Here is a 71,161-nt window from a genome sequence, read left to right as displayed (position 1 = left end):
TTGTATTACTTGTCATGTAGGGGAGGGCATGGAAGGGAAGGAAGGAAAAATTTTGGAACACAAGGTTTTGGAAACGATATATCTATGCATGTGTTTTGAAAATAAAAAGATTTATTTAAAAAAAAAGGATATGCACAGTTATTCCTGGAGGGTTGAACACTGGAACAGTCTTAGTCTAGAGTTCTGAATTCTTAGATGCTTTCTAGAGGAGGAGAAAGAAGTAAAAGAGAAGAAAAAAAGAAAAAGAAAAAAGCAGAAAAGGAAAAGAAGAAAGAGTAGAAGGTCCCAATTCAAGGATGTTGCTATGAACTTCCCACAGAATGACTGACTACAACTTAACTCTGCTTAGAAGGATCTATGCAGAGATGACATGTTGAAGAAGTATAGAAACCTTAGCTCCCTGGGTTCTCCCATTTCTAAATCTGATGTGAACTTCCAAGTGAAATGAGAGAAAATGACTCAGATTTGAGGCTTTTTGACCTTCAGAAAACAGGCAAGAGAAGGTTTCAGTCTAGGCTGGTAGAGTAAGTCTGAGAACCAGAAATTAACTCTAAAGCAGATATTTCTGAAATAATAGTTATCATTAATAGTAAATCTTATTAAGATATAGTACAATACAGCAATATCAATATTATAGAATGATCAATTCTGATGAATGTGACTCTTTCCAACAGATGATTGATGCTAGTTCCAATGATCTTGTGATGAAGAGAGCCATCTACACACAGAGAGACTGTGAGAACTGATGTGGATTACAACATAGCATTTTCACTCTTTTTGTTGTTGTTTGCTTGTATTTTATTTTCTTTCTCATTTTTTTTCTTTTTGATCTTATTTTTCTTGTGCAGCAAGAGAATTGTATAGACATGTTTACACATATTGGATTTAACATATATTTTAACATGTATAACATATATTGTATTGCTTGACATCTAGGGGAGGGAGTGGGGGGAAGGAGGGAAAAATCCGAAACACAAGGCTATGCAAGAGTCAATGTTAAAAAATTAAACGTACCTATGTTTTAAAAATAAACAGCTTTAAGAATAAAAACAAAGCGTGAGACAAAGTTCCTTTTGAAAAAGAAGAATGGCACCATTTTCTCAGTGGTCCTAGGCAAGAAAAATGTTCCTTAGGAATAAGGACTATGTGGAATAAGAAAGCCAGTTTGTTAGCAGAGGAAAGGAAAGTCATTATTGCCCATAATTTCCTGGTTTCTATTCTTTCTTAGTCTGTATCCATTTCTGGAGGAAACAGAAAAATCATCTTTAAGAAAAAATGTCTAGGTATATAAATGAACTGTGGTTCATAGAGCTTCCTTCAGTGATGGAAAGCTGCATAGGAAGTGCTCTTGAAACAAGAGCCTTCATATTCACTGGAACTTTGGAAACTGGCTTCTGAAGTTGAGTTTCTCCTTAATAGATGAAACATTCCTATAGGGAAGTTACAACTGTGTCTATCCCAGTTCAGTAAGACACAACAACAGTGCTGCTTTACTATAAACCCTTTTTTTTTTTTTTTTTTACAAATCCACAGACAGAAAATTGGAGGCAAGGGTCAAAAGGAAGACATACCCTAAACACTACTATTTCCAGACACAGTTTCCAGGAGACAATCACTATTTTTTTTTTTGGGGGGGGGGGCAAAAGCCTTGAGAGGAACAGAGCTAATTCAACATCCTAGTGAGACAATAAAATCCATTTTGCAATTTGGAAAAAATAAAAGATATAAGTACAAAACCCAGAGTAATTCTGTTCCTGAGGGTATATTGAAGAAACATAGAATTCTTTAAGGAAGATGGAAATAATTCCTTTCTCACAGAGAGATTTCAAACAAATGTCAAATTTTCAAAGGGGTTGGAAATTCCAAATTTAAGGGGTTTCCTTAAGGGCCTGAATATAGTGAATGTGAAAAAGGCCTTTTTTGGACCACTCAATCTTCATTGGACACCAGAAAACTCATTCTGGAAAAATCCCTTTGGACATAATGAATGTGGGCAAGCTTTCAGATAGAACCTGATGCTTGGGAGACACAAAAGAAAAAGCTCCTTTACTGAGTGTGGCAAAGCTTTTTTTTTTTTTCTTTCCCTCAGCAAATCCTTTTTGATTGCCCAATCCTTATTCAACAGCTGAAAATTCATAGTAAAGAAAAGTCCTATGAATGCATGAATGTGGGAAAGCCTTCATTCAAAGAAGACACTCTGTTTAACATCAGAGAATTGTTATTAGATAAAAATTCCATGAATGCAACACATGTGGGAAAATTTGCATTGCCAAGTCATCTATTAGTAAAAGCCAATGATATTATGCCAAAGAATAGCCCTGACAATGTAATGAGACTTGGGAACATTTTATTTGTGTTTATCACTTTGGTGACTACTCCACAGTTAAGGTGAGACAAGAAACTCCATCAAAAAAAAAAATCCTTTAACATTGATTTCCTCTATTGTAAACATGTGTTTGTTGTTCAAACATGGTGCCATTCTGGTTACTATTTAATTTCTCCTGTCCTGCCGAATTTTATTTTTAAAAAAATGTTATTGTTACTCTTTTCTTGACATTTCTCACACATTCCCCAACCCTCCCCTTCATTCTTTCTTGTAACAGAATAGTTACACCAAAAAAAAAAAAAAAAAATTACCTTGACCATACCTGAAAAAAAAATAGAATGTACAATAAGTCAAAAGTGATTAGGTATAATTTTCTTCTCTTATTTTCTAATTATGTTTTTTTCTGTGATCTTCCTATATTGAAAATACCTGATATTAATTTTATTTATTTATTTCCTTCAAAAGATTCCAAGATCCTTGAGAATGGAGACTGTATTAATGAAATAATACATTTATTAATCATCTGCTAATATAGCAAGGTATATATGATTGTACTGTGTAGAATGCAAAAGGCCATGGCAGAAATGGCTAGATGATGCAGTAGATAGAGCATTGGCCTTGGAATCAAGAGGGACCCAAGTTCAAACAAATCCAACCTCAGACACTTAATACTTTTTAGCTGTGAAGCTGTGTGACAGAGGGCGGGTCATTTAACCCCAATTGCCTCAACAACAAAAAACAAACACACACACACACAGAGAGAGAGAGAGAGAGAGAGAGAGAGAGAGAGAACACCAAAGTGCTCCAAAGTGCTATGACATAGTGGATAGGTGTGAAGATCGCATATTTTAAAATCAGCCAGAGTCAGGAATTCAGGTTAGGGGAAAATCGTCAGTCTTTATTCTCAGTGAAGAAAGATCAGAGGTGGAAGGGAATGGGAAATAGCAATGTGTGTAGCTGAGTCAAGAAGCTAGCTAGACCAGCAGCCACACGACCAGCAGCTAGGAGTATGGAACCCAGGCCCAATCTCCCCCAGCTTCTCTTCCTGTCTCTCTCTCTGCCTCCACCCACCAAAATTGTCATTTCCTATACAACACATCAGGACTTGCACGGAGAGTGGACAGGGACCATTCTTTATCCAATCATGTATATTAATAGAGTATAGCCCAATTACTATTTAGCCTCATGTACTTGGGACCTCAGTGCATCAACTCAAATCTCAGCCCATTACAGATAGGGGAAAGAAAATGGGAAAGGGGGTCAGGATATGTGGTAGACTCAAATTTATCACAAAGTAATTGTGTCACTATGGGTAATTTAATTCATCTTTCTAGACCTTAGTTTCCTCTTCTCTAAAATAAGGGGATCAACCAAGGGGAAGTTTAAGGTAATTTTCAACATCACAGTTCTATGATAATAAGATATGGTCCCTAACTTCAAAGACCTTATACTTTTTTTAGGTGAGAAAACACAAGTAAACATAAAAATAGCTAAAAATTTAGGAATTTGGCTAGTTACAAAATACATAAATATTTCCAATACCAAATATAGGTCCATTAGTATTTTTGTCCAGTAGAAGCTGTAGGTTCACTAATCAAATTCCCCCTTCATTGAAAAGCTCCTGGTAGTGCAGTGGATAGAGCTAGGTAGTGCAGTGGATAGAGCACCAACCCTGAAGTCAGGAAGACCTGAGTTTAAATCTGGCCTTAGACACTTAACACTTCCTAGCTGTGTGATCCTGGGCAAGTCACTTAATTCCAATTGCCTCAGCAAAAAAGAAAAGAAAAGGAAAGCTCCTGAAATCCATAGTACTCCATTCCAATTATTGTTGGTTGTAATGTTCTTCTCTAAAAATATAATATTCTTTGGGAGCAGATTTCTTGGGGAGGTTTCTGGAGGCATCCTTAGTTTCAGATTCAGTGTAATAATCACCTCAAATGTAGCCAGGAGTTAAAGTCCAAATCCTGTATTGTCTCTTTCCAAATTTTGTCTCCTTTCCTGCCCCCCGGTTAGCTTTCTTAGAGGCCTTCTGTAGTCTTGCTTCTGAGAGCTCTTGCCATTAGTCCTTTGCCTCTATCAGCTTCTGCCTCTAGCTCCCTCCAAATGTCTCCAACCAGCACAAAGATGGAAGAGAATGGATCTGTCTCCTCCTCCAAGAGTGGGCTTGTTCTTTCTGACTTCTGAATGTTTCAGACTGAATCCTAGTTGAGGTTCCTAGCTTATATATGCTCTCTTAAAGGTGTGAATCTTGTAGAACTATAGTAAATACTAAGTACATGTTCTGAACTAGAGAACTGTTAATTACCATGCTAAATTAGATAACTGACTTAGCACTTTGTAAGAATCCTAACAGTTGGGTTTGGTTTTTTTTTTTGTTTTTTTTTTTTGGACTAGGTGAAAATACCTGATATTAATTTTATTTATACATTTCCTTCAAAAGATTCCAAGATCCTTGAGGATAGAGACTGTATTCATGAAATAATACATTCATTAATCATTTGCTATATATGTATAATTGTACTAGGTGGAATGCAAAGGGCCATGGCAGGAATGGCTAGATGATGTTGTAGATAGAGCACTGGCTTCAATTGCTATCTATCCTTAATCACTGAGACCTGTTGAAGACCTTAATTTAAAAAGGCTCCAATTTTTAAAATCTCCCATTTCATCCAATCATCTTCATCTGTATCTAGCCACTGAACCAGATGGCTCTGGAGGGGAAAGTGAGGCAGATGACCTTGCACAGCCTTCCCTCATTTCAATCCAAATCACTTGCATGTCATAGCATCACTTCCCTGATGTCTTGGTCCTCTTCAAGAACAAAGGACAAACAACCTCTCTCAGTAAACCTGACCTGGAATTGGTCAGTTGAAAACTCCCTCCCCCCCCCCCTCCTTCCCTTCCTCCCTCCTTCCCTCCCTTCTTCCCTCTTTCCCTCTCTTCCTTCCCTCCCTCCTTCTATCCTTCCTACCTTCCTTCCCTTCCTCCTTTCCTCCTTCCTTCCTTCCTTCCTTCTTTCCTTCCTTCCTTCCTTCCTTCCTTCCCTCTCTCCTTCCTTCCCTCTCTCCTTCCTTCCTTCCTTCCTTCCTTCCTTCCTTCCTTCCTTCCTTCCTTCCTTCCTTCCTTCCTTTCCTCACTCTGTTCACATGGGGTATCATACTCTTATCTACAGACACTCTTAAACGTATTTATTTTTCTCTCTTGTACCTCTGAACTATTCCAAGACATCTTGGGATTTACTGGCTAGATTTCTTTAAGTACCAGGCCTTAAACCAAAACCAATCTATTCCACTCCTGAAGCAAAACCTAACTTACCTCATAGCATGATGTTTCTGAGAAAAGCAAGATCACATGCTGCAGAAAGGCCTTTTGGAATTCTGGTGAGGGTACAACTGTCACTCCAATCACCCAAATTATCCACCTTAGTGTGATTACTTTCTCTCACTTAGCCTCCACCCTATTTTGGCCCCTTACTAGCCTGCACTATTCCAATGACCTAATTGGTGTCCTTGGCTAAAGTCTCTGGCCTTTGAATCTATGCCCAACTGGCAAAGTGATTTTCCTAAGGGCTTGACCTTATTACTCCTTCATTCAGTAAAGCTCCTGGTCTCTAATTACTTCTTGGATCAAATGTAGATACTGTTTGATACTGGAAGCTCTACACATTCTAGTCCCAACCTATCTCTCCAATTTTACTACGTATTACTTTCCTTGTACTCTATGGTTCAGCCAAATTGGTCTTTAAAAAAAAAACCCCACATTATCTTTCATACATTCGTCATCTATCTTTTGCTTTTTTCTCAACTCTGTCTTTCTCCAAAATTACCTTGTATCTATTATGAGAATGAGGGCTGGTCCTTAGACCTTGTTCTGATTTAATCTTTCTGGTGAATTATTTGGAGCATGGTTCCATCCCAATGGGTAAAGGATTTGTGAAGTGATTTCTGGCCATGAGTGATCACGGAGCTAGTGTTATATGGTGCTAAAAGAACTTTTAGGTTAGCTGAGGAGCTGGAATTGAACTCATATACCAAAGGACTCGTATTCCCTCCCTCAATCCCTTTTTTTGCACTCTTCCTCAGTGTCTTTTTAGTAAGGAATATTACCATGAGCTGGTAAGAGGGGAAAGAGAGGTATGAGAATTGCCTTATCTCCCTAGCTTGCTGCTATATTTCTTTGAATGCCCGATACCTCTGTTTCTTTTGTTTCATTTGTATATATTGTTTCTTGATCTTGAATGAATGATGCTATCAGTCAGGAATGAGCACCTGGAGACAAATTTGACCAAATTTTGTCACTTCAATGTGCACAGCATCCCTTCCATCCTCCACTCAGGGCTCTCACGATCTCATCATCTTTAAGATTTTGAAAGGAGCCATTAGAATTCTTCTTAGCAACTAGAGTCAGTAACAGATCATCTTTCTGAAATTGGTATTCACAACAACCAAGTAATCTGCTTGACCAACCCAACTATTGGGTATCAATTGAGGTACCACATTGTGGAAGCCAGACCTGTTGATCAAGGGAGTGACTCATCTAGCACTAACATTAGCCTCTGAACCAAATTTGGGGATTCCTTAAAGAGATAAAAATGTCCCCAGGGCCAGGAGTATCCCTTGCTTTTACATATTCTTTACATGTATGCTTAATAGGCCTAGTACTTTAAGTCTAAATTCATAGTCTCTTGGGACCTTTTTTAAAGAAATTTTAAAAAATATTTTATTACCCATAATTACATGTTAAAATAATTTGTTTAGCATTAAAGAAACTTTTGAGTTCCAAATTCTATCCTTCCCAGAGATGACAAGCAATTGGATATTGTCTTATACTTGTGCAATCATGTAAAACATTTCCACAGTAGTCATTGTGTACAAGAAGACATGAATAAAAAAGAAAGAAGGAAGGAAGAAACGAGGTGGGGGAAAGATAGAGAGAGAAAGAAAGAAAGAAAGAAAGAAAGAAAGAAAGAAAGAAAGAAAGAAAGAAAGAAAGAAAAAGAGAGAGAGACAGAAAGAGAGACAGAGACAGAGAAAGGGAGAAAGGGAGGGAGGGAAGAAGGGAGGGAGGGAAGAAGAAAGGAATAACCTGAACAACAGAAATGAAAATAATTGGCTAGATTGTAGGCTCCTTGAAGATCAGGAGTCTTTCATTTTTGTTAGTATATCTTAATGCCTAGGATATAGGCATTTACTTAGCATTTACTAATATGTTTGTTGATTGATTAATTGATTGGAATTGTCTCCCTGGACTATCTTTCTACATCTGCATGTGTCTAGAGTATATTTTTCTTATTCCAGTACTGAGCTTCAAATTCTCTAGAATTGACAAATTCTAGAATTGCTGTATCATATGCTTCCAGCTCTGTTGTTAGATACTCTAGCTGATAGGAATGCATAGGCAGCAATTAAAAATACTTATATCATTTTAGTAAAGTAAAGAACATTTCCCTCCTTAAGAGGTTAATGCTATCCCCAAAGAGCCAGATTTCATACTTTATGGGAACAATCCCAGTATAGAAGTCAGAAACCAAAGGGCTAGAAAACATGTATGTGACCAGAAATGTTGTTGTACAAATGTCTCTCTTTCAGAAAACCGAGGCCTCTAGCATTCTTGCATGCATATATTTTATATCATTTATTTTAATTTTTCTAACAATGTACAACTGAATCTTCCGCTGTCATTCTGTCTCAACATATCATCCTGTCAGTTTGAAAGTAAATATGTTCTTGATAGGTTTGCATAAATATATATATATATGTTTATAATATACATATATGTGTATACACACACACATACACACACACACACACACACACACACATATATATATACATACAGTTTCTGTTCTGTAACAAGGTGAGGAACATTTTATGCTCATAAATTATTTACCAAATCCCTCCAGGCATAATAGGCTCTGTGCATATTCATCAGGACATCATCCATTATTCATGAGATGTTCACTGTGGCTGCTGGAAGAAAATGAGGTTGTTGATTGAAATGCTAAAGAAAAGGTGGGTCTTTGTCTTTTCTCCTCCTCCTTCCCTCATCTGATTTTGCCTGGGTGTTCCCATCAAAAAATACACCCAAACCCTTATAACCCAACAATGTGAAAAAGGAATTGCCATTTCTTTCAAGTGAAAGAGTGAATAGAGAAAAAGGAGGAAAACTTAGAGAAAAGAAGAAAAGGTAGAATAATTCAATTTGGTTTAGGGGTCCTGACCAGTGTTAACTAGAATTGTGGTAGGAAAGGTATTTGTTTCCCCTAGGTATTCTAAATAAACCCCATTAAGCTGTGTGTGTTACTGAGGTAGCCAGGATTTTAGCCCTACCTTGTCCTTGACATTTAACTACTATTTTCTCCAGACTTGAAGCATTTCAAAATGCTTTTGATTAAGTCATGGAAACAAAAAGCCTCCCCCATAAAGTTCCCATTCTTCATCCTCTCTTTCCCTTACCAGAAACACTAATCTGATCTCCTAGTTCAATATTGAAACTGTGTCCCCTTTAATCTGTAAAAGAAGGGTGATTAGGGTCTCAGGCGCTTCCCTGGGAAAAGCATATCTTTCCCAGGCAACACTCAGTTGAATGGTCTCATTCAGTTGGAGATCTGGCCAAAGATATGGCCTCACCCTCAATTGAGTTGAAGATTAGTCTGGGACCACTCCCAATAGCTCAACTCCCAAAATAAGTGATTTATTTTCTATTAGAGATGTAAGCCCTGGGCATTGACAATATTGAAGGAATCTCATTCAATTTTGACTTGAAGCCAGCCTCAGACTGCTAATAAAAGACAACTCTGAACCCCGAATCTTTGCAGAAGTCCAAAATGGGAATTTGCTTTGCCAAGGACTTTTGCCAATTATGAAGATATTCTCTTCTCAGTATTAACCTTTGTTGCCTTCCTGACAGGACCTTGCCATTAAGAAGTCTGTCTTCCTAGCAAAGCTGACTTCTCATTGCCAAATTCTTTTTTTTTTTTTTTTTTAATAGCCTTTTATTTACAGGATATATACATGGGTAACTTTACAGCATTAACCATTGCCAAACCTCTTGTTCCAATTTTTCACCTCTTACCCCCCCCCCACTCCCTCCCCTACATGGCAGGATGACCAGTAGATGTTAAATATATTAAAATATAAATTAGATACACAATGAGTATACCTAACCAAAACGTTATTTTGCTGTAGAAAAAGAATCAGACTCTGAAATATTGTACAATTAGCTTGTGAAGGAAATCAAAAATCCAGGTGTGCATAAATATAGGGATTGGGAATTCAATGTAATGGTTTTTAGTCATCTCCCAGAGTTCTTTTTCTGGGCATAGCTAGTTCAGTTCATTACTGCTCCATTAGAAATGATTTGGTTGATCTCGTTGCTGAGGATGGCCTGGTCCATCAGAACTGGTCATCATATAGTATTGTTGTTGAAGTATATAATGATCTCCTGGTCCTGCTCATTTCACTCAGCATCAGTTCATGTAAGTCTTTCCAGGCCTTTCTGAAATTATCCTATTGGTCATTTCTTTTTTTTTTTTAATTTTTTTTTTATTTAATAGCCTTTTATTTACAGGATATATACATGAGTAACTTTACAGCATTAACAATTGCCAAACCTCTTGTTCCAATTTTTCACCTCTTACCCCCCCACCCCTCCCTAGATGGCAGGATGACTAGTAGATGTTAAATATATTAAAATATAAATTAGATACACAATAAGTATACCTGACCAAAACGTTATTTTGCTGTAGAAAAAGAATCAGACTCTGAAATATTGTACAATTAGCTTGTGAAGGAAATCAAAATGCAGGTGTGCATAAATATAAGGATTAGAATTCAATGTAATGGTTTTAGTCATCTCCAGAGTTCTTTTTCTGGGCATAGTTAGTTCAGTTCATTACTGCTCCATTAGAAATGATTTGGTTGATCTCGTTGCTGAGGAGGGCCTGATCCATCAGAACTGGTCATCATATAGTATTGTTGTTGAAGTATATAATGATCTCCTGGTCCTGCTCATTTCACTCAGCATCAGTTCATGTAAGTCTCTCCAGGCCTTTCTGAAATTATCCTGTTGGTCATTTCTTACAGAACAGTAATATTCCATAATTTTCATATACCACAATTTATTCACCCATTCTCCAACTGATGGACATCCATTCAGTTTCCAATTTTTAGCCACTACAAAAAGGACTGCCACAAACATTCGTGCACATACAGGTCCCTTTCCCTTCTTTATAATCTCTTTGGGATATAATCCCAGTAGTAACACTGCTGGGTCAAAGGGTATGCACAGTTTGATAACTTTTTGAGCATAGTTCCAAACTACTCTCCAAAATGGTTGGATTCGTTCACAACTCCACCAACAATGCATCTCATTGCCAAATTCTTAATGAGGAATTTTTTGCCCACTAAGAAAGCTTCCTTTTTAGTGAACAATAACATTTCCTTTCTGCCACACAGATTTTAGGGTTTGTGAATTCTTTTGCATTGGATCTGCGCCAACCAGAGGGGATTCCCCACCCCAGTTCTTGACCACTAACCTCATCATTTGCACTTCGTCAATATGGTGGGAAAGAATACTGGATTTGAATTAAGAGATTTGAGAATTTAAAAATCCATCTCAATTACCAAATGAGTAATCTTTAGCAAGTCTATGAGGTAGCTGAAAGAGCAAAATTTGTGATTGGAAGACTTCCTGTTTCTGTTTACTAGCTTCATGATGTTAGGCAAGTCATCTCATCTTCTCGGTGAACTTCTCCTGTTTTCTCATGTATAAAATGAAAGGGTTGAACTAAATGATCACAAAAGATCATTCCTAGAAATAAAAGTCTATGTTTCTATAACAACCATTCTGAATGTGAATTTCTTCATCTGTAAAATGGGAGTGATGGTGACACTATTAACTCCCAAGTGACTGAAGTGATAAGACTTCAGTACTTTCTCCAATGATCTGTGATCTCTCTGATGTAAATATTCCTTCTAATGAATTCATGACTGTGAAAGTCTCATCCATGTTCTCTTTTAAGTCCTCCAAAGGGAGTCCATCCTTGACATCATAGGGTTATGAATAAAGCACAATGAGCTGTCAATCAATTATCCCTAGTTCTAGCCACATGAACAGTCCTCTTTTTCTGATTGCCCTTTGAGTGATCCTCAGTTTTAATTCTTTAGAGATTATAATATTCCATGATTCAAAGCCATATAGCATTTCTGGGAGAAAAAGAAGAATCAAAACAAAACAAAACAAAACTGGGCCTTTATCTCAGAGAGAAATTTGGAGTTATTAAAAGTACTACATATTGTTTCTACTGGGTCTGTAGTCCGAGAGATCATAAAAAAGGGAGAAGGACTGACATGTGCAAAAACATTTGTAGTAGTCCTTTTTGTAGTGGCAAGAAACTGGAAACTGAGTGGATGCTTACCAGTTGGAGAGTGTCTGAATAAGTTATGGTATATGAATGTTATGGAATATTATTGTTCTATAAGAAACAATCAGCAGGATGATTTCAGAGAGGCCTGGAGAGACTTACGTGAACTAATGCTAAATGAAATGAGCAGAAACAAGAGAACACTGTACACAGCAACAAAATTATGTGATGATCAACTAGGATGGTCTTTTTAACAATGAAGTGATTCAGGCCAATTCCAACAGACTTGTGATGGGGAGAATCACCTGCATCCAGAAAAAAGACTATGGGAATTGAATGTGAATCACAATGTAGTATTTTCACGTTTTTTGTTATTTGCTTACTTTTTTTTTCTTTCTTTTTTTTTCCTTTTTGATCTGATTTTTCTTGTGCAAAATGATAAATGTGGACATATGTTTAGAAGAATTTCACATGTTTAACCTATATTAGATTACTTGCTTTCGAGGGGAGGGAGTGAAAGGAAAGGCAGGGGGAAAATTTGGAACAGAGTTTTTCAAGGGTTAATTTTGAAACTATTTTTGTATGTATTTTGAAAATAAAAAGTTATTATTTAAAAAAAAAAGTACTACATATATATTAGAAGAAAGTTGATCAAAAGAGCCCTTGAAGTACAAATGACATCAACAAACGACATCAACAAAATTATGATTTATTATCAGTGAGTGTTTGATTTGTAGATTTGTATATACCTACATACCTGGAGTCATGCAAAAATATCTTAGGTGAAAAGGGGTTGCAAGTGGGAAAAGATTAAGAAATCCTGAACTAGAGCATAAAAAGAATAACTCAAGAAGAGTTGATACACATCAGATGTAATAGATGTCCCATTAGTATAGAAGTGTCAACACTTTTCAGATCCATATGGAGTCAAAGGGATTTGTGTCTTCTTGAACCATGCTATATATAGCTAAGTAAACTTCTTTTTTGTTAAGTATTAGAAGGCCTGCAATCTTCTCATTTCATTCCAATACTAGACTGAGCTACCAGACCTGTCTACATGAGTCTCGGCCCAGAACTTTGATATTAGTTGGTAGATCAAAGGTCAAGTCTCAAGTTGAAGTCAAGTTGAGTCATATCAACAAACATTTATTTGGTACCTGTTATGTAACCAGTACTATTCTAAGTTCTGAGAATACAAAGAAAAGTGAAAGTAGTTCCTACTTTCAAAGAACTCACAATCTATGAGAAAAACAACATGAAAACAATTGTGTTCAGATGAGATAAATTGGAGAAAATCTCAGAGGCAAAGGCAGTAGTGGGAAAGGGTTGGGTTTTTTTTTTTTTTTTCAAATTAAAAAAATATTTATTTAAAACAATACAAAATAAGAAAAAACAAAATAGAAAAAGGAAGACAGAAAAGGAGTATTAAAAAAACAACAACATTATCACATATCTAGCAGAACATCAGGGACAATTCAAAATATGTAACAAATTTCCATTTCAAGAAAGCATATGTAATAGTATATATTCATGTCTGTCCATCTTTTCTTTGCTTCCTTGTAGGTTATTCTTTTGTTGTTTGCTGTGTACTTTTTATTTTACTTTTCCTCCTTTCATCTCTTTCTTCTCCCTCAAACAGGCCACAGTTAAGCATAGATATATATGTGTGTGTGTGTGTGTATGTGTGTGTATATATACACACATACATATATATTCATACCCACATAATACATATATCTATATATACCTACACACATACATAAACATATATATGTATGCATTTACACATATGTAGATATTAATCTAAAACAATATTAATATGGCTGACAAATAATGTAGATTTTCCTCTTGATTGAATCTTTAAATTTGATTTTGTCTGAGATCAATATCTAGTTCTACTTTTTTTTCTAATAAATTCTACTACTGATCTTGTGTACATCTTTTATTTCCTATTCCTGCTAACTCTTCTATTTTAATTTGACTCCTTAACTTGCTTTGCTATTATTTAACTTCTTCCTACCTTGGGTCTCTCTCTTATCTTCTCCCCTTATCTTTTCCTTTCCTCTTTATCCTGTTTTCATTAACCTTCAGAACTTGTGCCATAAATTTACACATCCTTCTCTATACACACCTTATCCTACTCCCTCCCTCCTTATTTCCATGGTGTAAATATGTATTGCTCCCTATTTAATCCATTCCTGATTAGGTTTTTTAAACTTCCAGCCTTCCTTTCCCCACTAATGCTTCAATGTCAGTTCTTCCTTCACCCCTCATTCATATAGCATATTTACTAATTTTGTTTTTTCCTAGAAAGTCCTGCTTCTTAGAATTAGATCATACTCAGCTTGGCTCCAATCTTCCTTTTGAGCTACCCAATTACTGATGTCAATTTTAGACAAATGATTTGCTTGTCTATGTTAAAAACATAAACGATTTGTCCTTGTTGAGTCCCTTCAATTTAATCTTTGATGTTGGCTCTTACATGCTAAATTTTCTATTGAATTCAAATTTGTTTGAGAAAAAGTCTTGAAATTTGAAAGTTTGTTGGATGTCCATTTTTTTCCCCACTTAATATTATGATTAGTTTTATTGGATATGATTTTTTGGCTTCAGATATAGTTACTTTGATTATCAATATATATTATTCCAGGTCCTGTGATCTTTCATTGTAACTGCTAATAAATCCTGTATAATTCTAATTATAGTTCCAACATATTTGAATTGTTTGTTATTGTTGTTGTTGTATTTGTTCCTTATAGAATTTTCTCTTTGATCTTGGGCTTCAAAATTTAGCAATAATATTCCCATGTGTTTTCCTTGTGGGATCTCTTTGGTGATTGGTGGATTTTTTTCTATTTCTACTTTCCCCTCATGTTCTATCATTCCAGAACAGTTTTCTTTGATTATTTCTTGCATTATCGGATCATGATTCCTTTTTTAGTCACAGCTTTCAGATAGTCCAATTATTCTTAATTTTCCTTTTCTTAACCTGTTCTCCAAAGCTGTTGTTTTTCTTGTTTCACATTCTGTTCTATTTTTTCATTCTTTATATTTTGTTTTATTTCTTAGTCTCTTGCAGCCTCACTGCTGCAATTGCCCAATTCTAAATTTCAAAGAATTATTTTCTTCTTTAAGACTTTATATTGCCTTTTCTAGTTGGTTAACTTTTTTTATAATCTTGTTTTTCCTTGGATGCTCTTTTAAAGGTTTTTCTTCAATCTCTCTCATTTGATTTTTGAAGTCTTTTTTGAATTCTATAAATTCTTTCTGGGAAGGTAGCTGTTATGGGCCAGAATTCTGAACTTGAAACAAAGGATTCTTACAAGGTACTAAGTAGAATTGATAGAGACAATAGTTATCTAATTTAGCATGGTTCAGTATGATTGATTTAATCCTACAAATGTTATGGGCCAGAATTGAAACAAGGTACTAAGTGGAATTACTAAGTGGAATTGAGGAGACAGGGGTTAAATCTAGTTTCACGTTGATTTAATCCTACAACAAATAATGGTTTCCTAGTGATATAATGATTGGTTTGTACTGTGCTCAGTGTACAGCATATAAGCAAGAACCTCTCAGGGTCAGGAAGGACAAGCGCACTAGAAGCTCTCGCAGGCAGACAGATTCATTCCATCTTCCACCTTTGTTGTGGCTGGAGTCTGAAGCACAAACCCTTGGAAGTTGGGGAGATTCAGAAGCCAGAGAAGTCAAGCATGAGCTCAAGCTCTCGGAACCAAGGTCAGACTGAAAGGCTCTGCAGTGTTTTTTAATAGGAATGGAAGGTTTTTTAATAGGAATAGAAATTGGATTTTATTAAATGGAGGGCTCTAAATCTAAAAAAGATTTTGTATCATTCCCAAAACTGAGTAGGTAGCAGTATGGAATGGACCTTATTATGGACTAAAACTTGGGACATGTTGTATACAATAGAGACCTCTTAACTATTTGACCACAGATGATCCATGAAGATCAGTGATTGTGCCAAGATACCATTATTTGTATTGTGTTCCTGACATTCCTATTATTGTCTTACTTGTCATAATTTTACATGAAAAAATCCATGGTGAATTGCCCAAATATAATTCATCACATAGGAGATCTAGTCCTTCCAAAGGCAGGGAGTAAAATCTTGTACTTCTATTTTTTCCCCCTCCATTCTTCCCCATTGGGAGAATTCCCAATTCTCCAAGGAATTGAGAGAGACACAATGTAGGGAGAAGGTACAGTAATGTACCTTCATGATATTAACATATTTCATGCTCCCCTCCCTATCATGTCTTTCTGTTTTTGTTTTTCTTTAATATATACCAAACTCCTCCTCCATTATACTTATATCAGGAACCCAGAATTTCCAAGCTCAGATGTGTTCAAAAATTGTCCTAGCATTTTAATGTTTGAAGATCCTCTAGAAGATAAATAAGACCTTGCTATCAAGTGATGTGGTAAAGAAAAGGCAACATTTACTATGGTCCTTGCCACATGAACTAGATTTGTTTTTCCCTAAAACTTGGAAGCTATCCCTGATACTTGATTGGCCACGGTTTAGAATTAGAGCTATTGATTCAGTTTCCAGTCACTTGGGCATAAAAATGTCAGCCCTTGAGAAGTGATGTCCCTTAGATTTGATGGATGTCATGAATCAAATCTTTTTTCTGGGGAACTCCCTCCCCTTTTAAACCCATGGAGATAGAGAGCGGTTTATCTGCATATATTTATATATTTAAACCAGTGCTTTTTTTTTTTTTTTTTTTTTGGCTTAAATATCTGTTCTTTCTATACTATTGCTAAATAAAGTTTATGTTAAGTGTTAAATTTCTCTGTTTCATTTTGTACCAATTATGAGCTTAAACCACCAGACTAGGGTGAGTTAGGCCTGGGATTAGAATATCCTTGATCATCAGTCCTATTGAAATTACCCAGTGTAAGAACCAAGTAATAAAGTCAACACAGTAAAGACTTAAAGTCTAAGAAATAATACAATAATATTACAATAACACAAATAATACAATAAAATTTGATGAAATGAGAGAGCAGCTAGTCATCCTTAAAACCCTTAAAAAGGAAAGTCTCTCTAGGAAGTCGGTTTAGACATGAGACAATTTTCTAAGGAGATTGAGATCAGGCAATTGAGAATGAAGACAGGGAAGAAGACTTCCACTTTTCAGATAGAATTATACCTTGCCTCTCAGAGATTTACTTCTCTTAATTCCCCAAGAACCAAAGCATCTTGTAGCAGAGATACTCAGAGCTACTTATTTAAGAGACACTTTGGCCAGCAGGGATCCAGTCCAGTGTGAGTCTGAGGAGAGACAGGTCTAGTAAAGATGCTGCACCCAGAGGAAGCAGGATGAATATTACACAAGACAAAAAAGACATGGGGCCCTGTAGCATCATAGATCTGAGTGTCCTTGGTCACATGTGTTCCCTAAGCTTATAGCTTAATCAAGGATGTATTGTAGAATCAATGAATATGCCCACTTTTCTTTCTAGTGTTATTTTTTGCATATATGTTTTCTAAATTTATAGAGGAAATATTGTGTAGTTATTTGCATAATGCTATAACAATACATGCCTTTATAAATGCTGATACTTAAAAGGAGGCACATGAGCTAGAGTTTGAAGATGTGAATGTACAGAATATCTTGAACCTGAAGATCCCACTAAGAAATTTAAATTGGGAAATTTAAAGAAGGAATATGACATTGTGAAGCCTTTGTCAGGGATAAATTCGTTAGTTGTTGAATTGTGAGAATGAACCCCAAAATCTGAAATAGTTTTGGGAAAAAATTTATTGGGTCATTTGGTAAAGGAGAGAGTAATAGTAGATGTACCTTCCTCTCAAGTTTCAGAAAAGTTTGTATTATACTAAGGTCAGACAACAAACATTTGTCCGAATGGACTCATGTAAGCAGTAGATAGATTCCAGAGTAGGACAAGTTAAGATGTATTTTGACCAGGGAAGTCCATCTAATTTGGAGAAACTCAAAAACACAGTTTAGATAGAACCCAAAACTCATGCTTTGGGTGGATCCAAAGCAAGACCTGATTGGGATCTAAGCATTTCTTACAGTCATTCTGGGCTTCCCCAAAGGTATCTTAGTTAAGTCTGTCCTTTTCAGTAAGCTAGGTAGTAAAGCTAGGCTCAAACAATATAAATAAATGATAAATAATAAAGTTTTTTTCTAACCATACCAGTAGAGAAGAATTAGTAGCTTTGTTATATTTTGTTTTTAAATTATGACTGACAAGACAATTTTCAGGTATCTTTCCTTTATAAATCAGACTATTTTCTTTGAAATAGCTTTTGTGAAGTGAATGCTTTTGTACTGACATCTGTAATTTTATTGTGACCATTGTAAGTATAGAAGATGTTATAAGCATTGTAGATGTTGCAATCCTAGAAGGCTGGTGCCCAGTAATGAGCACACTGAAAGCTTATCCACATTGATTTTTTTCAAAATTTACTTTTCATTAAATTTAGACTTTATGTCATAATGTGGCATGAGTAATTGAATAGCCTATTTGAGATTCTCATAGGATAAACTTGTGAAAAATATAAGTTTTGTTTCCATAGTTAAAAACTCCAACTTGACCAGTTATAATACTGAGCCAAATTTAATTAGATGCCATGGTAAGAAAAGAAAGGCTTGTCAACAGGAATGTTGAGGGATAGTGGGAGGACAAGGTTCTGTTTCCACAGATGCTGTAACTTGGCTATAAGAATAAGGAATTGGGGGAGGAGAGGAGCGGGTGGTCAACCCAGTGGTCTATACTGTCTTGGCCACTAGTAATCAAAAACTACAAGACAGACATTCCAACCCTCTGAGCTCAAACTTGGGTCACAGTGCTCTTGCTACCACACATGTTGATTTAACCTTAATAATATTGACTTCTCCTTAGGAGCATAGACTTCATTAACATAACATGATCATGACCCATGATAAGGGAGGGAGTACACATTAAGGAGTATATGTAGAGGTGTATAAGGAAGAGTTGTAATCCAGAAGAGCCCTAACCAACCAAAGGGAATTTGTTCCTTTTCTGTTATCTGTGTGTGAGCTCATCTGGAGTTTTCACAACAACTTCCTGTAGGAACATTAATATGTTTAAACTGTTCCACTTATCCTGAGTTTGTTCATTCACTGTGCCCTTTTTGGGGTTCAGAATATTATTTCTAAGAAAATCTACCCAATAGTAGAAAAAGGAAGAGAGAGTAAAGGGGAGGTAAGAGAGAAGGGGAAGGAGGATATGGGAGAAGGAAGGAAGGAGGAGAGGAAAGAAATGAAAGAAATGGAAGAAAGGGAATGAGAATCTAACTTCTGTGTGGCCAGGGCTATAGCTGCTGAGGAGAAAAGTTAAGGCAGGCAAAAGTTCCCAGCATAGCTCAGAGGTGCTGCCTTCTCCACATAGCAAAGCAATCTGCTTGGAAGCAGGATCTGGGAACCTAAAACCACCCTGGAGGCTTTGAGCTTTTTTTCTTCCCTATTTATTTATTCTTTTTTTAAAAAACTGGAACAATTATTTCTTTTGTCTCATGTAGTTTTTATGACTTGACGAAATATAGACCTGAAAAAACAAGCTTTGATAACCACTGGGTTTCAAATGCAGCTACTAAGCCTTTAAACCCAAATCATGCTGTTTTTCACAAATTGGTCAATAATAGGTCCCAGCCAAAGTCTCACTTGTTCATTGTTTGCATTCTGATGGCTCAGACTGAGTGGAAATGGCAATTGTTTCCCTTTTGGCCTGAAACTCTTGTTAAGTCTTCCTCTTCCCAGACTCTTTTGTGAAAGCCCAGCATCTTTTGCCTCAATCCTTTAAATGGGTGTTGCCTCAGACAAACTGAGACCTGGGAAACAAAAAAAAAAGACTGAAGTCTCTCACTGCATCCAGAATCATCCTGACCTGTCAGAGAGTGAGGGTGATTACTTGGTTTAGTTCTGGACCAACTCACTTGCAAGTCAAGACACCATGATGTCTTTGGTCTTCTTTGGAGAAAGAAGGATGAAGGATAAACTGCAGCAACAATGGTTTAGAATCACTAAATTATCAATCCCAAGCACTTTAGTCTTTTATAGGGAATCTCATATTTTTTGAAGATTTTAAAAAATGTGTTTGATTTCTTTATGTTAGCTTGCTTGTGGCTCCAGTAAAGCAGACTTCTATTTAAGAAACTTCAAATGTTAAATGTTTGACAGATCCTTCAGAAAGTTTTGTTTACATTTGTAAACAGTTGGGATGCCATAAGTGTTGCAGGTGTCTATTGGAGAAAGTTTTTTTGTGTTACTGAGACCTAAAGGAATTTTCATTAAGGATACTTTATTTTCTCATCTGAAGATGAGGAGGATAATTGTCATTCAATCCTAAATCTTTTACCAATTTTCATTCTGAAAGAAGCAGCTAAATATTCTTTTTTGTTTTTCTTTTTACTGTCTTTGGGTTGGGACATGCCTTTGCAAACACCAAGATAGGTAAAAATCTACAAAATTTTGTTTTGTTTTGTTTGTTATATTTTGTTTTTAAATTATGACTGACAAGACAATTTTCAGGTATATTTCCTTTATAAATCCTTTTAAAAGGATTTTAAAAAATGTCTTTCTGTTTTTGTTTTTCTTTAATATATACCAAACTCCTCCTCCATTATTACTTATATCAGGAACCCAGAATTTCCAAGCTAAGATGTGTTCAAAAATTGTCCTAGCATTTTAATGTTTGAAGATCCTCTAGAAGATAAATAGGACCTTGCTATCAAGTGATGTGGTAAAGAAAAGGCAACATTTACTATGGTCCTTGCCACATAAACTAGATTTGTTTTTCCCTAAAACTTGGAAGCTATCCCTGATACTTGATTGGCCACGGTTTAGAATTAGAGCTATTGATTCAGTTTCCAGTCACTTGGGCATAAAAATGTCAGCCCTTGAGAAGTGATGTCCCTTAGATTTGATGGATGTCATGAATCAAATCTTTTTTCTGACCCAACAACCCCCCCCTTTCAAATCCATGGAGATGTTTCTGACCCAACAACCCCCCCATTTGAAAATGGTCTTGTTGAACTGAATAACCATGTATTTAGGGGTAAGTATAATTGTCTGTATCTTGATACAATCAGTATAAAGTCATATGCAAACAGGAACATCTGTCTATTGAAACTGAAAAGTTCTATATAAATGTGAACTAAAGAGTATTGATTTTGGAACTAAAACTCTGTTCAGGTCCAACAGCTGTGTGACTATGAGCATATTATCTAGTCTATCTAAATTTGAACTTCACCATCCCATAAATGGAAATAATAATTGCATTAAACTACTTCACAGAGTTGTCTTGAGAAAAGTGCTTCATAAATTTTAAAATGATAAATAATTATAAATGTGTGTATACGTACATTTTATATATATACATACATACATATATACACATCTATCTATTTATCGAATTGAATATAGCAAAAGAAATAAAGGGATAAGGTTGCCAGCTCTGTGCTGGTGTAGCAAATGATGTAGCACTAGTGGTGTGCTTTAGGAGAAATACCTTTAGGAGAAGCACATATGAAGAATTCACAATGGCCATTCTCTTTGTCAAAAAAGGTAGATTTATTTAGAAGTTACAGACAAAATGAAGGGATACAATAAATACCAAGAATGGTAAATATGAAATAGAGTGGGAAAGCATATAAAATACAAGTTCCTTAATGGAACCACAATTATCCACTAGAAAAGGAGCACCCTATGAGGGTGGGGGCATGCCCTTAGCTGACATGCTAAATCCTAAAAGAGATTTAGCACCCTAAAAGAATTAGCTAGCTATAATGAAAAATGAGATTGAGAAGCATAGAGAGATTGGAGAGATACCCCGTGGCATGGGTGGGTGGGTGGAGTAAGGAAAAAAGATACTAAATGAAAAACTATTAGTACTTTAAAAAAAATACCATAAGACAGAGTGTTGTGGTGGATGGACCCAAAGGAAGGCAGTATATATGACATGGACCATAAGTAGATTTATAAAGAAAGTTTAACTTCAGGGACATGACTGGGATTTCTGAAGGACATAGCAAGGTAAAGCTGCTTATGATCTCCACAGAGGGTGGACCTCAGGGATTTGACATAATTTGGATTCTGATTGTATGACCTCCACAGAGTGTGGGACTACGGAGCTAAACTGATCTCTATCAGAGCTTTTTCTCTGCCTGCCCCAGGGAACAATTTCATTATTGCTCCAATTTCTCTCTGCCAACTATATCTAGCTATCCAAGACCACTGATTCTGAAATTTGTTTTAACTCCAGGATAGTTTACATGATGTTGGTGTTAGCTGCCAGGGTATACTGAGTGTTGAATAAATTTACTCATAACCTATTATATCATCCAATTGGACCCAAGGAAATTCTTGCTGAATTTATTGTTGGGAAAAAAATATTTTGACTGAGGTGGTCTTTTCTTTTTTTTATTATAGCTTCTTATTTACAAGATGTATGAATGGGTAATTTTTCAGCATTGACAGTTGCAAATCCTTTTGTTCCAACTTTTCCCCTCCTTCCCCCCACCCTCTCCCCCAGATGGCAGGTTGACCAATACATGTTAAATATGTTAAAGTATAAGTTAAATATAATATATGTATACATGTCCATATAGTTATTTTGCTGTACAAAAAGAATCAGACTTTGACATAGTGTACAATTAGCCTGTGAAGGAAATCAAAAATGCAGGTGGACAAAAATAAAGGGATTGGGAAATTCTATGTAGTGGTTCTTAGTCATCTCCCAGAGTTCTTTTGCTGGGTGTAGCTGGTTCAGTTCATTACTGCTCTATTGGAACTGATTTGGTTCATCTCCTTGTTGAAGAGAGCCACTTCCATCAGAATTGATCATCATGTAGTATTGTTGTTGAAGTGTATAATGATCTCCTGGTCCCGCTCATTTCACTCAGCATCAGTTCATGTAAGTCTCTCCAGGCCTTTCTGAAATCATCCTACTAGTCATTTTTTACAGAACAATAATATTCCATAACATTCATATATGAGGTGATCCTTTCTGTGTGGTCCTGATTAACAAAGGAGATGAAATATCCAGGCTATGGATAGTTCTTCCCCTCCTTCAAAAAAAAGTGGTAATATTCCTTTGAGAAAAAAATACTAACAACCTAAGACAGCTCCAACAGATGTTAGCTGTCTCTGGGGAGAAGTCTGGCATCATCTTTGTTGGGAGACAAGCAACAAGTGACAGCTTTGGAATGGAGCTGCGGAGACAAAATGAAGCATTCAGTGAAACACAGCTGGTTGCTGGGAGACAGAACCATGAGAGATTTCCAACTTGCTTATGATGACTTGTTCAGGTAGTACTCTTTCTCGAATTGGTGTTAGAATCTGTAGGCTTTTGTTTATAGATTTTCTCTTATTTACCTTGCTATTGCTATTGCTTCTTTAAATGTGTTTTGCTCTAACTTCATGAGTCATCTGGCATGGTCTATCATAAAGATATTGTGACAGATCAAAGCTGAGAAGAGATGATACACCCAACCCTACAATCTTCGGCGATAATGTTTGGATTTAAAAAGAAGTTGGGGCAGCAAAAAGATGCAGTGGGTTGAGCATTGGCCATGGAGTCAGGAGAAATAGACTTATCACTTACAAACTGTGTGACCCTAGACAAGTCACTTATCCCCAATTTCCTTGGGAAAATTTATTTTTATTTTTAAAAGGTACCACATGAACCCTGGATCAAACTAAGGCTTCCTGTTCTATCACAGGAGCCATAGTTCCCCCCCCCCCCTTTTCTTTTTTAGGCTATGATTTCCTAGTAGATTTTCCTAATGAAATTCTAAAGTTCCTTCTTCAAAAAATCTATATTCAATTGATTCAAGTACTTGTTATGTTTTTCTGGATCAAAATGGCATTTAAGTTTTTTTGTTGTTTATTGTCACTTGTTCAACTGTGATTGTACATTTCATATTTAATTATTGGGTTAAATAGTTAGCCACCATTGCCATTCAGTTAGTAGAGAATTGGTATCCTTTAGCAGGAATTGACTCTTATCCAGGGTGCTAGCTTTTGGCTGAAATAATGATAAATGTATGAAAGAAGCAAAAGGCATTTATTAAGTCCTTGCTATATGCAAAACAAAAACAAAAACATGTTAAGTGTTGGAAATACAAAAAGGAAAAGTAAGGCAGCCTCTGCTTTCAAGGAGCATACATTCTAATGGGAGAGACAACACATAGGAAGCTTCATTTAAAAATCAATTGGAAAGGTCCCATGGTCTATAGGGTAGCAGCAAAACAAAGAGTTACATATTATCTCCAATGTCATTTCCATTATATGAAATATGAAATCATAAAAATATAATATAAAGTCACATCAGTTTCTGATGTTGAACCATTAGATAGTGCCAAAGACTTTGACAAAAGCTTTCTTTTCCCATTCTTCAGTAGTAGTGACTGCATTTATGTCCAGAAGCACTTCTTGGGTCACATTGTCATATCTCATTATTATAATATAATAGACATATACCATGCTGTGGACATTTTGGGATAATGTAAAATATAATCTAAGATATACAGGGGTGAAGAAATGCTAATGGTGTTATATAAACTGTCTAAAACAGTGGTTATTCCAGCATCTTTCCCAAAGGTAATTGTTAATGGAGCTGTTTGAGATCTAATTACTTGACACCTTTCTGTAGTCCAGGAAATGAGAAAGTTTAAAAGCATTCCTGGTGAGAAAAGAATAGAGTGAAAAAAGTTATGAGAGGCTTCTAAAATATAGTTCGTGAACCCATTGCTAGGTCCTGGTAAAAAGGATTCCAAGAAAACATGACATCCTTCCCCCTAGGAGAGGGAGATAGGCTCTGGGGATTTTTGCATTTAACTTTTTTTTTTTTTTTTAAGAATTTCTATGCTATGGACCCACACTTAACACTGTATACCAAGATAAGATCAAAATGGGTCCATGATTTAGATATAAAGAACGAGATTATAAAAAATTAGGAAATTAATAGTTTTTCTCAGATTTGTGGAGGAGGAAGAAATTTTGGACCAAAGACGAAGTAGAAACCATTATTGATCACAAAATAGAAAATTTTGATTACATCAAATTAAAAAGCTTCTGAAAACAAAACTAATGAAAAAGATTAGAAGGAAGCAAAAAACCTCTTTTCTGTTGAAGGTTCTATCCTATTTCAAAATATATAGAGAATATTAATTTATAAGAAACAAGCCATTTAATTGACAAATGGTCAGGATATGAAAGACAATTTTCAGATGATGAAATTAAAAATTCTACCATATGAAAGAGGTTCCAAATCATTATTAATCAGAGAAATGCAAATTAAACAACTTTGAGATACTTTACACACCTGCGATTGGCTAAGATGAGGGAAAAACTAATGAATTGTTGAGGGATGCGGGGAAACTGGGACACTGATACATTGTTGGTAGAGTTGTAATGAATCCAACCATTCTGGAGAGAATCTGAATTATGCCCGTTATAAACTGTGATACCCCTTTGATCCAGAGGTTACACTGGGCTTAAATCCAAAGAGATACTAAAGAAGGAAAAGGGACCTGAGTGCCAAATGTTTGTAGCCCTGTTTGTGTGGTCAGAAATGGAAAATGAATGGATGCCCACAATTGGAAAATGGTTGAATTGTGTAAATTTAGGAATATTATTGTTCATAAGAAATGATCAGCAGGATGAATACAAAGAGGTTGAAGAGACTTAAATGAACTGATGCTAATGAAATGAGCAGAACCAGGAGATCATTAATACCCAACAAGATATTTGTATGAAGATGTACTCTGATGGCAGGATTTTTTGACAAAGAACCAATTAGCTTCAATTGATAATGATGGAAGAAGCAGCTACACCCAAAATAAAAAACACTGGGAAATGAAAAACTGTTTGATTTTGTTTTTTTCCTTATTTTACCTTCTGAATCCAATTCTCCCTGTGCAACAAGAAAACTGTTTGGTTCTGTACATAATATTGTATCTAGGATATACTACAAAATATTCAAATATAGGACTCTTGCCATCTAGGGAGGAGGTGGAGGGTGGGAGGGAAAAATCGAAAGAAGTGTATGCAAGGGATAATTTGTAAAAATTACCCTGGCATGGGTTCTGTCAATAAAAAGTTATTAAAAAAAAAAAAAAAAGAATTTCTATGCTAGAAATTGTGAACGGATCCAGCCATTCTGGAGAGCAATTTGGAATTGTGCTCAAAAAGTTATCAAATTGTGCATACCCTTTGATCTAGCAGGGTTTCTACTGGAAACAGTGTTACTCCCAAAGACATCTCAGAGGAGGGAAAAGAACCCACATGTGCAAAAATGTCTGAGGCAGCCCTTTTTGTCATGGCAAGAAACTGGAAACTGAGTGGATGCCCATCAAATGGATAATGGCTAAATAAGTTATGGAATGAATGGAATATTATTTCATAAGAAATGATCAGGGAAAATAGGAGGACCAGGGATATTATATACTTCAAAATACTATTTGTGACCAGTTCGATGGACCTGGCCATCCCCAACGATCAACAAATATTTCCAATGGAGCAGTAATAACTGAACCAATTGCCCAGAGAAAGAACTTTGGAGATAACTAAAACCATTCATTGAATTCCCAATCCCTATATCTATGCCACCCATTTTGATTTCCTTCAAAGAATTGTACAATATTTAAGTCTGATTTTTTATACAGCAAAATAAGTTTTGGTCATGTATACTTATTTGTATCTAATTTATATTTTAAATTTAACATCTACTGGTCATCCTGCCATCTAGAGGGGTGGGGGGTAAGAGGGAAAAATTGGAACAAGAGGTTTGGCAATTGTTAACGTTGTAAAGTTATCCATGCATATAACCTGTAAATAAAAGGCTATTAAATAAATTAAAAAAAAAAAAAAAAAAGAAATGATCAGCAGGATGATTTCAGAAAGGCCTGGAGAGATTTACATGTGAACTGATGCTGAGTGAAATGAGCAGGGCCAGGAGATCATTATACGTGGCAACAACAATCTTAAATGGAGATTAATTCTGATGGATGTTACTCTTTCCAACAATGAGATGATTGAGGCCAGCTTCAATAATCAATGAGGAAAAGAGCCATCTACACCCAGAGAGAGGACTGTGGGAACTAAGATTAGATCACAACATAACATTCTCACTCTTTTTGTTGTAATTAGCTTGCATTTTGTTTTCTTATTCATTTTCTTTCCTTTTTGATCTGATTTTTCTTGTGCAACAAGATAATTGTATAAATGTTTACATATATTGGATTTAACATATATTTTAACATGGATAACATATATTGGATTGCTTGCTATCTAGGGGAGAGGGTTGGGGGAAGGAGGGAAAAATTTGGAACACAAGGCTATGCAAAGGTTAATGTTGAAAAATTATCTGTGCAAAAATTTTGAAAATAAAAGGCTTTAATAAAAAAAGAATTTCTATGCTATATTATTTTGTGCATATGTTCAGTATTGATATTGCTACATTGTCTATGGAATCTTATTAGCAAATGCTTTGCTTTGTCTAATATCATGATTGCTACCCCTATTTTTTTTAACCTCAGTTGAAGCAGATTAAAATATGCTCTAGCATCTTTTTTTTCCGTGTCTCTGTTTTAAATGTTTCTTATAAACAACATACTGCTGAATTTGGGTTTTTAATTCATCCTGCTATTTACTTCTGTTTAATGGGTGAGTTCAATCCATTCACAATTATGATTATTAATGATGTATTTCCTTCCATCTTATTTTTTTCATGTCTGTTTTGCTTTTGACAACTACCTCCTTTAATCTGTCTTTTCTTCTTTAAGTCAACCTCCCCTTCTTTTATTCCATTCTCCTCCTAATTCCATGTAGAGTAAGATGCATTTCTATTTGTCAATGAGTGTCTGTTATTCTTTGAGCCAATTTCAACAAGAGTAAGTTTCAAGCATTGCCTGTCACCCCCTCTTCCCCTCCATTGTAAAAGCTCTTCTTTTTATGTGAGATAAATTTCCTGTTCTTCTCTCCTTTCTCCATTTTAAAAGTCATCTTATTAAGACTAAGGTCAACTCACACCTGTGCCCTCTGTCTATATATACTCTTCTAACTGTTCTATTAAGTTCTTAAAAGTTACAATTACAGGGCAGTGAGGTGGTGCAGTGGATAAAGTATCATCCCTGAAGTCAGGAGGACCTGACTTCAAATCTGGTCTCAGACACTTAAAACTTTCTAGCTGTATGACCCTAGGCAAGTCCTTTAACCCCAATTGCCTCAGGAAAAAAAATTATCATTTTCCCAAATAGGAAAGTAAATTTCTTAGTCTTATTGATTCCCTTTGATGATTTATTGATTTTTCTTTTATGTTTATCTTTTCATGCTTCTCTTGTATTTGAAAGTCAACTTTTCTATTTAGTTCTGGTCTTTTCATCAGGAATGCTTGAAAATTCTTTATCTCATTGACATGGCCATTTCCCCCCCTGAAGAATTAAATTCAATTTTTCTGGCTAGATTGTTCTTTGTTGCAATACTAGCTCCTTTGTCTTCTGGAATATTATATCCCATGCCCTCTAGTCTTTTAACATGGAAACTGCTAAATCTTGTATGATTCTAATTCTAGCTCTATGATATTTGAATTGTTTCCTTCTGGTTGCTTATAATTTTTTCTACTGGACCTGGTAGCTCTGGAATTTGACTCTGGGAGTTTTCATTTTGAGATTTCTTTCATGAGGTGATTGGTAGATTCTTTCAATTTTCTTTTTACCTTCTGGTTCTAGGATATTTTGTCAGCTTATCTTGATCATTTTTTGAAAGATGATACCTAAACCAGGGAGAACAAAAACAGAGAAAGAAAATTATAGACCAATCTCCCTAATGAATATTGATGCAAAAATCTTAAACAAAATATTATCAAAGAAATTACAGATAATTATCCCCAGGATAATACACTATGACCAAGTAGTTATACCATGAATGCAGGGCTGGTTCAATATTAGGAAAACTATTAGCACAATTGACTATATCAATAACTAAATTAACAAAAACCATATGATTATCTCAATAGATGCAGAAAAAGCATTTGATAAAATCTAACACCTATTCCTATAAAAAGCATTAGAGAGTATAGGAATAAATTGACTTTTTCTTAAAATAGGCAGTAGCATCTATTTAAAACCAACAGCAAGCATCATATATAATGGAGACAAACTAGAACAATTCCCAATAAGATCAGGGGTGAAACAAGGTTGCCCACTATCACCATTGATATTCAATAGTGTATTAGAAATCCTAGCCTTGGCAACAGAGAAGAAAAAGAGATTAAAGGAATCTGTATTGTAATGTAGGAAACCAAATTATCACTCTTTGCAGATGATATGATGGTATACTTAGAGAACCCCAGAGAATCAACTAAAAAGCTATTGGAAATAATCCACAACTTTAGCAAAGTTGCAGGATACAAAATAAATCCAACAGCAAGAGATACAAAGAAAAATTCCATTTAAAATAACTGTTGATAGTATAAAATATTTGGCAATTTATCTGCCAAGAGAAAGTCAGGAACTATATAAGCAAAACTACAAAATATTTTCTACACAAATAAAATCAGATCTAAGCAATTGGAAAAATAGCAAGTGCTTGTGGATAGGTGGAGGGAATATAACAAAGATGATAATACTCCCTAATCTAATCTATTTATTTAGTGCTATACCAAACTCCCAAGACACGATTTTACTGAATCAGAAAAAATAACAAATTTCATTTGAAAGAACAAAAGGTCAAGAATTTCAAAGGAATTTATGAAGAGAAAAGCAATTGAAGGTGGCCTAGCTGTACCAGATCTAAAACTATATTATAAAGAAGTAGTCATCAAAACCATTTGGTACTGGCTAAAAAAATAGAGAAGTTGATCAATAGAATAGGTTAGGTGCATAGAACAAAATTGCCAATGATTATAACAATCTAGTATTTGACAAACCCAAAGACCCCAGCTTTTGGGATATGAATTTACTATATGACAAAAACTGCTGGGAAAATTGGAAACTAATATGGCAGAAAGTAGACATAGACCTACACCTAATACCATATACCAAGATAAGGTCGAAATGGGCTCATGATTTAGACATAATGATATTATAAACAAATTAGAAGAACATAGGATAGTTTACCTCTAAGATTTGTGGAGGATGAAGGAATTTGTGACCAAAGAAGAACTAAAGACTATTATTAGATCATAAAATAGATAATTTTGATTATATTAAGTTAAAAAAAATTTGTACAAACAAAACTAATGCAGACAAAATGAGAAAGGAAGCAATAAACTGGGAAAACATTTTTACATCCAAAGGATCTGATAAGAGCCTCATTTCTAAAATATATAGAGAAGCCATTCTCCAATTGATAAATGGTCAAAGGATATGAACAGAAAATTTTCAGATGAAGAAATTGAAACTATTTGTAGTCACATGAAAAGGTGCTCCAAAACATTATTAATCAGAGAAATGCAAATTAAGACAGCTCTGAGATGCCACTACATACTTGTTAGATTGGCTAAGATAACAGGAAAAGATGATAACGAATGTTGGAGGGGATGTGGGAAAACTGGGACACTGACACATTGTTAATGGAACTGTGAACGGATCCAACCATTCTGGAGAGCAATTTGGAACTATGCTCACAAAGTTATTAAACTGTGCATGCCCTTTGACCCAGCAATGTTTCTACTGGGATATATCCCAAAGAGATCTTAAAGGAGGGAAAGGGACCCACATGTGCAAAAAATGTGGCAGTTCTCTTTGTAGTGGCAAGAAACTGGAAACTGAGTGGATGCCCCTCAACTGGAGAATGGCTGAATAAATTATGGTATATGAATGCTATAGAACAATATTGTTCTGTATGAACGACTAGCAGGATGATTTTAGAGAGGCCTGGAGAGACTTACATCACCTGATGCTAAGTGAAATGAGCAGAATTGTTCACGGCAACAAGACTATATGACGAATTCTGATGGAGGTGGCTCTCTTCAACAATGAGAAGATTTAAACCAGTTCCACTTGTGCAGTGATGAAGAGAGTCATCTACACCCAGAGAAAGAATCGAGGGAACAGAGTGTGGATCACAACATAGTATTCTCATTCTCTCTGTTATTATTTGCTTGCATTTTGTTTTCTTTCTCAGTTTTTCTATTTCTTCCTTATTGATCTGATTTTTCTTATGCAAAAAGATAACTGTATAAATATGTATACATATATTGACTCTAACATGTATTTCAACATATTTAATATGTATTGAACTACCTGCCAGCTAGGGGAGAGGATGGGGAGAAGGAGGGGAAAATTTGGAACAAAAGATTATGCAAAGGTCAATGTTGGAAAAATTACCCATGCATATGTTTTGTAAATAAAAACTTTAATAATAATAATAATAATAAAGAATTGAATGGTGAAAAAAATAATCATATGCTTTCTGTGGTTTTTGTTATTGATATAATAATATTAAAGTTTTCAAAAAATTGAATAAACTTTGCCTTCCTGGTAAAAACAAAAAATAGATAATTTTTCAACATTGACCATTGCAAAACCTTGTGTTCCAAATTTTCCTCCCTTTCCTCCCATTCCCTCTTGGGAGTGTATAATCTTAAATTGCTTTCCAAAATGGCTGGACCAGATCAGAACTCTTACCAGTGGAGCATTAATGTACCTATTTCCCCACAGCCTCTCCAGCATTTGTAATATTTCTTTTTTGTCAACCTGGTTATGAGAGAGCTATGAAAACCTAAGAGTTCCTTTAATTTGAATTTCCCAATTAGTGATTAGCAAAATTTTTTCACATGACTATTTATAGTTTGGACTTCTCAAAAAACTGAAAACAGGTTTTATTAAGCTACAGCAAAGTGATCAAATCAGTTAATACTTAAATTAATTCAAACTACTTATTGGAAAGACAAATGCTGAAGCTGAAACTTAAGTACTTTGGCCACATAATGAGAAGACAGGACTCATTGAAAAAGACCCTGGTGCTGGCAAAGACTAGACACAAAAGGAGGAAGTGAATAACAACGAAGAATAGCATTATAGGAAAAATGAACATGAGTTTGGACAGACCTTAGGAGATAGTAGAGGATAGAAGAGCCTTATAGTAGAGGATAGAAGAGCCTTATGCTATGGGTCACAAAGAATTGGACACAAAAGGAACAAATAAATCACACATGTTAGTTACTGAGCTAGGTGCTAAGAACACAGTAAGAACAACAACAAAAAAGTAGATCCTGCTCTCAAGGAGCTTACAGTTTCTGGGAAGGATATGACATAAATAAATACAAAATAATTGGAGGAGGGATAGAGGATTAACAAATAGGGGAATATAGGAAAAAAATTGACATTGAACATGGCACTGGATTGAGCCTTGAAGGAAGCTAAGCATTTGAAGAGGCAGAGGGGAAGAGTAATGCATTCCAGGAATGGAGGACAGTCTAAAGAAACACATACGGGAGTTGGTATGCTTGGTTGATGGACAAGGAGGTCAGATTGTCTGTAGTCCATGGCTTCAGACTCAGGACTGAAAGTGAAATACTTGTATATCATATAGCAATAAACGACAAAAAAAAATTACTCAATAATTGCAGAGAAAGGATACTAATTAAGGACACAGATTTGGTTCAGTTGGATACAATTTCTCTCAGCTCTTCAATTTCCCATGGAAAGCACACCTAGTCAGGAGGGTGCATTGTCATATAGCAGTAGGGGGTTACTTTGAGCTTAACAAGCCCCCAAAACTTGTGTCCTGAGCTTTTATTCCTTAGATGACCAGCAAGTGATGCCAAAGTTTCAAACCTTAGTCCTCTACAACAAGCTGGTGTCAAGAACTGCTTCCTTAAATGCCATCTGCATCTAGAGAGAGAACTATGGAGAATGAATGTAAATCAACACAAGCCATGTTCATTTTTTTTCCTCTAGTGGTTTTTCCCTTTTGTTCTTATTTTTCTTTCCCAACATGACTCATAAAGAAATGTGTATTTAAAAACTTAATGTACACGTTTGATCAGAAGAAAAAGAAAATAATAAATAGAAAAAAAATTTAAGTGTTTTATTGCTTTGGAGAGAAAATTAGCCCATGTGACAAAGATCTTCCACTCATGTTCTATGGCTCTAAATTATAATGCTCCCTAGAGCATGAAGGCCAGTTGCTAGCCATACAGTGGGACCCAGTGTTATAACTCCTGACCAGATGGTTAATCTGACAGTATTTATTAAGTTCCTAAAATGTTCCAGACACTGTGTTAAGACAAAAAATAGTCCCTCAAGAAGCTCACAATCTAAAGAAGAGAAAGAACATGGAAACAACTATGTTCTAGTAAATTATATATATATACATACACACACACACACATATTTTTGTATATATAGGTGTTCATGCATGTATATGTTGAGGTTCAAAAGGAGATCCCAAAAACTTGGGGCTGCAGTTCTTTGTCCTGATATGTTTCAAAAGAATTTGCAGGCTCAAATTCATCTCCAGGTCAAGGGGCAAAGCTTATTATAACTGTTATGCCAATTGAAGAGGGCTAAAATCCAAAAGGATTCAGCAAAGAACTGGAGAAAGAAGAGAAATTTATAAGAAAAGAGAGAGGACCCATTCTTCTTGTCACTAATATACTAATTTTATGGCTTAGAGGTAGAACTGAGGAGTGCACCTCACCATTTGTCTCTGAAACCCCAGTTATCACTGATCAATAGATTATCTGGTAATTGTGATACGGGAGCCACCTGCAGTGGCTGCTGAAGGTCTAACTCAAACCTGTAGAATGGATCTCTTCATGCGAGAGGACAATGATGCTACAAGGAGACTGAGAGGCTGTTGTGTTCTCTGACCTCCCTCCTCTTCCCTCTTGTCTCCAATTTATTTCATTCTCAATCCACAAGGAACATCTGCATTATTAAAGGCTGCTTTGCAACTCCTTCAAGTATTATGATTCACAGCTGTGGAGGTTATTGGAGAACTGACCTGCCCCTTCACTTAGGCATGATCCTTAACAGGTAGTCAGCAGTGTTGTAGGACATATTATATGCTAGAAGCTTTGGGGTCATTGACAAATTGTTAGAACAATAGCAGTACTCCTGGGAGCCTCAGGATCACTTCTGTATTTCTCCTAGAAGCTGCACCTTACTATGTGTATGTGTAAATATCCATATATATGTATATATGAAGTATGTATAGATGCATATATCTCTATACACATGCATGCATATATATGTGTGTATGTGTACATAAATGTATGCATATATCACATGTGTATGTATGTGCATCTATCTCTACACACATGCATGCATATATAATATATAAGTGTATGTACATAAATGCGTGCATATATCACATGTGTATGTATGTATGTGCATCTATCTCTATACACATGCATGCATATATATGTGTATGTGTACATAAATGCGTGCATATATCACGTGTATGTATGTATGTGCATCTATCTCTATACACATGCATGCATATATATGTGTATGTGTACATAAATGCGTGCATATATCACATGTGTATGTATGTATGTGCATCTATCTCTATACACATGCATGCATATATATGTGTATGTGTACATAAATGCGTGCATATATCACGTGTATGTATGTATGTGCATCTATCTCTATACACATGCATGCATATATGTGTATGTGTACATAAATGTGTGCATATATCACGTGTATGTATGTGCATCTATCTCTATACACATGCATGCATATATATGTGTATGTGTACATAAATGTGTGCATATATCACATGTGTATGTATGTGCATCTATCTCTACACACATGCATGCATATATATGTGTATGTGTATATAAATGCGTGCATATATCACATGTGTATGTATGTATGTGCATCTATCTCTATACACATGCATGCATATATATGTGTATGTGTACATAAATGCGTGCATATATCACGTGTATGTATGTATGTGCATCTATCTCTATACACATGCATGCATATATATGTGTATGTGTACATAAATGCGTGCATATATCACATGTGTATGTATGTATGTGCATCTATCTCTATACACATGCATGCATATATATGTGTATGTGTACATAAATGCGTGCATATATCACGTGTATGTATGTATGTGCATCTATCTCTATACACATGCATGCATATATGTGTATGTGTACATAAATGTGTGCATATATCACGTGTATGTATGTGCATCTATCGCTACATACATGCATACATATATGTGTGTACATAATTGTGTGCATGTATCACATGTGTATGTATGTGCATCTCTACACACATGCACGCATATATGTTTGTGTACATAATTGTGTGCGTATATCACATGTATATGCATGTGCATCTACCTCTACATACATGCATTTTACATAAATGCACACATGTATCACATAAGTAACTGGATGCATGCATGATACACTGCATATATGTGTGTATCTGTATGACAAAGGCCCGGGGACCAGAGAGCACTAGGAAAGGCTTCCTGCAAAGAGTGACTTGGCTGACGTCAGGTAACTTAGAAGAAGTAACTGTCTTGACTTCACGAAAATACAGAGGTTTGAGAGAGTGCCGGGAAGCAGAAAAACCTTTCTGAAAGGACTCATTGGGAGCCTTGGAGAAGTAGGGGGGGCGAGAAGGATCCTGGGAAGGGCCTCATTCTCAGCATAGGACGAGCTAACGGGAGGTTTCTAGTAGGGAGACGCGGGGACGGCGCCTCGCCCCTGCACCCTCCTTCGCCGCCTCTGGCAACGAGAGGCCCGCGGGGGGGAGGCCCGCGGGGGAGGGCCGCTGGCTGCCGGGCTGGTTAAACCGGCGTTCTCCGCTCAGGCCTGACCCCGGAGGCACCGCCCGGGGGCGGGGTTTCCGGTGGCGGAGCCGGGAGGAGGAGGGGGGCACCAGGACGTCCCGTGACTCCGGGAGGACGGCGCGTCACATGACACGGAAGTGACTTGGAACAGGAAGAGGACGAAAAAAAAAACACCGTCCGCAGCCCCAAGCCGAACCGGACCCGCCGCCGCCATGAACAGCAAAGGCAAGAGCGGACAGGGGGCGAGGCTGGCGGAGCAGGGACGGGGGCGGGGTGGCCGAGGGCCCTGGGGACCCATAGGCCCCTCTTCGGGCCGTCTACCTCCCTCGCCTAGGGGCCCGGCCTTGGGCCCGCGCCGCGGCCGCTCCCCCGCCGAGGCCCCGCGCCGCGGCCGCTCGCCCCCTCCGCTCGCCCCCTCCGCTCGCCCCCTCCCTGAGCTTTCTCCCTTAAAGCCTGTGGCGCAGTTCTGAGCTGCGAGGGGGCCTGGGCGGGATGGGCAGGCCGCACGGCCAATGAGGAGCGAGGGCTTCTAGTGGGCCTGGCCAATGAGCAACCGGAGGGGGTGGGGCCGCGTGCTGCCTGGCGACGGGCGCCCCCCCATCCCTCCTCTGGCCTGGGGGAGTTTGAGGGGGCCGGTCGGTGCCCGGGGGGAAGGGATGGGCTCGGGGGCCGGGGGCTCGGGCTCCTCTCCTCGCCGCCTGCCTCGGCCTTTATCTGTATCTGTGTAAGCGCCGGCTAAGCCATCCCGAGCCCCTCTCGGGGTCAGGGCGCCCCCGGTTCCTCTCCCTGAATTGTTCTATTGTCTGGGAAGCCCTTCTGCGGGGCCTGCGGGGAAGGGAAAGGAGCCTGGGTTTGGGGTTCGGCTCCCGGGCGTGCTCCCGGGCTAGCTATGTGACCTTGAGCAACCCCACTCATCCCACCCAAGGTGTCCTCCAATCGTTTGTGCATAATAACAGCCAGCAAGGAGCTTTGTAGGTGGCATTTTTGAAGCATGTTAAGGACTGCCAGACGTTAAATGTATTGACATCTTTAGGGGACGGGTCATTTTACCTGAGGTTTTTTTTTTAATAAAGAATTTGTGGATTACATTTTCATTTAGCAGAACTAGACTCAAACCTTTTTTGCAAATTAAGAGAGATGTGGCTTTTCCCACCTCTTTGAGACTAATACACAGAAGTATTTAGCAGCGATCTCCCAGATTTGTTTTAAGGATCACATGAAATGTTATTCGTAAAGTACATTGCAAACCTTAAAGGGGTTGCAAGGATTATTATTATTTGACCCTCACAATGCTGTTATCCCCATTTTATACAGAAAAAGAAACTGAACCACAGAAATTAAATGATCTGTCCAGGGTTGCACAATAAGTATCCAAGACAAGTTGATGCTCAGATCTTTCTGACTCTTAGTCCAAATGCTCTAGATAAGATCCTTTCCTGGTTAATGAGACTTTTTATTCAGTGTTAGAAAGGCCACGAGGGGCAGTGGAAAGTGTGCTGGGGTCACAGAATCTGTTTTCAAAGCCTGGCTCTGCCACTTCTTGTCTGTGTGACCTTGGACATTTATGGTTCCTGGGCTTTAGTTGGGTCAGCTGTAAAAGCAGGGACTTGGACCACTTCCATCTCTAAATCTATATATGATCTAATAACCTCTGCATCTGCTAGATCTCTTCTTTGCAAAATTGACCTTGAAGATCTAGCTCTTTAGATCCAGGCCAAGACAAAAGGAAGATACCCCTCCAAAACTAGACGACTAATTAACATGATAGGTAGGCCAACCCTGGAGTCAGGAATTCCCTTGCCCTCATGGGTATCTAGAAGAGTTTCTATTCATATGGGGTTTTCCTTGGAACTGACTGGACATACACTCTCCTCCAACCCCCCTCTAGTAAAGTATAGTTCCTTGCCTGGGTTTGTTAAAAATCTCTGATCTGCAGCTGCAAGGTAGCACTTCTCCCTCCCTCTTTTTGTTCCACTACACTGCATTGTCCCTTTTCAAGCTATTTGTCAGACCCCTCCCCCACACCCCTCCCACCCCTGCACAGCCCGGTGAGTCTCTGGGCACTGTGCCCTCTCTGTCCCGGCCACGCATGATGCACCACATTACCTTTTTGTATCTTCTAGGGCAGTATCCAACGCAGCCCACATACCCTGTGCAGCCTCCTGGGAACCCAGTGTACCCTCAAACTGTGCACCTCCCTCAGGTTCCACCATACACGGATGCACCTCCAGCCTATTCTGAGGTAAGAGGATCAAGCTTCTCAGATAATGGAGCAGGCACAACCACATGCCACCATTGCCCCGACTTCATTGAGGAGACTTAACTTTTTGTCCGTAAGCTTGTTTCTCTACACCAAATTGCAGAAATGGTAGCATGGATGAAAAAATTCATTTCAATTGGGTTGCAAGGGGCTGAAGGGATAGGGAGCAGATGATAATGATGATGACTCTGACAATATAATAGTGAGGTTTTCTCTCCTTGGGCTCTGGTTTGGGGAGAGAGCTACTTGAGGGCAGGTTTAGTGGTAGGGGAAGGGAGGTTGTGGGATTAAACATTGGCTGGCTTAGTGACATAGTTTCTATTGGAAAATTAAACATTGTCTATTAAAATCCAAAATTAAAACTTGGTGAGATAAATCTTGGTCTTTTTCTTCTGCTTCTTTCTAGCTCTATCGTCCAAACTTTGTGCACCCAGGAACTGCAACAGTTCCCACCATGTCAGCTGCATATCCTGGTGCTTCTTTGTTTCTCCCCATGGGTCAGTCAGTGGCTGTTGGGCCCGTTGGTTCTGCGGTGCCCCTGGCTTATTATCCACTTGGTCATGTATACCCCCCGGGTTCAACCGTGCTGGTGGATGGAGCATATGATCCTGGTGCCAGGTTTGGAGCTGGGGCTACTGCTGGTAACATTCCTGTGAGTATGACCAGAAAACACTCAGTCTTTCTGTGTTTGGCTCAAAACATCCCAATGTCCTGAGTTTTTTAAAACCTTAGACTTTTCTTTCACATACAATATTACTTACCTGTGTGATTTGGACTATTTGGACAAATTGCTTAATGTCTCTAGGCCTGTTTCCTCATCTGCAAAAGGAGGAAGCTGAACTAGATGTCCTTTAAGCTTCTTCCAGCTCTGTGATCCTGACCCTAGGACCCCAACATCCTTGGGGAGTGATTGTTGTCATTTTATACCTACCAATGAGGCAGGCAGCAAGGGGGTGGGAAGTGAGGACTGCAAAGAAATCCTTCTGCAGAAATAGCTGGTAATTAATTTTATAGCTAACAAGTCTCTTTTTCTAAACCTTCCTGATTCCTAGATTTGGGGCCATTTCCCAGCTCATCTTAGAATGAAAAGAGGAGCAATTTAAACTTAACTATTTTTATGAACTTGTTTTATCAAAAATTTGTATTTTCTTGGTAAGCATTTAACTTTATTACCATTCATGGCTACAGTTCTGCACAATCACTGAATAGATAGAACACATTTTATCTTCAGGTTTTTCCAAGAGGTTGGCATTTTTGGTTAAATTATTTCTGGATTATCTGGGAATTTGTTTCCTGTATGCCCATAAAGAAGAGAAACTTGGAGTTTGCCAAATTTTTCCTAAGTAACTATCCACTGATAGTAACAACCATGGTTATGTCCACATCTTTGTGCCCCTCCAAGAACCATGTATATCTCTGAAAAAGGAAAGTTCTTAAGTTGTGGATCAGGTGGTCCCAAATTTTCCTTGATTTCTGCAGGACATCAGATCAGTTCCAAAGCCACTTCTGTTCCTTGTGTATATTCTTCCTGGGTTTAAGATCCCCACATTGAACTGGCCTATTGGACCCAAATTATATTACCATCACATTCCAGATAACATTGCTGTGACCAGTATCATTTTGCAGCAATATCATTCTTATTATAAAGCATTAATAAATAATTACTAAATACTACTGTAACATCATAAAACGCCTTAAAAATGAAAATTGGATATTTATCAGTCATTACCTCCTGTTTTCTTGGAACCAGTTAGTAGTATTAGGTGGGAGATGCCTCTGAGATATCCTTTTAAGAAGATGATTTTGATCCCCTAGATAAGAGTCTCCAGGAATTTTGTTTTGGTTTTACTCTCTACTATTTGTAAAAATGAAAAGTATTTCCCAGGACACTGGCATGATGTCCAGTTAACTTTCTGGAACAGGCTTGGAGTAAAAGCAGCCTCCAAAGAGGATATAAAAGGAACTTAGCCCTTGAAAGTTCTAAGATTGGAGAGGATCCAATATAAGTCTGAACTATATATAAGTCATAATGGTCCCTGTGTCTTGCTCTAGAGCTGGGTATCTTTTGAATAAGTGTTCGTGTCCCTCTTCCAAGTGTTCTTCTTTGCTGTCTTTGGGTATTCAGGAAAGGGAGTTGTGTGCCTTCTCTCCAGAACCCAAACTGTGTCAATAGGAATACATTAGCCAGCCCCATGAAATTCTTTTGGTCCACAAATTGCCACTTTCCCTGATAGGCCCTCCTTTCAATTTCCCCTGGGGCCCCATTTTCCCTGCACCAGTTTCTCTGTGCCCATTCAACCTTGTTCTTTACTTCCAGCCTCCACCCCCTGGTTGCCCCCCCAATGCTGCTCAGCTTGCTGTTATGCAAGGGGCCAACGTGCTAGTAACTCAGCGGAAGGGGAACTTCTTCGTGGGTGGTTCGGATGGTGGCTATACCATCTGGTGAAGAACCAAAGCCACCCCCGTGCCAGGAAAGACATCACACACCGTCAGCACTTCTCACAATGTAACTGCTTTAGTCATATTAACCTGAAGTCAAAGTTTAGACACGTCGTTGGGTTGTCTTTCTGGTGCCCAAACTTTCAGGCACTTTTCAAACTTAATAACGAACCATGTAATGGTAGCAGTACCTCCCTAAAACATTTCAAGGTGGGGGGAGGGGGGTGATCCATTCATAAAATGAATGTGGGCAAATCTTCCCTGAAGATGTTCCTTTAATTCCTTTGGAGTAATACTGCACCATACTGGTCTTTGCTTTTAGTAATAAACCATCAAATTAGTTTTGGAGGGAACTTTGATCTTCTGAAGAATTAAAGTTGCCAAATTATTCTGATTGGTCTTAAATCTCTTTAAAGTCTTTGATTTCTATTACTTGTTATAAACGAAATGCATAGATGTGTACCTTTTTCCTTCACATCCTTTGCCCTTTCCCCACTTCCCTCGCCAGTCTCCATTGAATCAATGGTGCAGGACAGAAAGCCAGTCAGACTTCTTTCTCTCTCTCCCTGCACCTCTCCCTACTTCTTGTGTGAAAGGAGACTTGGCTCTCCTTATCTTTTGACCTTTTATTCAAAAGGATCCTCTGAAACCACTTGTGTTCACAATTTAGACCCCCATTCTTACCCCTCAGCAAAGACTGAGAATGGACCATTCCTTTTGTACTCTTCTCATGGATGCCTCTGCACACAAAAGCCTCATCCAGGTTTGTTTTGGTGCCAGAAATGTGATCTGTGCACCTAATGTCAATGCTAACCGCTTTAGTCAACTACAGGTTTAAAACGAGAGAGGCAAGGGGAAGGGCTCTATTTCCAACAGCGGGATGGATGATTTCACAGTCCAATTAAGGGGAGTTTTGAGAACAGATATTGGTTGCCATCTGTTTAAATGTCTGAGGCAGCTAGCTGACCATGGCCATTAATTAACTGTTCAAGAACTGGGTTAATGGAATTGTATTGTGAATGGGTCACTTTAAGGCAAGTTCATTTGAAGTCTCATTAAGGCTGAAAAGATTCAGGGATCCTCAGTCTTTTAATTTTTGTTTTCTGGAATTGGATTTGATGAATATATTTTATCTTATAATTTCAGTTCATCTAAATTTGACTGTATTCTGTATATATGGTGTTTGACTGTACCATTGACTGTTATGGAAGTTCAGCGTTGTATGTCTCTCTCTTCACTGTGGTGCACTTAACTTGTGGATTTTTTATACTAAAAATGTAGAATAAAGAATATTTTGAAGATTTGAATAAAGTGATGAAGTTGCATTACACCTTAACTCCAAATATTTCTCATCCAGCTCATTTCTAGATCTCTTCTGAATTATGTTCTGTAGCCTCATGAGGACTAATTAGTATAGATAGTACCATCAGGTCAATTCCTCAACCTCTGTGGCTGGCATGTTTGGTGATTTTAGACAGGAATCTGCAGGCACTATAGGCATTCTCAATTTTGGGGCCTACTTAAAAAACATTTTTAAAAATCAGTATAATTGGTTTCTTACATATTTAAAAAAAACATCTTTCAAAGAAGGGATCTATTGGCTTCACTTACACACAAGGTTAAGAACCCCTGAAGGTATAGCAAGGTTTTATTGGCAGTTTTACTCAGTTTTGTAGTAAGGAAAATCTGTGGGGGAAAATTGAGGGCATGTAAAACATTCAGGCTCTTTACCTCCTTCCTTCCTGGCAACATGTGGACCATACTGCACAACCAATACATGATACAGTTCAATATATGAATCCTGAGTATTAGGGTGGTAGGGCTGAAGATAGAAGAAAATGTGAGAAGCTGCCCTCCAGAAGTTTCTCTGGGTAAACAGAGAGGGTGCTAAGGTTAGTGCTTCCCTCTCCCTTCCACCCCATAGAGTTTTCAAGCTGCATTCTTGGAGGATTTTGTTCTAACCAGAGCAAAGGTGGAATCCAAAAATATACTGAGCAATTTCTAGATTTTCAGGAATTGTGAACCCAACAAAATACTTCTGTGTCATTTTCTTTTTCAATTATCATCTTTGACATCCCAATAGCATCTGACAGTTATTAAATCCCTCCTTTCAACCTTGCCTTCAGAGATGACCATATTCCTGGTTCTAACTGGATCACTCACTCTTCTGTCTCCATCTTCCTGATCCTATAAACAGGGTATTCCCCCAAAGCTCTGCCTCCTCTTTACACTCTCTCCCTGGAACATTGTCCTTTACTTTCTTAGCTCCAACTATCACTTCTGCAGGTAATTCTCCAGATTTCTTTCTGGTCCTGATTGCTTTTCACTTTAGGCCTACTTGTGAGACTTTTCTACCTGGATGCAACTCAGGATGTCCAATGCAAAGCTCATTGTCTTTTACTTTAAATTCCTTCTCTCTTCTGATTTCACTACTTCTGTCAGTGGTGTCACTATATATCCCGTCTCTGATGTTGAAAACAATTTGACATTTTAAACTTTCACTCTGAATTATTAACTCAAGCAGTTAATAAAACCCTATTCTCTTTTCCCATCACCACTTCTCTGAATATAGACTCATTACAATCTACCTGGACTATAACTCTTGCCTCTTAACAGACTGTCCTGCGTCCACTCTTACTCTCCCTTTCTATTCTACCGCATCCATCTCATATTAATTTCCTTACACACATTTGGACTTTGTAGTACTCTTTTCCTTGAAAATCCTCAGTAGCTTCCTATTGCCAAGTTACTAAAGTTGTAACTCCTTTGCCTAGCATTCATGCTTCCTTTTACTTGTGTCATTTGTCTAGCCCCCTGGACCAAAACCATGCCCCAGAGGACCTCACCCCATCATCCTGCCTTGGGGCCCTCTGCCTTGATTGGCAATTGCTTTAATTTTCTACTAGAGTAGGAAGGCCCTCCTTAGCCATCTCATCTGCTGCTTTGTGTTACCATGATCAGATCAACTGTCATTGCTCCTGGAAAGGATATGCCAATCTATTCCATCTATCCTTTTGTCATTCCTGTAAAATTCTAGACCGAAAAATCCACTGACTTAGTACCCTACATATATTGTCTTTCTGTATTGGAACAAAATCCTACTCCCAGATCCCTGTGAGTTAGGAGAGCTTTTCCTTACAAAGAATTAAAACCATCTTGGCTCTGAAGAGTTATTGACTTCTTATTCCCCTGTACAAAACAGCCATGAGGACTCTAGATACTGTCCTGATGCTTGGCTTGCTGACCATTATGGCTACCTCAAAGGCAGAGGTGGTTTGTTCATCTGAACCAACTCATGGTATCCTAGATGCATATCCTTATTGAATATCCTCCCATTATAGCTAAGTAAATATTTTGTTAACTTTTAAACTACCTATACTATCTAGTTTTTATTTCATTATCCAACATAGGCTATCAGACATCTGGTCCAGCTTAGAAACTATACACCATCCTATTAAAATGTAAGATTTTTGAATGCAGGGATTGCCTTTTGCATAGTGATTAGTACACGATAAATGCTTCATAAATGTCTTTTCATTCATTCACTTATTCATTCATTTAACTCCACACTGATACTACCTTAACATTCTAGCCTTTACTCCATATATTCTATGCAATAGTCCAGGTGTTCTTGAATTTGGATGGAGGGGAAATAAATACATTTTTATCTTCACTAACCTCTAATTTAGCATTTTGTTCAATTATATAAAAACATCATTCAGAGAACAGATCTGTAGACTTCACCAGCCTGCCAATAGGGTCCATAACAAAGGTTAAGAATTCCAGCTCAAGCCTAATTAGTCTATTTGCTATCCCCTTACAACAGTGGTCTCCAACATGGGGGAAGTTGGGGGTGGGAGGGTGGGAGCCATAACTTGATACTAATCAATTCAAGGTAGGAAGATGGATTGTATCCTACTTTCTCCACTTTTTTTTTTAAACCAATACAACCATACCTACCTTTATTCCCCAGCACCCTTTTTCCTTTTCTGAGTTCCAAACTTCACCTTCTCTAAGTTGGGGAGAAAAATTCTACCTCCCTCACCATCCCACTCTTGCCAGACCTCCTTACTCTCTGTCTCCCAGATCTTGTTATGATTTTGACAGTGTTCTCAGAAGATAATCTCTGCTCTCCAGGACAGTGACCAGTGAGTAAGAGTCTTGCCCCCATTCTTTTTAGTTTGTGTGAGATAGAGCGAGTTGAATAGAATGAGTAGGCATATTCAGGCAGATCACAGATCACACACACTAGATTATCTTCTCCCCCAAATACATCCTTCTTCCAGACTTTCCTCTTAATGTCCAGGCTTTTCAATTCCTCAAATCAGGGATGAAGCAAAGCATTGTTATTATTTAGTGTCATCTTAAAAATTGTAGCTATAGCAATAAGACAAGAAAAATCAATCAAAGAAATAAGAATAGGCAAGAAGGAAAAACAACTATTTTTTTTTTCAGATGATGTGATACTAAGAAAATCCTAATCAAAAGCTAAAAAAGTGTTCAAATCATTAACAATTTTACCCAAATTGTAGGATATAAAATAAACCCACATAAGTCATTAGCATTTCTATATATTATCAGCAAAACCCAACAGGAAGAAATAGAAAGAAAGATAAATTCCATTTAAAATAACTGGAGAAAGTATATAAAATACTTTAGCTAAGACACAAGAACTATATCAACACAATTATCAAACATTTTTCACAAAAAAATTAAACAGAGCAATATTAATTGCTCACAGGAAGACCAAACCAAGACAATAAAAAGAACAATACTACCTAAATTAATTTGCTTATGCAGTGCCACACCAATCAAACTACCAAAGAATTTTTTATAGAGCTGGAAAAAATAACAAAATTCATTTTAAGAAACAAAAGGTCAAGAATATCAAGAGAATAAAGTGAAGAAATAAGACAGGCTAGCAGTACCAGATCTCAAACTATACTATAAAGCAGTATTCATCAAAACAAGGTGGTAATGGGCAAGAAACAGTGGTTGATTAATGAAAGAAATTAGGTACACAATATACAGAAATAAATAACTATGGTAAACAAGTGTTTGATAGATCTAAAGAAGCCAAATATTTGGGCAAGAATTCACTATTCAATTAAACTGGAAAACAATCTGGCAGAAAGTAAGGATAAATCAACATTTCACAGCATATATAGCAAGAGAAGCTCAAAATGGGTATATGATTTAGACCTTCGTTACCTGTGAATAAGAGAAAGAATCATGGGAGGTAAAATGGATAATTTTGAATATGCTGAATTTAAATGGTTTTGCACAAACAAAATCAAGGTAACCAAAATAAAGAGGAAAGCAGAAAAATTGGGGGGCAGGATTTTATAGCAAAATTTCTCTGATAAAAGTTTCATCTCTCAAAAAAAATTATAAAAGCAAAATTTATTTTAAAAAATAAGAGCCATTCTTCAATTGAAAAATGGTCAAAGGATATGAAGGCAGTTTTCAGAATAAATTAAAGTCATCAATGGTTATATGGAATAAATACTCTAAATTACTAAAGAGAGAAACATAAATGAAAACAACTCTGAGGTACTACCTCATACCTATCAGATCAGAAAAAGAAAAATGACAAATACTAGAGGGGATATAGAAAATTGTGAATTGTCCAAGCATTCTGAACAATTTGGGGAAAAGATATAAACTGTACATACCCTTTGACCTAGAACTACTGATAGGTCTGTATCCCAAAGAGATCAAAGAAAAATGTACAGAAACATTTATAGCTGCTTTTTTGGGGGTTGACAAAAAATTGGAAACTTGAGATAATGTCCATCAATTGGGGAATGGCTCAACAAGTGTATGTAATTGTGATGGAATCTATTGTGTTAGAAGAAATGATGAATGGTTTCAGAAGAACCTGGGAAGATCTATATGAATGGAAGCAAAATGAAGTGAGCACAATCAGGAGAATATTGTACATGAAACAGCAATACTATATGATGATCAACTGTGAATGATTTAGCTACTCTGATCAATATAATGATCCACGAGAATTCCAAAGGACTCTTGATGAAAAATGCTATTCACCTTCAGAAAGAGAACTGATGAACTCTGAGTGCAGATTGAAGCATATTTTTTTCACTTTGTTTTTCTTGTTTTTTTTTTCAGTAACATGGTTAATGTGGAAATGTTTTGCATGACTTCATATGTATAATGTTTTCTTGCCTTCTCAATGGATAAGGGAGGGAGACAATTTAGAATTGAAAATAAAAACTAAAAATTAAAAAAATGTATTTTTCAACTCCTCACTCTCCCTTATCACACATGCCTGATGTTGACCTTATTATTTCCTTCTGTCACATTTGTTCCTTTCTCTCTACTCATCCAGCCACTATTCTAGTTAAGGTTCTCTTCATTTCTTTTATACTATTGTAATAGTCTACAAACTAATGTCTTTGCCTCCAGTCTCTCTGACCTGGAAACTTGAGATTATGAGGATATTTTCTTTTGAGGTTTCTTTCAGGAAGTAATATATTATTTTTATTTTTAGTCTATCCTCTGTTTCTAATAGATCAGAGAAGTTTTCGTTTATGATTTTTTGAAATAAAATCTTGAGGTATATATATATATATATATAGATATAGATATAAATGCACACATTTTCAGGGAGTCGCATTGAGTCTTAAAATTATCCCTCAGCCTATTTTTCAGATCAGTTATTTTTTAATTGATCCCACCCCCCCTCCCAAATTTTTAATTTTATTCAAATATTTCTTCTCTCATATTTCTATTTGGTTTGTTTTAATTTTCATAAGTCTATTTAATAAGGTTTGACTTCTGAGTTAAAGGGTATATACACTTTTATAGTAGTTTGGCCAAATTATTCCCCATAATGTTTGGATCAGTTCACAACTCCACCAACAGTGCCTTAGTGCCCTTTTTTCATTTTTCCACATCCCCTCCAGCATTCCTGTTCCAAGCTATTAAATCTTTTTCCATTTTTTTTCTTTCAGAACATTTCTCTCCCTTCCTTCCCTCCTTTCTCCTTTCCTCTCTCCCTCCCTTCTCCTCCCTCTCCCTTCCTTCCTTTCTTCCTCTTTCTTTTGAAGAATCATTTTTTCCTCTGATTCTTTACCTAACAGTTGCTTAGTTACTCTCTTCTTCTAATTTGGGTTTGGGGGTATTTCTGGATCAAATAGTTCTTTATGGTGAACTTCTTCCATCCACTTAGATATCCAGCTTTAGTTCCAATTTGGGGCTTTGTGCTAGGACTAGAGTAAGTGCGGGACTTACATCCTCCTGTGCTTTTAGATGGAATATGGTCAGCCCATCTTGGATCGCTACCTGGATTTCCCTGCTAACTCCCATCTTTGGTGAAGGTATGTGTCTAAATAAGAGGGCTAGACTGGAGTATCCAAGTCTGTATACTGTCTTGCCTAGACTGGGTGCTCTAAGTGCTCTCAAAGTCTGTGTAGGTCTCTGACCACCCAAGGACTGATTTTCTCTGGTTAGTCTCTAGGTTCATGCTGGGAAATTTTCATTTTGGTTTTCTGTGCTAGCACTGGCACTTCTGGCCTTTCCTATTGCCCATGGATTTCTGATGTTTGGTTTAGTTTTATCTTGATGAAACTATTTACTGTTATCATTTAATTTTGTGATCATTATTTGTTATTAGTTACTACAGTTTGGTTGATTTTTTACAATAAGTTTGTGAGAGCCAGATCACCTGCTTCTGTTCAAGAAGCTGTCTTAGGCAGAAGTACCCATATCTAGTCTCCATAATTTCAAATCCATGCTCCACAAATAAGTAACAAAGTGATTTTCCTAAATCACAAATCTGACCATGTCTCTCCCCAGCTTAAAAAAAAATTTCAGTAGCTCCTTATTAACTCTAGTTATATATCATTTCATTTTTATCTCATCCTTTAAATGTCTTTTTTGTGTCATTTTGATGGCTATATATAAAATTATTGGTACTGTGTTACATGTATATAATTTATAACCAAGTAAATACATACATATTGAATTATTTGCATATGTGTTTTATATTCCTATTTGCTCTAGGAATATAAGTTCCAGATTTGTCCAGATTTGGTTCAGATAAATACCAAATGTGGATAATTTAGTGCCGACTATTATTCTCTGCCTCTAGTAAATGAGAACCCAAAATCTCATGTAATGAAAAATTTTAATTATGATAAAAAAAATATCACAAATACAACAGTGGACTGGGAATAAGAAAATGGGCTCAGAAGTCCCCTGAGAAGGGGGATTGAAGAAAGGGTATGTATCAGATCCCAGCAGGAGGTCAGCTAATGTATCATCACCACCATCACCACATCATCCCCTCTTCAAGTTGCTGCAATAGTTATAAGGATGCCAAATAACTTTTGGGGACCAGTAATTAGGATTCTTCATGAATTACATAATGCAGCCCAGAGGCAGAGTGGGATTGGGTGACATCCATCACTATTCTCCCACCAAATAAGAGTATAGGATAAATACAAGAGTACTGGTAAATACCCATATGCCCAGTATTTAGTCCTACCCCGTCTAGTTCTTAAGATCCATGACAGAGATCTAGCTAAAGGCATCATAATCTGCTTTCACTACTTCCCTTTGTCCCCTAGGTCTCTGCTGTGGGTACTCAGGTTGGAAGTGTCCCTAGATCTTGACCTGGAGAGAGCACAGACTTGTCCATTATCATCCCCTATCTGTGGCTTTAGATGCATCTTTCACCTAATAAATTAAGCACTCAGTCTTTCATTTTGAGACCAAAGGAGTTCTTTGGGTGCCTGGAAATCATCAGATGAAATATTCCTCCTTTTTCTCTTGGACTGAATCACCCTCCATTTGTAGAGTTGCACTGGCTTCTCCTTCTGCGGGCTCATAGGTGAAATAGCTGCCTTTATTCTTGTACAGGTAAATGATGATGACAATCAGCACTGAGAGCAGGGTGATGAAGACCACTGTGATAACACCTTAGGGAGAAGAGGGGAAACATAGGATTCTGTAAAAGCTATTTACCCAATATTTCATAAAGGAACTAATCTTCATTTGTCCTGCCATTTTTCTTTCTTTCTCCAAATTTTGCTTTTGTCTCCTGCCTTTCTTTTCCTCTATAAATCAATTCCTCCTGCTCCCTTCTCTTCCTCCCATGCAAGCCAGAAAACCTTATTAAGCCCCGGACAAAGAATGACCACTAATTCTACTGTTTGACTATGTTCACTGCCTGGTTTCCATGAAAACTGCTGCCCCCATTGCCTTAATCCTTATGCTCAAGGGACAAGGGTATTCTCCCCTGAATGAGTTAAAAAGCAGGTCCCAACCAGTGCTGATGACTCTGATAGAACAGGAAGGAGGGAAACAGGAAACAGTTTATCTCAACAGGAAGGGTTTTCCAAAGCCAGACTTAATCTTCTGTGGCAGTTTTGTTGAACTCCCCTATCCTTCCTTTCACCTGCTCCCTAAATTGCTCACAAGACAGCCACACACAGGGTGACTCCCTCATACTGACATAAAGTCAACCTGCCTACCTCCAAACTTATAATTTTAGTTCCTCTCCTCCCCAATAAGTTTAAATGATTAATTATGAAACTAATGTATTGAATGCAATTGTTTTGTAGCTATTACATTTAAACATGAGTATTAGTATTAAAATGTTACAACCCTTAAACCTCTACCAGACCAACTTGCTCATTCAATTACAGTCATAATTAAGATGTATTCTGTTCAAATTTTTAAATGTACATTATTTAGTTATTTCTAGATTTCTATAAATTCCTCACACTAAATTTAATTATAATATCCCTTTAGTGTACCACGGTTTATGTAATTATTCCCCTATTCCTAGACATTCACTATGGTTTTCTCCCCGCCTTTTACTCCTGCCTCATGGCAATAACATTGTCTTAAATACCTTTGAACATATAACCTTTTTTTCCTTCTTGATAACACCTTAAGGACATATTCCTGATGATAAAATTAACAATTCAAACCATAATTTTCATTTAAGAATAATAATAACTGGCATTTGTGTAGGCTTGGCTGTGGATAGTATTTCATCTTTGAGGATCAATGTAGCCAACTTTTGAGAGGATTTCATTGGGTTAATAGATTCTCAAAATATTGAGCTAAGTGTGAGAGAGACTGCATGATGACTTATATACAGAAAACTGCCAACCATTGTTCAGTAACCATGGTATATAATTCAGAAAAAGGCTTTAGGTTTCTTCCCATTGTCTGGACTGTCTCTGGGTATTTGGCTACTAGCATCAGAAACTGCTTTCTCTCTCTCTTTTTTTCTTTTTGTTTAGGCAATTGGGGTTAAGTAACTTGCCCAGGGTCACACAGCCAGGCAGTGTTAAGTATCTGAGATCAGATTTGAACTCAGGTCCTCCTGACTTCAGGGACGGTGTTCTAGAAACTGCTTTCTCTACAATCCTGGAGTCCCTGTTGTCAACACTCAGCTGTTTTTTATTGTTGGATTTTGGGGTTGTTGGTTTTTTTGGTCCTAAGGAAGAGCTCTTGGTCCCAATGGCTTCCTTACCTGCAATGACTGCAGTGTTGGCAACAGCTGTAGGGGTCAGGGTTTCAGTGGCTTGTTGGAGTGGAGTGGACATCATCAGTTCCTCTGCTGATATATTTGGAAGAGGGGGCAAAAAAACCCAGTTAATATAGTAATAGGTGTTGTTAATATTCCTTCTTCCCTTTCCAGTACTGAGGAAATTGTCACAGCTTCCCAATCATCTTCCACATCAGATTCTGATTTTAAAAATCTTATTTTTGTTAAGATTTTTATTTTTATATTGCCTTTATTTCTGAATCTGCTTCTTCCCTAGTTCCTTCCCATCAAGATATTCTTTGCAACAAATGTTTAAGAAGGGAGGAAAAGGCGGTTTAACAAAACCAATCAAAATATTTACCATGTCAGATAATATATGTAATATTTTGTACCCACAATCCTTCACCTCTGCCAAAAGAGGATTTCCTCGATTCTTCTCCAGGGCCAATTTAGCAGCCACAACTCAGAATTACAGGGCTGGAAAGGCTTGAGGATCATTTAACTGAATCTCTACATTTTTGGAAATATAGATCCTGATTAAGTGAAATGAACTTTGGAAGGCAAGACTCACAAAATTTTTACATGATTCTTGATTCTGGGAAAGCCAAATTACCTCTCTCAACTTCAGTTTCCTATTCTTTAAATGAGTTGCAAGGAAAGCCCTGGGAAACAATTAAGTGCCTGCTATGTGCCAGGGACTATACTGACTGCTTTAGAAATATTATTTGATCTTCACAACAATCCCAGGAGGTAGGTACTATCCCCATTTTACAGTTGGAATTACTAAGTGCCATATAAACTATAAATGTGAAAGTTTTATTTACAGATGAAGAAACAGATGAACTCATTTGCCAAAGGTCCCTTAATTTAATATTTCTTCTTGTGCACCTTGATGCCTTACTCTCAGTTTGAGTTTCAGAGACTTTTTTACTAACTTATCTCAGCTTTCACCCCAAAATCTAATTCTTCTCACATCTAACTCATCTCACATTACAATGACTCCTCAACTTTCTCTCATTCCTAATCTGAAACTTTTAGGTGCACAGAATAGGTAGGAATATTTTCTCTAGAAGAGATCATTTAAAACAGCCTTAGGCTATGTCACCTTTAAGAGAATACAAGTTTCTAATTTTTTATTATAATTTCTATTTCTAATTAGCAAATTAGTATGCACTACCTGAAGGATCTAATTAGGAGCGTGGGCCAGAAGGAATGGGGCATACAAATAAGAGATTGGGGAGCGAGTGGTGTTAAGAGTAGCAAGAAGCAGAATAGTATATATACACGTATATGTACGTAAATGTGTGTATATATAAATGTATACGTGTATATGTGTTTGTCTAATATCAAGCAACAGTGACAGAAATTAAAGAATCAAATTTAGACCTGAAAGGGATGTTAAGAATCACTGAAGACTACATTAGCAGAGAGAACTCTGCCCTTACTGCCCTCATCCAGTTTCCCTTCCTCCTTCCAACCACTCAGATATCTGCAAAGTAGAGAAAGATGAAGAAAGATATTCTAGAATTTCAACACAAAGCAATGACACCATAAGGCAATAAGAAATATTAAAGTCAAAAGGTGAAAAAAGTAGGAGAAAATGTAAGTTAGCTTACTCCTCCCCTTTCCCACCTTCCAGTGGATGCCTTCCTCTTCCTTTCTCTCCCCATTCTTTTCTTTAGATCATCAAGATATACCAAACCTTACCCCCAAGGCAAAAACTATTAATTTATAAAACAGATTGAGGGGAAAAAAATTAAGAATCACTGGACTAAGTGAATGCCATGACCAAAAAAAGAGCTAGACATTCTTCTTCAAAAAATCTTTAAAACTGTCCAGATCTTTTCAGTAGCAGAGGGAATAGGAAAATAAACAGAATCAGTCAGTCACCTCCTAAAAGAAGCTCCAAAATGAAATTTCTGAGGAACATTATAGCCAAAATTCAGAGCTCTTAGGTCAAAGAAAAAAATAATGCAAGGAATCAGAATAAAAAGAATTAAAGTACCAAGGAGCCTCTGTCAGGATCACACATGATTTAGCAGCCACCACTATAAAGGAATGGGAAATTTAGAATACAATATTCCAAAAGGAAAAGGATGTGGGCTTACACCCAAGAATAACTTACCTAGCAAAACTGATCACAATGCTACAGGAGAGGTAAATGAAACTTTAATGAAATAAAGGAATTCTAACCATTCCTGATGGGGGGAAAAAAGATCAGAACAATGGAGAAACTGACATTCAAACAGAGAAGTAAAGAGAAACAAACTGGTAAACACAGTTCAATGATAAATTGATAAAGGGCTAAACAAAAGTAAATTGCTTACATTCCAATATGGAGAAATGATACATTTGTTCCTTCTGATTCCTATCACCATCTGGGATTATAGAGGGAGTTCAATTAGGCAAGGTTTAAGAATAATTCCATTGTGTGCTTTTGATTTTACAAAAACAATGAAAGGGAGAAAGCTAAGATAGTGGAGCAGAAGCAGCAGCCCAATTGAACGCTTCCAACATTCCTCTCCTAATAATGTCAATACCTCAAATCAAATTTTGAAGCAACAGAGTCAACAAATTATATCTTTCCAGCCTAAGATAATTTGATGGGTCAGCAGGAGAGGTCAGTGATATTGGGAGAAGGGCCAGCCTGGAGCACATGTGGAGGCAACACTATCAGTGGGCTTTGGAAGTGTCTGCACCGGCAACATTAGCAGTCTCAGGAACTCTTAGCCCAGAAACAGTAAAAGGTCAGAAGACCCTTTTGCTGGCACTGCTTTGGTACCACTGCATATTGACCATATGCCATCATTTCCAAGGTAGAGAAGAATACTAATACTTGTGGCTGCAGGGAAACAGGACCCCTTCCTAGAAAAAGACCAAAGTGCAGACCAAGAGAGTAGTGACCACATCTCTTCTGGGATCACATCACCTTGGAAACACTGTTTCCCCTATATCTAACTCTGAAAAAAGAAGCATAAAAAAGTGTTAACTTTGGGACAGTGCTTCTCTAGCTCCAGATGAGCAGAGCCCAATTTTAACATAAAGTTTAACAACAAGAAATAGGCTGAAAAAAATGAACCACTAACAACATAAAAAACTACTAATCTAATAACCTACTGATAATCTCCTGAAAGAGATTTCCAAATGAAAATTCCCAGGAATATTATATTCAAATTTCAGAGCTTCCAGGTTAAGGAGAAAATATTACAAGCAGTCAGAAAAATTCAAGTATTGTGGAAACACAGGATGACATGAGATATACCAGCTTCCATGTGAAAGGAAGGAGTAAAGGACTTGCAATATCATATTCCATATTTGTAACTGATAAAGACTGAATTTAATCCTTTGAAGGGGAAAGAATATTTAATGATGGAGGACTTTCAAGCATTTCCGATGAAGAGGAGTCTAGAAGTTTAATTCTGGAGTTAGAAGAAGACATGAATGTGAATTGATTATATTAGGATGATCTAAAAAAAAAATGAAGGATTGAGAAAAAATGATGCATTGAGAGGTGAGAGGTAGAATGTGTAATTTTTCTCACATAAAAAGAGGTGCACAAGGAAGAGCTTCTATAGTGGAGGGGAAAGTGGTGTGGGGCAGGTAATGCTTGAACCTCGCTCTCATTGGATTGGTTCAAAAAGGGATTATTATTACTTGGGTATGGGAATCTATTTTACCCAAAAGGAAAGTAGGAGGGCAAAGAGATTTTTTAAAAGGGGGAAGAGGAAGATAAAAGGGAGGGCAGATTAAGGGAGACAGTGGTCAGAAGCAAAGATTTTTGAGGAGAAACAAGAAAAAATGGAGATAAAAAGAAAATGGGATGGAGGAAAATATATAGTTATCATAACTATGAATGTGAATGGGATGAGCTCACCCTTAAAATAGAAATTAATAAAATGGATTAGAAACTAGAATTCCAAGCCATTTTCCAATTGATAAATGGTCAAAGGATTTGAACACACAATTTTCAGATGAAGAAATTAAAACCATTTCTAATCATATGAAAAGGTGCTCTAAATCACTATTGATCTGAGAAGTACAAATTAAGACAACTCTAAGAGATCTTAAAGGAGGGAAAGGGACTCCATTGTGCAAAAATGTTTGTGGCAGCCTTTTTTGTAGTGGCAAGAAACTGGAAACTGAATGGATGTCCATCAGTTGGAGAATGGCTGAATAAATTGTGTTATATGAATAAGGTTATTGTTTTATAAGAAATGATCAGCAGAATAATTTTTTAAAATTATTATAGCTTTTTATTTACAAAATATATGCATAGGTAATTTTTCAGCATTGACAAATGCAAAACCTTTTTCTCCTCCTTCCCTCTCCTCCTTCCCCCAGATGGCAGATTGACCAATACATGTTAAATATGTTAAAGTATATGTTAAATGCAATATATGTATACATGTCCATAGTTATTTTGCTGTACAAAAAGAATCGGACTTTGAAATAGTGTACAATTAATCTGTAAAGGAAATAAAAAATGCAAGTGGACAAAAATAGAGGGATTGGGAATTCTATGTAGTGATTCATAGTCATCTCCCAGAGTTCTTTTGCTGGGTGTAGCTGGTTCAGCTCATTACTGCCCTATTGGAACTGATTTGGTTCATCTCATTGCTGGAGAGGGCCACGTCCATCAGAAATGATCACCATATAGTATTGTTGTTGAAGTATATAATGATCTGGTCCTGCTCATTTCACTTAGCATCAGTTCATGTAAGTCTCTCCAAGCCTTTCTAAAATTATCCTGCTGATCATTTCTTACAGAACAATAATATTCCATAATATTCATATACCACAATTTATAAAGCCACTGATGGGCATCTACTCAGTTTCCAGTTTCTGGCCACTACAAAAAGGGCTGCTACAAACATTCTTGCACATATGGGTCCCTTTCCTTTCTTTAAAATCTCTTTGGTATATAAGCCCAGTAGTAGCACTGCTGGATCAAAGGGTATGCACAATTTGATAACTTTTTGAGGAAGTAACACCAGCAGCATAATTTCAGAGAAGCCTGGAGAGACTTACGTGAACTGATGCTAAGTGAAATGAGCAGAATCAGGAGATCACTGTACACAACAACATCAATATTATAAAATGATCAATTCTGATGGATGTGGCTCTTTCCAACAATGAAATGATTGATGACAATTCCAATGATTTTATGATAAAGAGAGACATTTACAACCAGAGAGAGGATTGTGGGAACTGAATATGGAATATAACATTCTCACTCTTTTTGATGTTGTTTGCTTGCATTTTGATTTCTTACTCATTTTCTTTCTTTTTGACCTGATTTTTCTTGTGCAGCAAGAGAATTCTATAAGTATGTTTACACATATTGAATTAACATATATTTTAACATGTATAGCATTTATTAGATTGCTTACCATCTAACGGAAAGGGTGGGGGAAGGAGGGAAAATCTGAAATACAAGGCTATGCAAGGGTCAAAATTATCCATGCATATGTTTTGAAAATAAAAAAAATTCTAAAAATAATAATAATAAAAATAAAATAAAAATGCAGATACAAAAAAAAGCTAAAATTTCACAATATCTTGTTTACAAGAGGCACATTTGAAATGAAAGACATGCACAAAGTTAAAATAAGGGACTAGAACAGAATTGATTATGCTTCAGCTGAAGCAAAAAAGGCAGGGATAGTAACCAAGATCTCAGATAAAGCAAAAGCAAAAATAGACCTAATTAAAAAAGATAATCAAAGAAATATCATTTTGCTAAAAGGTAGCACAGCCAATGAGAACAGGTAGGCGACCCAGTGAATAGAGTGAAGACCCCCAGAATTAGGAAAACTCATCTTTCTGAGTTCAATTCTGGTCTCAGGCACTTACTTACTAGTGATGTGATATTGGGCAAGTCACTTAACCCTATTTGCCTCAGTTTCCTCATCTGTAAAATGCTCTGAAAAAGGAAATGGCAAATCACTCCAGTATCTTTGCCAAGAAAACTCCAAATGGAGTCACAAAAAGTCAGGCATGACTCAACAATAAACCATAGACATAAAAGTAATATTAAAAAAAAATTTTATAGCAAGTTTTTTTATAAAGGCCTTATTTCTCAGATACATAGGGAACTCAGTCAAATTTATAAAAATAAGTCATTCCCCAAGTGATAAATTGTTAAAAGATATGAACAAGCAATTTTCAGAAGAAATCAAAGTTATCTCTAGTCATGTGAAAAAATGTTTCAAATCTCTGATTAAAAAATGCAAATTAAAATAATTCTGAAATATCACCTAACACCTATCAGAAAGGACAAATGTTTGTGAGGAAAAAAACAGGTATACTAATGCATTGTCGGTGGGGATTGTGAACTGGTCTGACCATTATGGAGAACAATTATAACATTATAAAGAACTAGACCCAAAGAACTATAAAACTATTATTATTATAAAACCTTTAACCCTGTAATACTATTATTAAATTGGTATTCTAAAGAGATCAAAGAAAAAGGAAAAGGACACATCTGTACAAAAATATTTATAGCAGTTCTTTCTGTGGTGGCAAAGAATTGTAAACTGAGAGGATGCTCATCCATTAGGGAATGACTGAACAAGTTGTGGTATTGGTGATGGAATACTATTATGCTATGATAAATAATGAAGGGAATAGGGTCAGAAAAAAATGGGAAGACCTAGACAAACTGATGAAAAGTGAAGGGAGTAAAACCAGATTATTATATGCAGTAACAACAATATTGTACTTAAGATCAACTGTGAAAGACTTTGCTACTCTGATCAATACAACTATCCAAGACGGTTCCAAAGGACTCACGATGAAAAGATGCTATCTATCTCCAGAGAGAACTGATAAACTGAGTACAAACTAAAATATAATTTTCTCATTTTATTTCTTTTTTTTTTTGTGATATGTCTAATATGAAACTATGTTTTACATAATTTCACATGTATAATAATGTATCATATTGCTTACTTTCTCAGTAGATGGGGAGGGGTTGAAGAGAGGGGAAGAATTTGGAACTCAAAAATAAAAAAAAAATGTCAAAAAATAAATAATTTTTTTAAAAGAAAAAAAAGGAAAGAATGGGTGAATCACAAGAGCAATAGGGCTATGCATTTTCTCCAATTTTCATGAGCTTTCAGGTCTCTCTAAAATAGAAGTTATGCCATAATTAATCAACTTTCCAGGGTCTAGGACCTCCAGAACCTAAAAAAAAGATTTAAAAAAAAAATCCCTCCAACTTCAGGAATTGACATTTACTGACCCTAAGCTCATTTAGTACCACTCCTCACCTTAGTACCACCTTGAAAATAGAAACAGTTTACAGAAAATTTGATCAAAAACCCAATGGAGCAAAAGTCAATCTGGGAGCATTTAAAGATGAAAATGAAAGATTAACAAACAACAAAACTAAAACCAAGACAAATTTGCTAAGATTTTGGTAAGAATTTTATTTGTTTTACCATCAAGGACAGCAGAACTACCGCACTTCAAAACACACGATAAGGTTATAGCTTATAGAAGAAAAGGCACTGAAGAGAAAGATGGAAAAGCTATCTGGATTAGAACAAGCTGATCTCTGGAAAAGTGGGATCCAATTATAAGTGTGTTAGGGGAATCAATTTTCATTATTCCCAGTTGTCTCTAGGACAAGATAACATAACCAGTCAATTGAGGAACATTCATTAAATGCCTACTATGTACCAGGCCCGGTGCTAAATATCTCTATTGGACATTAAAAATGTAAAAAACAAACACAAGTTTGACCATTTTTCTGCTCTAGAACCCTTGGTGGCTCTAAATTACCTTAGGATAAAATACAAACCTCTGAAAAAGAAATTTAAAGCCCTTGTCTATATAGTTTTTGCCTATCTTTTATGCTTAGTGCACATTTCTCCCCTCCATGTAGTTTTTGGCTTCCTTGTGATTTCCCAAACACAGTACTCAATCTGCTGCCTCTAATCTTGGAAGCCTCATGCCTACAATTCATTTCCTCTTTCCCCTTAGAATTTCTAACTTTTTTCAAAAGCTCACCTCTTGCACCCTCTCTTCTGGGAAACCTTTCCTGATCTAAGAAGTTCATGGTCTCTCCTTCCTCCTAAAATTAAGGTGTGATGTTTACCAGTTTAAATGTTCTATCTTCCATTCCTCTCCCCCCTTTAGGATAATGTAACCTCCTAGACAGCAGGATTTTTTTCTTTCTTTTTCTTTTTTTGTATCTGCAAGCCCAAGCACACTGAAGGTGCCTAAAACTGTTTGATTGACTTGTTAGCCTGAATGTTAACAGAGTGGCCATAGTATAATAGTAAGCTTAGATTAGGAGTTTATCTTATCACTTTTCCCGTGGTCAGGTTCTTCCACCTAGTTTCTCCTCCTCTCTCCTTGCCCCAACAAATGAAAAGGATCATGTTCTTTCTTTCTGGGGTGTGGAAGTCCTGCTACACTAGAAAAAAATTTAAATGAGGAGAGGATGATGAAAGCATTTGGGAACCATCCCAATCCCAATGCTGGCTAGATCTTAATCAACAGAAAATGAATATGGTGGGGCACTTTAACCGTTTGTCTCTTTTTGTTGTTAACCCAGATACCAGTCAGTTTTTTTCTCTCTCCCATTCCTGAGCTGCACTAAAGCACTTATCACCAGGGCATCTGATCCTTTACCACTGCTAACCTTCTTGGCGAGATGCTTACTAGCAGGCTCTCTGCTAGGGGGCTGCTTTTTTCTCCCAGAATTATTGGATACCTACCTCTGGGACAAAGCATGACAGAAGCAGATTGGGACTGTGACCAACTAGGAGGGTGGGTATAGTTTAGGTAGCATTCAAGATCCCCGAAGTGGATGATCCTACCCTTTCAATAGCTTCTGAAAGGGACCTCCAATAGAAAATCTCTCTGGTGGTAAGCTGAATCACCACAATGCATTGATCCTTTGCTCTCTGCTTGTGACCTTCTCTTACGAAACTGAATTTAATCTTGTTTTCTTAGCTGCAGTTTGTATGGACTGTATGAAATTCACAACTTCAGTTGTGAATTTGTCTTAGAAAGTGAGCTTTCAGAGGGACAAAAGCTCAATCTGCCAATTTCTTCATGTTAAAGTGTGGTTAAATATTTCTAAAACTTTTTTCTTTTTTTTTTTTTTTAATCATTCCTTGAACAATAGTAGCTCTTCACTGACTATTGTATCAAATGGATACCAAACTGATCTGTTTGACTTTTAAGGCCTATTTAACTTTATTCTTCATTCTTTACTCTCAGTACAAATCTCTTAGACTCCAAAGGGGTTAGTCTAGTGATTATCCCCTCCCTGTTCCTCTTCCCCTCCTCACAACATACTTCTAGCTCTTAGTTTATAATCAACTACAAGGACCAGATTTGAGGCAGAAGGACCTGAGTTGGTATGTTTATTATGCTGTTTAATACTTATGTATTGTCTCAAAATATCACTGCAAGTGAGATAACATTTGTTAGGCACTTACTTGGCATAGTGCCTGACACATAGTAGGAACTTAATATATATGCTTGTTCCTTTTGTGTGTCTTGGGGCCAAGTCACTTCACTTTGTTCAGTTTCAGTTTCTAATTGATTTTTAAAAACTGAGGTTTTTGATTTGACAATTTTTTTTACTCATTTTGGTAATTGCTTTTTTTTTTATAATAATAACTTCATTTTTCAATACATGCAAAGATAGTTTTTAATATTCACCCTTACAAAACCTTTTGTTCCAAAATTTTCTTCTTCTTTTCCCTCACCCTTCTTCCCTAGACAACAAGCAATCCAATATAAGTGAAACATATACAAATCCTCAACATTTTTCCAAATTTATCATGCTTCTCGAGAAAAATCATGTCAAAAGGGGAAAAAAACCACAAGAGAGAAAAAACAAGCAAATAAACAATAACAACAAAAGATAAAAATACTATGCTTTGATCAACATTCAGTCTCCATAGTTTTCTTTCTGGATGCCAATGGCTCTTTTCCTCACAAGTCTATTGGAATTGCCTTGAGATTTGACAATCTCCAAATTCCTCTTTAGCTTTAATCAATGATCCCATAATTCCCAGCTAGAATGCTCTCCTCCAACGGAGGACAAAGTTTTCAGGCCCAAATCTATCCCATCCTCTCCACTAGGAAGTTTTTTCTCTCAGCTGACATTAACTTCTCCCTTCTCTGCACCACTATTATAATTCTAACCTCATAACCTGAATCACATACTGTTCTCAAATTGCTCTTTAATTGTGTTCCATGGATGACAGGCATACTCTTATTGAAATGGTGAACTGGTCTGCCCATTCCGGAAAGCAATTTGGGGTTATGCTAAAAAAAAAGTGACTAAAATGTTCATACCCTTTAACATAGAGTTCCTACTGCTGCTATTCATGTATCCCAGGGAGGTCAAAGATAGAAAGAGCCTATACATAATAAACTATTCATAGCAGCACTTTTTGTGGCAGCAAAGAATTGTTAACAGGAGGAATCCATTGATTGGACACATGGATCTGATAGCTAAACAAATTGTGGCATATGAAAATGGTAGAATATGCTATACCATAAAAAATGAATATGAAAAATCCAGAGAACCACAAGACTGATGCAGAGCAGAGCAAAAACTACTAAGAAAGCAATTTATACAATAAAGGGAAGGTGGGAAGGGCAGAAGAGAATGAGTATTTATTAAGCTTTTAATGTGTTAGGTACATACCTAACACATTAAAGTTTGGACTGCAATCATGTAAATGGAAGGGGAAAAAAGCTGAATGCTATTATAATGAACAAATTTAGCCTTCAGAGAAAAATTGAGACATATCTTTCCTCTCTTCATCGCAGAGGAGGGGGGATCATTACGGTGCAATTGTAAATGCTTTTAGATGTGATTGTTGGTTTTGCTGAAATGATATTTTTCCTCCTTCTTTTCAAAGCTTTGTTAAGAGGAATGGTTTGTGAGGTAGGATAGGAGGAAGGGGTATGTTTTGATAACAAAAGATCAATAAAAATACAAATTATTATTTTTAAGAAATGTTTCCCCATGTTTAGCCTTGTCTCTAACTACACTGAAGACTTGAGAGCAGAAGGGAAACTTCTCAAGAACAGAGTTTTTGAAAATGTTAATGATGTCACTAGAAGATGAGGGTCAGATTTACAAGGAAATAACACTCCATAAAGGCCTCTTAGAATTGCCTAGAATTCGGTTGTCAGGGCCCAACGCTAACCGGGAGCTGCCCCTGGATAAGGCAGGTAGGTCAGAGTCAGAGTCCAGTGCTGGGGATTTCTTTTCAGTCTTGGCTAAGTCCCCAAGAAGGAAGTTTTCTCTCCAGTGGGATTCAACTTACCTTTTGGGGGAGGTAGGGTTGGGAAGCCTGTCATGGTGGCAGCGGTGTAAGCACAAATAAGAGTCTTCACACCTTGAAAAAAAGAGGAAAAAAAGATTAGAAGAAGGCAAGGGGCCAGAGAGTGGCCATCGGCGGCGTTCCTCCATGGTGCTGAGAGGAAGAGGGAACAGCCATGAAATAACAATCTCATACTCCATTCATGGAGACGGACGTCTCTGAGTCCTCTCCCTTCTCTCTCTGCTCATCTCTCTCTGAAAAAGCACCTCAGAAGCTGGACAAACCCCTGCTTTGGCATCGCACTTTCCATCGCGGCTACATTAATTTCGTTTGCACCCCAGAAAAGGCCACACTCCAGCCCGGAGCGCGCTTTAATGCGTCTTGGGCGAAATGTGTGAGCTAGTCCTTTGCTAGTTTCGGAAAATGGCACTAACGGGACAACCCGGGTCCGGAATATCGGCCCTCCGGAGAGCGTCCGCTAGATGTCAGGACAGGGTTGATCGGGACTCGGTCCAGGCCCCTTCAGCAGCCCGGAGTCCGCCAGAGGGGAAAGCCGCATGTCCCGGGATGTCAGGGCCCTAGAAGGTCGCCCCGGTCTCTCCAAAGGCCGCCTCCGTCCTTAGCCTGAACCTGGAAACGAAAATCCCGCACCCCGCATCCCAGGTCTTTCCATTCCCAGTCGGGATGCAGCCACCGCCCGGTTACTTCCTGCCCAGTCCCCAAGTTCTCCCCCGAATAACAGAGTTGAGTGGTCCGTGCCCCGAGTCCCTCTCTGGCCCAGACGGCTCCCTCCGTGCCCCCGAACGCGTCCCTCTCCGCGCCCCCGAACAGCGAAGCCGCCGCAGAGCCGACGGCGGCGCGTTTCCCGCTTTACCTGCGCAGGTGAGGGAGAGCCCAGGTGCAGCAGATGGAGAGAGGCTCGGTCCGCCCGGGGAGTCTCCTAGCTCGCTTCCGGGGATCTCGGAGAGGAGCGGTGCGTTGGACCGGAGGGACGCGGACGTTCCCGCCCTGCGACCCAGCCCCGGCAGCTGCGGGACGTGGTCTCGGGGGTGGCAAAGGTGAATGGGAATGGGAGCGAGGGCGGCCAGAAGCCACTTCCCTTCCCTCCGCCCTCCGGCCTCCTCCCTCCTCCGCCCTGCTCACCTTTCCAGTCTAACTGGCTGGGGATAAAGGGCTAGTCACAGCAGTGTGGGAGGGAGGCCGGGAGAGACTCCGCCGAGATACCCGGAGATTAAACAGAGACCGAGAACCGCACACGCCCCTCACACAGAAGGCTTACTAGTGGGTCTGGAAAAGAGAGACCCGGAGACCACCTACGCCGCCCCCCTCATTTTACAGAGAGGGAAACTGAGGCTCACACAGAGGCAGAACCTGAAACCGAGACCAAGGAAATGCAAATGAAAGGGAACGCATGAAAAACTTTTGCGCTGACACCAAAATTACAGTGGGCAAAGAGGAACCGGCAGACTGGGTGGAACAGGAAAAAAGCATTGAAGGCACCCCTTCCACTTTCTCCCTGCCAGACTTCCTTTCCTCCCTCAGCCTCCTCTCATCCCGTAGCAGGAAGAGCTGCCTTTCCTTCTTTGCTAGTCATTTTGCTTACCTCCCGGGACCGCGGCTTCCTTCCCTAACAGGCTGGGTCCCACCCTCACTGGCTGGGTTCTGGATTTCCCCTGGTCAGGCTTAGAGGCCATCTTTGGGTTAGCCGGTAAATCCAAAGAAAGGATTGACATCTATGGGACTGGGACGCAGGGACAAGGTATTTTACTCAGAGCTTCCCAGGAGTCTCCAAAGCACTAGGAAAGGCTGCTAGAAAAGGAGACACTGAGGATAACTAACATTTCTATAGGGCTTTACACCCTTGGATGAATGTAGATTAAACAAGGTCCAGTCCAGAGAGGAGTCTGGGGTCTAGGCCAGGAGAAAGGAGTGTCCCAGCTAAACGCACACCCTTGACAGGAAGCCTTTCCCGTCCCTCTTAATTCTAATGCTTTCCTTTCAATTGAGCCTCTCCAATTTATCCCGCATATAGCTTGTTTATCCATAGTGATTTGTATGTTTTCTCCTCCATTATACCGGAAGCTTTCCGAGGTCAGGGAGTGATTTTTTTCCCTTTCCATGTATCTCTATTGTTGTTTTGGCCAAAAACCCTGAAAGTCTTCCCTTCCCAGATGGAGTCCTTTCCTTTTTTCTTTTCTATTCTTACTCCCTCACTCCCTCCTTCCCTCCCTCCTCCCTCCCTCATTCTCTCCTCCTTCCCTCCCTCCCCCCTCCCTTTCTCTATCCCTCCTTCCCTTCTCCCTCCTTCCCTTCCTTCCTTCCTTCCTCCCTCCCTCCCTCCTCTTCTTCCTTCCTTCCTTTATTCCTTTATTTCTTCCTCCCTCCCTCTCTTTCTTTTTCCCCTTCTTTCCTTCATCTGTCCACCTCTTCCTCTTTTTCTTCCTTCTTCTCTCCCTCTCTCTCCTTTGTTCCTTTCTCCTTCCATCCCTCCCTCTTTTTTCTTTCCTTCCTTCCTTCCTTCCTTCCTTCCTTCCTTCATTCCTTCCTCCCTTCCTCCTTTCCTTTCCTCTTTCCTTTCTTCCTCCCACTCTTCCTCCCTCTCTCCCTATCTCCTTCCTTCCTTCCTTTGTTTTTTCATTCCTTTTTCCTTCCTCCCTTCCTGTACCCCTCTTTCTTTCCTTATTCTCTTCCTTCTTTCTTCCCCCTCCCTCCTTCCCTCCCTCCTTCCTTTCCTCCCTCCTTTTTTCTCTCCTTCCTCATCTCCTCCCCTCCTTCCTCCCTCCCTTCCTTCCTCCCTCCCCACTCCCTCCTCTCTTCCTCTTTCCTTCTCTCCCTTTCTCCCTCTTTCCCTCTTTTCCTTTTCCTCCCCCTCTTCCTCCCTCCTTTCCTTACTTCCTCCTCCCTTCCTCCCTTCCTTTCCTCCCTCCTTACTTCCTCCTTCCCACTTTTTCTACCTCTTTCCCTATCTCTCTCCTTCCTTCCTTCCTTTGTTTCTTTATTCCTTTCTCCTTCCTCCCTCCCTGTCCCTCTCTTTCCTTCTTTCCTCCCCTCCCTCCTTCCCTTCCTCTCTCCTTCCTCCTCTTCTCTCCTCCTTCCTTCCTCCCTTCTTCCCTGTTCCCTCCCATTCTGCCTGCCTCCTTCCTTTCCTTTCTTCTTTCTTCCCTCTTTCCCTCTCTCCTTCCCTCCTTCATCCTTCCTTCCCTTCCCTCATCTCTCCTTTTTTCCCTCCCTCCTGCTTTTCCTTCCTTCCTCCCTCTTTTCTCTCTCTCTCTCTCTCTCTCTCTCTCTCTCTCTCTCTCTCTCTCTCTCTCGATGAGTGGTTACTTCAGTCAAACTGAGAACTATTAAAGATCTTTAGCTCAAAAAGGCCACTGCATCAGGGCAATCTCCAGTCTTCCTGATCTATACCTGGCCATTGGACTCAGATGGTTCAGGAGAAGAAAGTTAGTTTGGTGACTTTGCCCAGCCTTCCCTCACTTAAATCCAATTTACTTACATGCCATGGCATCACCTCCCTGATGTCATGATTCTCTTTGAGAATGAAGGACAAACAACAACACTGTTTGGAACAGTGCTTGGCACATAGTAAGCACTTAATAATACATATAATGTAGACATAATAAATAACATATAAATACACATAAAATAATATATAAAGTATAAATAATAAATACTATGTCTAGCTTAGTAAAAAAAAGTAGCAATAAAATATATGTTTCTCATAAAACTGTCATATATTCTTTTACACAAAGCCTCAGTGGGAAGAGTAGACACACTCAGCATTTACATACTTGAGACACACTTGTAAGGAACACATTCAGCCAAGTTATATGTTAGAAGAAGCAACTTGTGTTGCCATATATTGACATTCACACCTGTTCCCACAGACTTGGGTCTCATAGTTTTTCATAGAAGCTGCTTCATTGGACTCTGATCAATGCACTGAGAGCATCTCTATTGGGTGTTGTTTTGCTGATTGGCTGTAGTCATGATCCCTCCAGCCTTGGGGTCAGTTGACATTCTGTCATTTTCTGAGCGGCTTACATGGACTTTCGATCAATTTTTGCTATTACTTTCTTGAAGTTATTGCTCATGGTGAGGTAGGAGGGAAGTCCCCTCTTAACCTCTTGTAGAACACTTCTAGAAGCAGTCCCGAGTTGTCTGTCTCAACTCCTTGAGTTAGATTGCTAAAAGGGTTGACTTTTTTAAACATGCTATTGACTTACAAGAGTGGACACAGAAAAGGGAAGATCGGCTATAAGTTTCAGCTCAGTTTCCCTACTCTTTCCTATGCAAATGGATCATATAGGGTCTAAAAGGGGTACATTTTTATAACTAGTAAGCAACAAAAGTCTGCTGTCCCTCATACACTATAATTTCACTCATTGAGCTGAAAGGAGGTGGTAAAATGTGTGCATGTTATTTTATATGATAGAATATCTCTTCAAGTTCCTTAAGGGCAGATACTATATAGTTTTATAATTGTATTCCTAATGCCCACCACTGTGCTACTGTGTGACTTTTGTCTGCTTTAGTGAGAGGACTGGAATAATCTTTTTTTGTGTCCTTGACCTCTTCTCAGAATAAAGTTAAGTGCTTAAAATAAAATATTTAGCATTATAAAGGAAATTCCCATTCAAATTCACAGAATCCTTTCAATCTATTTTAGAGCTCAAATTAAGAACTCAGATCATTATATATGTCAACAATGATACTGTATGAAGATATAATCTGATGGAAGTGGATTTCTTTGACAAAGAGACCTAATTCAGTTTCAATTGATCAATGATGGACAGAAGCAGCTACACCCAAAGAAAAAACACTGGGAAATGAATGTAAACTGTTTGCATTTTGTTTTTCTTCCCGGGTTATTTTTACCTTCTGAATCCAATTCTCCCTGTGCAACAAGAAAACTTTTTGGTTCTGCACACATACATTGTATCTAGGATATACTAGGACATATTCAACATATATAGGACTGCTTGCCATCCAGGGGAGGGGGTGGAGGGTGGGAGGGAAAAATCGGAACAGAAGTGAGTGCAAGGGATAATGTTGTAAAAAAAATTACCCTGGCATGGGTTCTGTCAATAAAAAGTTATTTTTAAAAAAAATTAAGAACTCAGACTGGATAAAGTCTCTTGCACAGAGGTCCTTAATAAGTGCATCTTTGTGGTCATTGTTAATAAGGAGGGGATCTACGTTTTGCCTTTTTTTTTTTAATCTCAGTGCTTAGCACAGTGCCTGAAATGTAGTAAGGACTTAATAATTGTTTACTGAATGTTTAATATGACCGCACACATATAACCAGATCAGATTGCTTGTTGTCTTGGGGAGGGAGGGAGAAAAACATTTGTAACTCAAAATCTTAAAACAGTAAATGTTGAAAACTGATTTTACATGTAATTGGAAAAAATAAAATACTATTAAATGGAAAAAAATTGTTTGAATTGAACTGAAATTTATCTTGTGAAGATAGCATGAAAATATTATTTATACTTACTGTGTACTATTCATCGAGAAACTTACTATGATAGGAACAACATATATGTATATGAATATTTAATTTTATATTTTTGTCTTAAAAATTAAAGCACTATAATTTTTTAAATTTCCTTTTTTGTGAATCTAACACATATTGACAAAGATAAACAGAAAGGAGGAATATATATGAAACTGTGAAATTCTGTTAGTATAATTTTTTAAAATGTATATCAAATTGAACATGTCAGTGATAAAAATGTCCATGAGTGTTCACTTTTAAACTTTCTTCAGTGTATTACTAGTTTAATATCTCATTGATATTATTGTATCTAACTTCCATTGTTTCCTTCTTTCTTTCCTTCTTTCCTTCCTTTCTTCCTTCCTTCTTTCTTTCCTTCTTCTTTAGACAATTCCAAAATACTTCCTATGTGGCATTGTGTCATATCATCCAATGGCTTTTTCTCCTTTCAAATTGATAAGGAATTTCTGTACCTCTTATTCAATCAATAAACATTTATTAAGCATAAGCTTATGTGCTAATTTGAGGGATATGTAAATGGCTCAGTGAATAGAACTGGACACAGGAAGATTTATTCTCATGAGTTTAAATCTGTCAGATACTTACTAGCTGTGTGATCCCGGGCAAGTCACTTAACCCTGTGTGCCTCAGTTTCCTCATCTGTAAAATAAGCTGAAGAAGGATATAGCTACAGTATCTTTGTCAAGAAAACCTCAAATGGGATCATTAAGAATCAGAACAGATTGAAATTATTGAACATTAATAACAATAACAATGTGAGAGCTACACATTGTGCTAAGAACTAGCAAAAAAAAAGCAAAAAGAAAAAAAATAACCCACTATAATAAAAAAGAGAAGCTGCTAAAGCCCCTGCCTTCAAAATGCTTACAGTCTAATGGAATTATATAGTTTAATGCTTTTGATTGCTTAATCCAATAAATATGTTCTTACCTGTGAAAGGTATCATGGATAAAGTATCGTTTTAGTTTCTTTGGGGTAAAGGAGGTTGTTTCAGTTAATCTCTGCCTTCATATTTATACATACACATTTTTGCACAGCTGTATTAATAAGCAAGACTTTGCTAGGACCTTAGAGTATTGGACTTTTTTCCCCTCACATACCCTTTGGTATCTAAATTAGCATTTCAGGTATAAAATCCTAGAGAAAAAACAAGTATCTCTATGAAGTCCTTGATTCTTCACTTTAGAGAGCAAGTGAAAGCCATTCTCTTGGCATTTATCTATAATTGTAGTGTGTTGGCAATGTGTTGGCAATTATTTAACAATCTAATTTCCAAAAAAATCAAAGTGTATGACACATTTTAAAGTTTAATTTATATTATTAACATTTTACTCATTACTTTCTTAAATCTAAACTATCAATAAAGCAATAGTCTAAACTATTTAAATTAAACAAGTAAGTCTAAATTATCAATAAGACAATAAATCAAAACTTGATCTATAGTGTTTGCTGATTTGCAGAGTATAATATTCCCACTGAAAATTTAATAATTAACTCAATGCCTGAATTTATGATTGAGTATATCTTATTTTAGCTGTCTCCTTTGGGGTATGTGTGTTAAATTTCCCTATTAAAATCAGCTGAGATGTTCTCCCTTTCTTTACCCAGTAGCAGCATCAGAGAGAAGTCTCCATTCAGGCCCAAATGGGATAGTGGATAGAACCTAAAGTCAAGAATTCTTCAGTTCAAATTCAGCCTCAGATCTGATTGAATGATAAATGAATTCACCGGAGAAGGAAATGGCAAACTCCTCTAGGTTCTTTATCAAGAAAATTTCAAATGCCATTCTAAAGCGTCAGGCCCAATTGAAACTACTGAACAACAAGGTCTAGATAGTCCCAATAAAATCCCTCATGTATTCCTGATTAGCCAACCTTGACCAAATCAGATAACTAACATTTCTTTTAACCAGTTACTATGCTAAGAGATTTCAAAGCATTGATCTAAGAATCGAGTTATCTCATAACATGTTGTTCCACCAACCACCATCCTAGAGCTCCCCAAAAGGAGAGAGTATCACTTTCTATTTCTGAGATGAGACTTTTCCCTTTAAAAAAGAGAAAGGTAGGGAGCCATTTTTGAAGGTGCCACATCACACTAATCTGAGAAGCTGACCTACCATCAACTCTGGATTTGGACACCTGAAGCATCTTGCTCCTGTTTTTAGTCAGCTATAAATAATATCCTTTAATAACTCTCCTTCGGACACATCTTGTGCATTGGATTTCCTTTTTAATCCCTAATTTGGTATACTACCATAAAATTACTCACTGAGAAGAGGAACATTTGTTACCAAATGAAGAAATTTAAATAGATGAGCAAAACTTATTGAGTAAATTTCAAATTCTTGAAACTTATGGAACTTTCATTCCAATTGCTGTAGTGAGGGCTCTAATTTAATAGCCTCATAGTAAAGTGGAAAGAATCAGGAAATCTGGTTCAAGTTGGACAGCTCCTCCATTTACTGTTGCTGGGTAACCTTAGCAAGATGCAAATTCTTGCAGCATCCATTTCTTAATATGGAAAATGGAATACTAACGCTCAATCTAAATAGGGCTGTCATAGAGAAGAGGGATTAGATTTGTTTTCCTTTGAACAGAGAATTTGCCTGTCATGGAGGTCTTTAAGCAGAAATTGATTATTTATTTGTGGGGTTCCAAAAATCATGATAAACCAATACAACCATTCTAGGCAAGGGCATCTTTCTGTAATCACCATTTTTTCTGACTTCCTTCTCCTCCCTGGTGTCCTCAACACTTAGCATAGTGCCTGCTACATCAGGAGCTTAATAAATGCTTTTTTTCATTTATTCATCCATCCAATCATTTATTCAAGGATGTATAAAGGAGACCCCTACCATATTCAATACAATTGTCAGAGCATCTAGGGGCCCATATATATATATGGTCTCTGAAGAAGTTATACACAAAATATTATTTTTAAAAAGTATCAAATGGACTTGGCTCTTTTTAACAATGAGGTGATTCAAGACAATTCCAATAGACTTGTGATGGAAAGTGCCAATCACATCCAAAAAGAGAACTATGGAGACTGAATGTGAATCAAAGCATAATATTTTCATCTTTTTTACTATTATTTGTGGCCTTTTTTTTCTTATTTTTTTCCTTCTAATTTGATTTTTCTTGTGCAGCCTGACAAATATGGAAAAAATATATTTAGAAGAACTTCATTGGATTGCTTGCTGTCTTGGGGAGGGGAGAGACAAGGAGAGAGGGAGAAAAATTTGGGACGCAAGGTTTGGCAAAGACAAATGTCTAAAAACTATCTTTGCATGTATTTGGAAAAATAAAATACTATTTAAAATTTTAAAAAGCATCACAAAGGAGTGATAGAATATCAATAACCACTGACCTGTGTTCCTATTTGCTTCTCTGTACAAAATCTTTGAGTCATCAATAAGTGAATGTAGAGAATCCTTGATGAGATAATAGTGAATAAGCAAAATTTTTAAAATGACATTCATATCTCTACTACTTCATAATTAACTGAAAGTTGTAGAGAATATATGATTGTATTATGTTCATTTTGTTGATTGTGAAAATTTGACTTAATAGAACAAAACCCATCTTAAAGGCACTTTTTTTTTCTAAGGCAGTTG

General features: G+C 37.4%; 2 protein-coding genes across 4 annotated transcripts; one reads left to right on the top strand and one right to left on the bottom strand.

Moving 5' to 3' along the window:
- The first annotated feature begins 35,568 nt into the window (after window positions 1-35,568).
- On the top strand, window positions 35,569-41,530 carry DAZAP2 (DAZ associated protein 2). Its single transcript, XM_003772208.4, has 4 exons — window positions 35,569-35,713; window positions 37,612-37,730; window positions 38,155-38,400; window positions 40,066-41,530. The coding sequence occupies exons 1-4, from the start codon at window positions 35,701-35,703 to the stop codon at window positions 40,192-40,194; spliced, it is 507 nt and encodes a 168-aa protein (XP_003772256.3). The 5' UTR covers window positions 35,569-35,700; the 3' UTR covers window positions 40,195-41,530.
- Window positions 41,531-48,322: 6,792 nt separating this feature from the next.
- On the bottom strand, window positions 48,323-64,042 carry SMAGP (small cell adhesion glycoprotein). 3 transcript variants are annotated; one of them, XM_012551491.3, is made up of 4 exons: window positions 62,896-64,042; window positions 62,025-62,096; window positions 50,701-50,787; window positions 48,323-49,132 (listed from the first exon to the last, which is right to left on the bottom strand). In XM_012551491.3, the coding sequence occupies exons 2-4, from the start codon at window positions 62,056-62,058 to the stop codon at window positions 48,957-48,959; spliced, it is 297 nt and encodes a 98-aa protein (XP_012406945.1). In that variant the 5' UTR covers window positions 62,059-62,096; window positions 62,896-64,042; the 3' UTR covers window positions 48,323-48,956. The 3 variants fall into 3 exon arrangements, with proteins under 3 accessions (XP_012406945.1, XP_031793734.1, XP_031793733.1); XM_031937874.1 differs by lacking the exon at window positions 62,896-64,042 and adding an exon at window positions 62,456-62,820 and having other exon boundaries at window positions 48,784-49,132; XM_031937873.1 differs by lacking the exon at window positions 62,896-64,042 and adding an exon at window positions 62,217-62,429 and having other exon boundaries at window positions 48,784-49,132.
- Window positions 64,043-71,161: the final 7,119 nt, after the last annotated feature.

Source organism: Sarcophilus harrisii, chromosome 5 (assembly GCF_902635505.1).
Source record: "Sarcophilus harrisii chromosome 5, mSarHar1.11, whole genome shotgun sequence".
In the NCBI taxonomy this organism is placed as follows: Eukaryota; Metazoa; Chordata; class Mammalia; order Dasyuromorphia; family Dasyuridae; genus Sarcophilus; species Sarcophilus harrisii.
This window is presented reverse-complemented; position numbering and strand designations above follow the sequence as displayed.

What these genes read in the sequence shown, in the direction of transcription:
- DAZAP2 (XM_003772208.4), top strand. An exon ending in CACCTCCAGCCTATTCTGAG is followed by an intron (nt 37,731 to 38,154) that starts GTAAGAGGATCA and finishes GCTTCTTTCTAG; the next exon opens with CTCTATCGTCCAAACTTTGT. An exon ending in CTACTGCTGGTAACATTCCT is followed by an intron (nt 38,401 to 40,065) that starts GTGAGTATGACC and finishes CTTTACTTCCAG; the next exon opens with CCTCCACCCCCTGGTTGCCC.
- SMAGP (XM_012551491.3), bottom strand. Translation starts at nt 62,058, where the DNA reads ATGACAGGCTTCCCAACCCTACCTCCCCCAAAAG. An exon ending in AACCCTACCTCCCCCAAAAG is followed by an intron (nt 50,788 to 62,024) that starts GTAAGTTGAATC and finishes CAAATATATCAG; the next exon opens with CAGAGGAACTGATGATGTCC. An exon ending in CAACACTGCAGTCATTGCAG is followed by an intron (nt 49,133 to 50,700) that starts GTAAGGAAGCCA and finishes CTTCTCCCTAAG; the next exon opens with GTGTTATCACAGTGGTCTTC.